A 70,951-nucleotide genomic window follows, 5' to 3' on the forward strand; every position below is an offset into this window, starting at 1 on the left:
TGATTACCTGGTAGTGAAGCCATTTAAGGTACCCACTTTCTTTGCTTGTTAAACTCCCCTGGTCATCTAAGAAGGGTGTCCCTTTTATTTGCCAGGCTTCCTTCTCAAGGTGGCCTGATTTCAAAGAGTTCAGTATGCCAGCAGCTAATTGTGACTCTCCTGCAAATGCTATGGCCCCGATCCTGCATCAAACTCACTCCGAGCTTCTTCCTGAATGGACATGGGCAGCTGAACCTTTTCATTCCAGGACAAATAACATCACCTGGTAACAGCTCATTAAGACACTGTTAAAGGGATGGGACATTCGTTTTGCCTCCAGACAATTAGTAACCCTAGCTGGCTCTGATCCTCGATTCATATATTTAGCAGCGTGTTGGAACATGGAAAGCCACTGTAAATGGAGTTAGGATGATACTCTACCTAGATGATCGTCTCTTGTCTATATCGTAAGTAAGTCCACAGTTGTGCGCTATGATCGTGTTTACTAAGAAGTGAGTTGCACTGTGTTTCATGGACTTTACTCCCAAGGAAATGCGCATAGGTTTGCAACCCTCCAATGCGAGCTTGTGCATATTTACTTGGAGGTCAGCCCCACTAAATTCAATGGGAGTGACTCCAAGAGGCCTAAAGTGCCCAATTATTTACCAAATGATGGTTTTGTTTTAAATCTCCATGCCATGTCAAGGTTCAATGACCCATTTCCACACCTTTACTAAAGAGACAGGACATTTTTATCCAGACCTGTTGGCAGCTCTAATATCCTAGCAAGGGTCTATAGGAGTGCAATCTTCATTTTCAGGTCTGCCAATTTAGCTCAGTTTAGTTTAGTCCAATCACATTTCTCCCAGGGAAACCTACACACCTGGGAACAAACAGGCAGAAGGTGAACCTCTGGGCATGTGTAGTAACTAGGATGGATTTGGAGGGAGTTTTGTTTATGTGGTTCCTTGTTGGGATTGCCCGAGTGAATGTGGTTGTTGTTGCCAGAGCTACCTGGGATGCTGGGCTGCTTAGCTCAGTGGTTCTCAACCTTCCTAATCCTGCGACCCTTTAATACAGTTCTTCATGTTGGGGTGACCCCCAACCCTAACATTTATCCATTTTACAGATGGAGAACACTGATGCAGAGAGTCTTAGGCGACCCCTGTGAAAGGGTTGATTGACCCCCAAAGGGGTCCCGACTCCCAGGTTGAGAACCACTGGCTTAGCTGTAATGGAGACAATTTAGAACTTCTCTTGTTATCACATCCCAAGCTGCGTTCTCTACAATAAGAATCTTCAGTTCAATAAGTTTTAATTTTTTCCCTGAAGCTATTTGCTTTGACTATTTCTGGTCTGTTGTGGGTTGATGGAGGATGAGTGCTGTTTTAATAAGTTTTCCATGTTTAAAGGAAATTTCCTTTTCCTCCTTTAAGGTACTAATGTTATAATAGGACATTAGTTTTGAGCACTGAAAATGAATGGCTATTAAACTGTTAAGTGTTGTTTATTGTTCTTACAGTGGTCTGGTGTAATGATTAAGAGCAAGGGACTCAAATCTGGTGAACTGAATTTGGTTCCCCACTCCTCCTCATGAAGCCTGCTGGGTGACCTTGGGCAAGTCACAGTTCTCCCAAACTCTCTCAGCCCCACCTACCTCACAAGGTTTCTGTTGTGGGGAGGAAAGGCTGGAGTTTGTAAACTGCTTTTGGACTCCTTGCAGTTGAGAAAAGCAGTTATAAATCCAAACTCTTCTTTGTGTCAACTGAGACTGAGTCTGCTAAATTGCGTTCTATAGATAAACAGTTTTTGTTGTAACTGCTTGAATATACCTGTCCCACCTCATAAGGTTGTTCTAGTCTCAGTACATGAAACTGCTTTGTACTGAATCAAACTCTTAAGCTATCGCTATCAGAATTGTCTACTCAGACTGTTGAGTGGTTCTCCAGAATCTCAAGCTAAGGTCATTTGCATCATCTCCGGCCCCTGGTCCTTTTTAACTGGAGATGCTTGGAATTGATCCTGGGACCTTCCATATGGGAAGCAGAGATTCTTAGACTGAGCTGCAGCCCTTTGCTGATGTGATGATACAAGGAGACTTATGTGCTATTTTGAAGCTCTTGAAGCAACTAAAGGTTGCCAACTCTATGGCCCTTTCCACACAAGTAACTGAAAACATTTTGGAGATGTTTGCAGAACATTTTCAATCACACACCCCAATTTGTTCACACTCACCCCTCAAAATGATGCCTGGCCACCATTTTGTAATCATTGTGTTTTAATTGTGTTTTAATTGTGGTTTTTATTAATTGTGTTTCAATTGTGGTTTTTATTAATTTATGTAAACCACCTAGAGATGCTAGTTTGAGGTGGGGTATAAATACTAAGGAAGGAAGGAAGGAAGGAAGGAAGGAAGGAAGGAAGGAAGGAAGGAAGAGGGGTGACCTGGCTGACAAGTCTTACCATTGAAATACTATAACCAGGTGGCCATAGTATTTCTGAGGTAACATAGCTTTTCTGCGGCTAGTCATATATATGTACAATTATAGCTTGGGTGTGGAATTACAAGTTTATTTGGTACACTAAACCAGAGAAATTATGCTTGAACCCTAGTGTAAATATTTTGAATTAAAAAGGCATTCCACAGAAAGCTCTTGGATGGATGCTAAAAAGAAAATAATAAATGTAGCACCCAAAAATGCCTAGGTTTTTTTGGTACTTGAAAGGCCAAATTTAAGAAACATGTCCTCATATGGGGAACTGGCAATAACTTGCCCTTTACAAAAAGTTTTTCATGTGTGTAGTGAATTTATTTTCTTAGCCTTTCCTTCTTTGGGACAAGAGCTTGAAGAGGGCTGGAGGGTGTTGCGGTGGCCTGTCAGGGTGGGTAGGACATATCTGGGGATGCTTGGATTACCTTTGTCAACGCATTTTGCTGCTTTAACCCCCACAAGATGCTGAGGGCCAGCCTCACCCCTTGAAGAATGACCCTATCTGTGGGACTTGGGTAACCCTGAATTGCGATGGCTCCATGATGGTGAAGACAGTTACTTCCAGTTGTCTTGTCAAAGCCCATGTAAGATCTTGATAGTTAAAACAATCTTGCAAGGTTGGAATAGGAAGACTGAGCGAACTCATTATTGTTCAGAGCTATCAGCTGTGGCATTTTATCTGGCTTTGTCATCAACATCATGATGTCACAACAGTTGTGAGGATGTCACACACTGTTGCCACATCATGCCACCCCATTTTTGGCTGCTGAGGCCAAGGACCATGGACAGTATGGGAGAAAGAAAATGAGGACAGAACAGCAGCTGCCAGGGAGACAAAATGTTACCTACCAGCTTCAAAACAACATGTAAGCTTGGTAAAGTGAACACTTTTCTGATATTTTTTGGGAGATGCATTGAGTTGCTACTTTCAAGATCTATCCAAAAAGAAAAGAATAGTCAACACAGACCAAATGTTAGGACTTTCTCCATTTGCTCAGGTATATTCTAGTTTTGGCTTTTCTCATCATGGGCTAAGTAGGATGGATGGATGGATGGATGGATGGATGGATGGATGGATGGATGGATGGATGGATGGATGGATGGATGGATGGATGGATGGATGGATGGATGGATGGATGGATGGATGGATGGATGGATGGATGGATGGATGGATGGATGGATGGATGGATGGATGGATGGATGGATGGATGGATGGATGGATGGATGGATGGATGGATGGATGGATGGATGGATGGATACAGAGGTGGAATTCAGCAGATTCGCACCACTTCAACAGAACCAGTTAAAATGGTGCTTGTAAACAATCTGTTGTTAAATTATTTGAATCCCACCACTGGATATAGATATTTAAAGGTAGGTAGGTAGGTAGGTAGGTAGGTAGGTAGGTAGGTAGGTAGGTAGGTAGGTAGGTAGGTAGGTAGGTAGGTAGGTAGGTAGGTAGGTAGGTAGGTAGGTAGGTAGGTAGGTAGGTAGGTAGGTAGGTAGGTAGATAGATAGATATTGATATTTTTATATAAGAAAATGTATTATTATGGACATTCCACAGCTAACTTAGCACTGAATGTACATGTAGTACAGGAGGATGGCAGGGGTGGGGAGGGCAATAAATAAACTTCTTCAAATAAAATAAACATGCATGAAATTCCAGGATTTTATTATTAGGTAGACCTATAATATAATATGAGACAGTGGCGCAATTGATTGAAACACTGTTGCTTTTTATGAGGTTGCAATCAAGATGTACTGTAGATTGTGCTCTCTTGCTTCTGTATTTATGATGTTAGAAGTCATATAATAGTTTTATTTGTATAATTCTCTTGAAAAAGCATTGATTGAGGCTGTTCACTGTGGTGGACTGACTACGCCTAATAGCCAAATGGGAGGTTTAGGGTGGAGGAGACATATAATGGAATTTTAGGGGAATTCTACAGCCTCATGACACCAAAATGATGTCACTTCCAGGTTCACTTTGGAAGTGACATCATGGTATTGGTGCAAGGTCTATTGTGCCCTCCCTCCATTTTTACATGCAGCTCTACTGAGTGGCAAAGGACAACTGCGGATGCAGGGTCACCTTGATAGGATCCATAATACTTAAATGTAGGACTGCTTCATCTTGAGATCTCCCAGAATTATCTCCACACTACAGATCCCCTGGAGAAAAATGGCTGCTTTAGAGGGTGGACTTTATAGCATTCTACTCGGCTGAAGCCCCTCCCCTCCCCAGATCCCACCCTCCTTGGGCTCCAAGTCTCTAGGAATGGCCCAACCAAGAGCAGGAAACTCAATAAATGATATGTTACTATATATTTTTAAATGTTACTATATACTTGTAAAACAGCAAGGCTAGGCTAGAATTTGTATCCATTCTGCCTCACAGTTGGTTTCTTCACCATGGATATTTTTTACACTGATGAACAAAGCATTATGTTTGCCTACAAGCAGTTAGATGTAGCAAAGCCTAAATGGGAGCTTACTGTCTCAGCAAGAACTAGGCTTGAGAAATCAGCGTTCAAAAGGGATTTCAGCAAATTATGAAGGATTTGGAAGAATTTACCAAGGGTGATAAAATGAAAAAGACTCATGAATTGAAGGAAGCAGTGAGGAACTTTATGGATCCAAGCCGGGATATGACCATATCCAGTTCCAGTTCATTGCAGAGACCCATCTGCTGACTTCTGTGAGAAAAAATGTTGTTTGGTTACAGAGATTTTTGAGGAAATGCCTTCAGTTGCATGTACAAGACAAGAGAGTCTTCAGCATGAGAATCAGGCAGCAGTTGAGGTTGTCAACTGGGCAGAAGAAAATGTCTTCTCCAGATGGGTGCATGAGAATTTCAACTGATCTCCAGACCATGAAAATAACTCACTCACTCACTCACTCACTCACTCACTCACTCACTCACTCACTCACTCACTCACTCACTCACTCACTCACTCACTCACTCACTCACTCACTCACTCACTCATTCATTCATTCATTCATTCATTCATTCTGGAGAAAGTTGCTGCTTTAGAAAGTAGACTGCATGGCATTATACCCTACCTCACTCCCAGTGCCCACCCTCAAATCTCTAGGGTCAAGCCTCGCGACGAAGGCGGAGCTGCCGGTCGGCGCTTCTGGACGCCGATCCGAGTCGACGCTTTGGACCGGCCCGCATCGACGGTCCTGAAACAGTCGGGCAGCCGGGCGCCGCAGAGCCGGGCGCCCAGTCGATTCGGGTATGTCCCTAGGCCTCCGCCGTCAGGTCTGGGGACACTTTGGCTCTGCGCCTGCCCCAGCGGTGTAGGTAGAGGTTCCCAGGTCTCGCCACGCTACCGAGGCCTGGGGACAAGTGTGGTGCCGGTGGAGGGCAGCCAGAAGTCAGCTGCCGTCACTGGCAGCGCTGCTTACAGCAGCTGCTTCAACAAGAGTAATCTCCAGTTTGGGAACGCTGTTTATGGGCGTCAGAAGGACATGAGGCCATGCATAGCCATGCTCTGTATGTATCGGCTGGCCTGAGACAGCTGCTTTTGTCATTCTCCTTAGGTCAGCCATTAAATGCCTGCATGGAAACGGCCTAGATTCCCAGTGCCCACCCTCAAATCTACAAGGCCGTTTTCGCCTGGCCAGGCGGCGAGTCAACGTTCTGGCGCCCGATCCGGCGGCAGCTTCAGGACCGTCCGCCGCGGGCCGGTCCGCAAACAGCGGGCGAGCGCGGCGCGGCGCCCAGCTGACGGCATGTCCCCGCTCGGCGTCGCCGAGGCCTGGGACACAGCCCTCGCTGCTCCAGCGGTGCGGGCGAAGTATCCCCAGGCACCGGCTGACGCCTGAATAAAATGTAAGTGCGAGGTGGGGAGGCGTGCGATGAAACGCTGCGCGGATTACATCCGACAGCGGCTACAACAGCGTTCCCCAACAAGAGCACTTCCAAAGCTCTGGAAGCGCTGACTTTCGCGGCGGCGAACAGCCTTGGCTGGCGCGCTCTTGATCGCTTCGCCCTGTCTTGAATGGCTGACCTGGAGAACAACGTTTGCCGTCTCCAGGCCGCCATTAATTGCCCGTGCGGAAACGGCCTAGATTATTTTCAAACTCAGAATTAGCAACCCTACCTGGCAACCAGTGGATTACTGGGAAGGGAGGGAAATGGCTGTGAGCAGCAGCATGATGTCACTTCCGGAGAAAACCCACCAGTGATGTCACACCTCTCCTAGTTTTACCACAGAGTTTTGGTAATTCCTTGGGTTTTTCCACATTCTCTTTTTCCTCCTCTTAAAGTTCCTGTTTCTTCAGTGGTTTTTTTTAAAGTTCAAGTTCCAAAAAGGTTTGCTCCCTCTAGAAGTCAATTCAATATCACAGCTGTTGTTACCAAGAACAAAAGCTGCTGTATAAATCAGCAGGGTTATAAACTGGATTTAATCTTCTGCTATATCTAATCCTTAAATGTCCACCAAGATCACACAATGTAGTCTTGTGAGATCTCGTATGTGGGTAAAATGCTATCAAGTCATTGCCAACTCATGGTGATCCAGGCAAGTGTTTTCTGAGGCAAGTGTGGAGCAGAGATAGTTTGCCTTTTCCTTCCTCTGCACACTCTTCCTTGGTGATCTTCCATCCAAATACCGACCCTCCTTAGCTTCTAAGATCTGTGGTGCCTTTCCTCCCTTGTGAGATCTTAGTGACATTCTTATCTTATAGAAACACACAACACTTCTGTGATTTGGGTTTTTTAAAACCCTGTGTATGTGCTTTTTTAATTTTCAATACTTTCCCACTACTTAGAAGAAATCTTATGATTTTTAGGGAAAAAAATCACCTTCCTGCCTATTGTGTGGATTTTTTTGATATTCATTCTGAATGCATGTTCAGAATTAAATATATAGATATAGAAATTTGAACCATGCTGAAGAATAGCATTTGTGAGAAAAATAATCACAGTAAATGCCGAATATTGATATTCCAGTGTGCACACTCTAGAAGTGAAACTTCAGAGGTGAAAATAGGATCTTATTATCCTTTTCCTTCCCTACTAACTTGAGCAGAGAGGTTGATGGCTCTCAGAAATCCTCCTCTTGATTAGAAGAACTTGCTTTGTGCAAGTTATATGCATTCAATACCCATAGTCCTCATCATGATGCTATATTTACAAAGACAAAAGAGGCAGGTGCAGAGTCGATCCTTGCCATCCGCTTTTCCTTTCAATTGCACAAATTCAGCTTTTTCATGTCAGCAACAAAACAGAGGAAAAACAGGACAACTGCACAATTCTTGCCAGATGTTTAAAGCAAAATAAAGGATGGAGAACCTAGAAGGAAACTGAAGACAGGAACAAGTGGAGACAACCCAGTTTCCTCAGAATAACCCAGCCTCATACAGAGTTTGATTCCAATTAAGAAGCAGACAACCCAATTCTTCTTAAGGCAGTTTTGAACCAAATCCATGCACCAAATTAAAGCATCACTCTCAACATTACAAAATCCTTATAATCAGTGGTGGGATCCAAAAATTTTAGTAACAGGTTCCCATGGTGGTGGGATTCAAACAGTGGCGTAGCGCCAATGGGGCTGGGTGGGGCATGATGGGGGCATGGCCGGGCATTCCGGGGGCGGGGCATTAATAATTTCTCTGTTACTGTAAAAAACTCTTACTGTAAAAAAAAGTTCCTAATTTCCAGCTGGTATCTTTCTGTCCATAATTTAAACTCATTATAGCAAGTCCTATCGTCTACTGCCAACAGAAACAGCTACTTCTCCTCTAATTGACTGCCTGTCAAATACTTAATACTTTCAAAAACTTAATTTTGTTTCTAGAAATCAAAAGAAGGATACTTTCCTTAAACAAGGAACTTTACCATATTTCTAAAACATGTTTTTAAAACAGCCCAACAGGGAGAATTATCCTGTTTTCTACCTTCGCTAACCAGCCACATAGGAAACAACAGGACTTCATGATTTTTGGACCTAATGGAATTTCTAACAGAAAAGCAGACCCAATTAGTAACCCTCTCTCAGCACACACAAATAATTAGTAATCCACTCTCGGGAACTGGTGAGAACCTGCTGGATCCCACCTCTGCTTATAATACCAGGTCACCTGAGGGCAGTAGTCCAAATGTGAGATTTAAGTGTTCAAGATTCGGCTAATGACATAAGCCAACCTCATTTCCACTTTCTGATGAAAACTGGCATGACATATGAATGTCCATCCACTCTGTTGATCCTCCACAAACTGCTGATAACATGGTATTCTTTGTTCTATGATTGGTAGAACCATCTCTGATGACTTTGTCACCCTTAAGAAACCCAAGTGTAGATATCCAGATTATATTTCTAGGTTATCCAGGAAGGGAAATATCAGCAAAGGCAAGCATTTAACAAGATGGCATTCTACTGGTTCTCGCCACACGACAAGGAGAATTACACTGCTATGATGAGTGTTATTTCTAAAAATGGCAATAGTGCTGCATATATACAATATTGGCAATGTGACGCAAATTCATTAATAAATAGAGTCCATTCATAAGTCCATAAGATTCTCCCGATGGTAACAATGTTATACAAATATCAGAACCTACTAATCATTTCATTCACAGTCCAATGGAAAACAAGACGAGATATGGTGGAATCACAGTCCGCTCACCATAACCGCCACATGCACAGAATCAAAAGAGCAGCAGAACGCCTGCGCGCTGAAAGTGCGTTTTCGAGCCGCGAGTCTTCTTCAGTGTGCATATTAATTCATTGTGATCATTGTATTAGTACTTGTTTCCAATACTTATGAATGGACTATTTATTAATGAATTTGCGTCACTTTGCCAATATGGCATATATGCAACACTATTGTCATTTTTAGAAATGACACTCATCATAGCAGTGTAATTCTCCTTGTCGTGTGGCGAGTTTTTGGGTTTGGCCAATCCTGTCATTTTGCTGTATTTATTTCTCGCCCTGTGTTCCTTTTTCCATCCTACTGGTTCTGTCTGGCAAATGAGGACATCCATCCAATTTAACCACCCTTTTTTCACATGCATCAATTTACTCAATCAGTTTTGACTTTGGTATAGTGGGTTATGCCAGGGGCTATATTAATGGAAATGGATAATAGGAATTTCAGTGTGTACTTGAACCCCAGTGGTGATGTATAATAGCTCTTGTAATCGCATTGTATTAAAATTTGTGAGTGGGATTTTTTTTGTACTTGTGGCATATATTTATGTGGATGTTTCATCATACACTTGATCATAACCATGGGAAGCTTACATTTTAGTGTCATATCTCTTTACTTATGTTGTGCGGGCTTCAGTTTTTTTGCTCGTGAGCCGGCAAAACTGTTGCGAGGCCTTTGACACGATCTGTTAACACCACGCTCTGTATTATGTCTATACAAAAATGTTTGGAAGGGTTGAAGAGATCGTGAGAAAAAGAAGGAGTCACTAACCTGTAGGCCCATTCTAATAAATTAATTGAGATTGTGAGTTGGATATAACCGTATAGAATTTGACAGAAGTCAAAACGATCATGAAGTGTTGTTCTGACAAAACCTCACTGTGTGAGCTGTTGCGGGGTGGGGGTGGGGTGGGGGGTCAGCTAGTGTCAGTTTCAGCTTCTGAGAAACCCGTCATGTGGAGACCACGTGTCAGACTTTGGCTTTTCCCAGGCCACCATGAAAAATGCCTCAAATAGGTCGTTGAGGGTACATGAGCAGGCAACCATTGGACTCTACCTGAACAGTTTCAGGATGAACTTAAAGCAAGCAGCTACATGTTATTTCCATTTGATTCACCGCATCTGGTTGCCCAGGGTGATTCCAGCCCTTCAGATGGCTGCTCATAAAAAATTCATATTATGTGTTTTGCAGACTGTTTTGATTCCTTCCACTAGGCATCATCATGGATCCCAATGCAGTGGAACCGTGGTTTTCGTTGTTGTTTGTTGCTGTTTGCCTCTGGCTTTCACCATCCGCTCCCTAAAATTTCTTTTGGCTCCCAGTTTTCATCGCTTGTTTTGGTTTCTCGTTGAGCCACTAGCTGCATCGCGCACTAATTCTCGTGATCAACAAACAGCTTACCCACATGTACTGCGATTGTTTCACAAAGTGTTTGCCTCAGTTTTCGTTGGTTTCGGATTTTGCTGAGGTTTCCCAGATGGATTACTGATGAAAACCAAGGTTCCACTGTACTACAATTTTACTATCAGTTGGCCTTTCACCTTGGATTCTAGGAGAGGATGCTGTTTGTTCCAAGGGGATTGTACCTGACAGAGGAAGGAGATTGATTTGGAGAGGAAGGGTAGTGCTGTTAGAACCCCTTTCTTCCAAGTAACTAGATGAACCATCTGTGGTTTCAGTTGATGAACCATTCACATGGCCAACCTCCAATATATTACAAGTAATTATTAGCCACTGTGGTCAGCTTCCAGTTATCCCTCCAAACAGCAAAGGCTGCCAAATCACGCAATGCAAGCAAAGAAGAAAATCCCAGTTATCAAGCCTATGACAGGTGGATTCTCTGTTCCTTTATGCAGGTGCAGAGACAGAGATGGCAACAGTGACAGAATGAATCTTCTAAGTCCAACACTTTCCTGGTTGTCATGGTATTCATACCCCAAGCGCTCAGCGTTTTATTCTGTATTGATTTGTTGAAAATGATGTCACGTTGTACGATGCACATTCTATCTGCTTATGTCAGCACAAAAAGAGAGAGGAGAAGTAAGGGGTGGGAAGAAAATAATCTTTTAACTTCAGTGGTAGTAAATCACTCAGGAAAGCCCAGCTAGGCTTTGTGCTTCTTTTCCAGGGAAAGCGGTAAATCGCAAACAAATGAATGAGAGACATAAAATAGATAAGACTATACCTTTTATTGAACCAGTGTCTGTGGGCGAAGGGTGTGTAATAATTCCTGGTATCACTTAATTCCCGACTTCTCCGCCTGGTGTTCTTTCATGCAAACAGGAATTGCAGGCGGGTGGCTTTTATCACTGTGCAACAGGCGCTATCTAGTGGTTCTAGTGAAAGTAGAATTCGGTGTTTCACAAGGGATTCTCTGGGGTGGTTTGTTTCTTGGACGGAAATGTCTCTTGGAATACAATTATGCCAATTGAATTCCTTCAGTCTGAAAAAGGCCACCTTTATATGTTCTTTCTAAGGAAGCTAGGGGCTACACATAGACTCATTTACACACACACAATAATAATAACAATATCACACACACACATCATCACACACATTGATCATCATCACACACACACAGAAGTGTGTGTTCTTTTCCTGGCAAGTGCAGTTGAGATCAAGAGCTAGTCAGCTTTTAAGGTGTTAGTAAGACAAAAATGTAGACTTTGATGTCTGCCCGACTTGTGTTTAAAGGAAGGGATAGTCCCAGTTTTAAGTCAGGCTTGTTCACATCCAGAGAGCTGTCTGCAGGCAAGGATAAAATAACAACGGGCAAACCACTCCCATTTCAAAAGTGCTGAATCCATCATTTCTCAGCCTGTTTCAGCATTATTCAGAGCTGGGAATGACACCAGTTCCGTTTCGGAGCTCAAGGCGCGGTGACTGCTGGATGGCGGAGTTCTTTCTGAGCCAGTGGCCAAGATATTCTTTCACTGCAGAAAATAAAAATAATGAACTGCAGCCAGGGAGTCCAACTGGAGGAAATGAAACGTTACCCCCTAGTGGGTATGCTGTTTTATCATACATATTGTATATTTAAAGATATCAAACTGTATAATTCTAATTTTTGGTCAGATGAGTGACTTCCCTCTCTCCTAACTGGCTGCATTTCTGTGATACCACAGAATATTCACAAATACTCTAACTGCTGAGGGTAAATTCACCAGCAGTAGAACTTTGACCCACAGTTCTGTTTTGTATGGTCAGTTAGGCAGATTGGAAATCGTACAGATCTGAGAAGGAAATGGAGATTTATCATATTGGCTGTGGTAGGAGGAAGTGAAGGCCAGAAGCAGATGTACTGCAAAACTGGAAATGTATCACATACCGTGTTTCTCCAAAAATAAGACAGTGTCTTACATTAATTTTTGCTCCCAAAGATGCGCTGTGTCTAATTTTCAGGGGTGTCTTATTTTTCCGCTCCACAGCTGCATGCTCTGGTGTTCTGTTCAACGGACATGCTTCCAAACAAAAACTTTGCTACATCTTACTTTCTGGGGATGTTTTATATTTAGCACTTCAGCAAAACCTTTACTACGTCTTATTCTCAGGGGAGGTCTTATTTTCGGAGAAAGAGGGTATTAGTTTGATAACATGTTTATCCTATAGATACAGTGACTGATCCGGGAGTCCTTATTGACACACTTGTTTAGTGTCAAATATGGGGAGGAGGAGGAATCCTGGACGTTCTTCTGAGCTATCTCCTCCCCTCTCCTTCAGCTATCACCTGTAGGACATTTTCCTTATCTCTTGTTCTCCACGTTGGAAAGTGTGATGTGTCCAATCAAACCCTGAAGCTGATGATCATCACAGGGAACTTGCCCCATTGCTTTAGCACGGTAAATAAAGCAAAGAGCCGCTTCTCATCTACATTCTGATCCTAGTCCTACAAATTTCCCCAGGGTTAAAAAGCCCAGGGTTGAGTCAGGGAGTCTTTAATAGTTTCAGTTCTTGGCTTTGCAAGACAACAAGGAAATTTGTCCCTAGTATTTTCAGCAGGAATGAAAGAGATTGGCTGTTCATCCTTAACAACCATGACACATGCTAATTTCCTTATAGCCATGGTTCAGAGCTGGAGGCCTTCCAAAGTCACAATTTCAGAGACTGCGTAGTTATGGAGAAACTTGATAGGGCCGGTCAACCTCTTCTTGATAGGGCTGGTCAAACTCGCAATCTTCCCATTCTGGCAACTCTATGAGGATGTTTCCTTCCTCCTTCCAAAGGAATGGAAGTGAGTGGCAAGCAATTTCCATTCATGGGACAAAAAGAAGATGGTATATGCAGTTTCCCATTTGCACTGTTTTCATGATTGGAGGGGTGGCAGCTCCCTTGCAATTAGAAGAAGAAGAAGAGTTTGGATTTATATCCCCCCCTTTCTCTCCTGCAGGAGACTCAAAGGGGCTGACAATCTCCTTGCCCTTCCCCCTCACAACAAACACCCTGTGAGGTAGGTGGGGCTCAGAGAGCTCTGAGAAGCTGTGACTAGCCCCAGGTCACCCAGCTGGTGTGTGTGGGAGTGTACAGGCTAATCTGAATTCCCCAGATAAGCCACCACAGCTCAGGCGGCAGAGCGGGGAATCAAACCCGGTTCCTCCAGATTAGATATACGAGCTCTTAACCTCCTACGCCACTGCTGCTGAACACATAACTTCTTCTTTTTTTCAGTGAAAGGGTTGAGTGTATATTTATACTGCAACAGGGGCAGGGCAATACTGCTATCGAAAACTGCTTAAACAGAGTTTGTTTTCCCAGTTTGTTATCTCCAGACTGCAATTCTTCATTGTAACTTAGTGATAACAGCAGGGAAGAGAGAGAGAGATGGAAACAGACATTTTTCAATGGCCTCCCAGAAAGCAATCAGTATGCTTTCACTTAAGACCAGTTAGTCCAAACAACATTTCCTTGCGCAAATGCACACTTGAATAATATATAGGAGGTGGACAAGAAAATGGGAGGCAGGGGAGAAGGATCATAGAGGAGAAGCTGATAAGAGTGAGCTTGTGAACAAAAACATCCCTTCGTAAACATCTTTCTTTTGCAAATGCTGAAAACCCAGTATTCCCTATTATACATTTATATACAGCGCCTTAAAAACCCAACAAAGTCCTGTTTCACCGGTGTAACATATACACCACATGCTGCAGTTGCTATGGTAATTATGGGTCTTTTATTGAACAGCACCGTTGGGGTTATAGAAAATTGTGGCTGGTAATTTTGTACGAGGCTTTGTGATGTATGCTGAAGTTGCAGGCTTGAGAGGAGAGAGGCTTGCGATTTTTGTAACTGGTTTCAGAGTTATCTAAGACAATAAGGGAGCAAAGGGAGCTTCTTTGGCCACATCATGTGATATCCAAGGTGGCTGACAGATTAACAGCCCCATCTAAGGGGCCAGGTGGCCCCACCACCTCACTGCTCCCATAGAGGCTTCCCAGCAGTGTGGGGAGGCTCGACAAGCAAAAAAGCCTTCCTGCCATCAAGAAGTCCAGACTGGACTTAACAGACTTACACCATCTATTTGGTTGTATGTTTAAAGCCCTGGCCACTGGAGTAAGGGGCTAATGGCTAGGGCCCTTTCTCCACTTACCTTAAGCCCCACGCTACTCTCCTAAAGTAGCGCGGGGTCCAGCTGCACTCCCCACTTCAGGGGCGCGAGAACGCAGCCGCCCTGACGCTGCTGCCCTCGCGCCCCGTCAGCGCGCGTAATTCCTGGCGCCTTTTCAAATGGCGCCTTTTGAAGACCCCCGCAGAGCGCGGGGTCGTGGGAAGCCAGGGCACGCGCCAGGAATTGTGCGCGCTGGGAATTGCGCGCAGCAACCCTCGGACAGAGGTAAGTGGGGAAAGGGCCTAAGAGGAAGTCGGCTAATGTCAGCTCCTCCCTTGACCATTCCTCCAACTCATCCTCCGCTACGGCGGCAGCAGGGTTGCTGGGACACTAGGACAGCGTCTGGTATGGTGTTCCAGGCACCAAGGAGGGCGGTGGTGGCCACACAGTGGTGGTGGCTACACACAATCGCATCTCAGATGGCAAATCTGTTGGTGCCATGCCATGCCATTCCCACAGGTGGATTCAGGCTTCCCCCCTCCTTTGGATGGCGCTGTAAAACATACCTACAAATGTTTGTTGTATGTGGTCAAAGGTCATTACGAAGTTTCTCTAAATAAAACATGGGAAGGATAGAAACAGTCACCAAGGTAAGATGCCACACAATGAAAATAGATTAAAAACCTGCTGATCTTCACACATCACTTAAAACCAACCAAACAACAGAATCTCATTAAAACAATTAAAACCAGAGCTAAAAAGCATCAAGTTAAAAATACAACTCAGTGGTTAGATATACATAAAAAGCATCAAGTTAAAAATACAACTCAGTGGTTAGATATACATAAAAAGGCTTCCGGTTAGGACTCCGAGACGGCTAGCCGCATCCGCGAGGGCTGCGGTCCCAATCCTTGTTTATTTGTAATTCTCGGGGTTGTTGACGAGACCCGAGAAAACCTCTGAAGCAGTGCAAGCAGAGGGAGAGAAGGCGAAAAAATCGCTGCAGTGCTCCAGCACCTCGACTACCTAGAGGGAGCCAAGGAAGCTTCTATTGGGTGAGAGGGAGGACGCCGGAGAGAAGCGCCATTTGCAAGGCGAGGGAACGGTGTGTAAACAAAAAAGCCGAGGGAGTCAATGCTCTTTCTTTTTTTTGGAGAGCGGAGGTTTGCCGGAAGGGAAACGGAGAAGCGGAATACGAACAAAATAAAACGCTACCTATAGCGAGAGTCAATACGAAGAAAGTATAATTGACGCAACCGCAACCGGTAGAAAAGCCGGGAGAGAACGAAAGGAGCCGCTAAGGCGAGCCCAGAGACTTAATCCGTTGCGATGAATTTAACCAACCCGGAAAGGGGTGAGTGAACAATTTTTTAAGTTTGACGAAAACTAAACAGACAAAAATTGTTTGATATAGCTTACCAGATTAAACTCATAAAGGGGTTAAACCGAAAGAATGATACCCGGAAGCAGATGGTGTAGAAGGGAAGAAGTCTATTGTGGTCACCAAGATTGAACTTTGTTTTGTTTCCGGTTTGTGATTAAGCAAACGAAATGAGACCATAGAGTTTAAACGGACTAGAGTGGCCAATAAGAAAAAAATAGGAGAAGAGACTTAAAAGAAAGAGAGGACATAAACGAAACTGTTAAAACAAGAATGGCGACTAGAGCAAAGACTGGTAACAACGGTAACAACGGAAACAGTGGAAAGACCCCAGAAAGGATTAATACTGAAATGAATACGAGGCTAGACCAACTGACAGACCTGATAGTATCTTTTCAAAAAGATGTGAACGGGAAGCTGAGTAAGCTGGATAAATTAGACCAAAGGTTTGAAATGTTTGAAAGAGAGATATTAGAAATTAAAAAAGATATGAACCAGGTCAAAAAAATGGAAACCTCAATGGTGGAACTTACAAAAGAAGTGGGAAATATAAAAAACGAAGTGACTGTAACTGATAGTAAAGTAGAAATAATGAAGAACCAACAAGAACAACTATTAGATCAGATGGCCCTGATGGAATTAAAACTAAAAGAAAATCAACTGAGGATAAGGGGATGTAAGGAAGAAGGAAAGAAAGATGTTAGGAAGAAAATGATCAATGCATTAGGAGAATTCCTGGAAATGGAGGAGGAAGATCTGGACCAAGATATTGAAAAGATTTTTAGAGCAAACTCCAGATTTGCCAGGAACAACCATACACCCAGGGATATAGTAATAATTTTTGAAAGAAAAAGAACAAGAGACGAAGTCCTCATGAAACACTCTAAAGAAAGACTAACAATTCAGGGACAAGAGGTAATAGTTCTAAAAGAAGTTCCGAACCATATCTTAAGGAAAAGAAAAGACTATACCCCTTTGAAAAATTGGCTAAAAGAAAATAACATCGTTTTCAGATGGGGGATGTTAGAAGGCGTGAGCTTTACATGGAATTCTGAAAGAATTTCAATAGAAACAATACAACAAGCACAAGACTTTCTGAAAGAGAAAACTGGGAATAAAAAAATAGAAAGGAAAAATGTAAGTGATAGAATTATGAAGTGTAAAGAATAACTTGTTCTTTTGTATTTTTTCTCTTTCTTTTTCCTTTGGTGATACTTGCAACTTCTGTATTTGATTACACTAATATGTTTAGTTAAAGGGACTATTAATGAAATTGAAAATAGATGTATATATGAATGTATATGTATATATGTATATATGTGTATGTGTATATATATATAGATGTGGGTTTTATTTTATTTTATTTTTTGGGGGGAAAAGATTCCTGCTGGTTGGGGGGAAAATAGAGTTATGGTTGTTACATACATATTTTTTTTAAAAAAACTATTTAAGATAAAGTCTCAAGAGAATAAAATTAAGAATGTAGGCCACTCTATAAATGAACAAAAAAATAATTATGTCAACAGACTTGTTAACTATCAATGTAAACGGACTAAACAGTCCCAATAAGAGGAGGAAAATATTTAATTACTTGTACCAACTTAAGCATGAAGTAATTTGTGTTCAAGAAACACATATAAGAAGAACTGATAGGAAGATCATAGAAAGTAAAAAATTAGGAGTTCTGTTCCAAGCAACAAATGATAAAAAGAAGAAGGGAGTGGCAATGTATGTCAAAGAAAGGCTAGAACCAAGATTAATTTTGGAAGATCAGACAGGAAGGTATATAGGAGTGGAGGTGAGAATAAGTAACTTAAAAACACTGATAATAGGGGTTTATGCTCCCAATAAAAACAAATCACAGTTCTTTAAAGAAATATTAAAAGAAACAACACAATTTATGTATGAAAACATAATCATAATGGGAGACTTTAACGGAATAGTTAATAACGTACTCGATAGGAAAGGAAAGAAAGGCATAACTGGTGGTGTATTACCATCGTCTTTTTTTGACCTAATGGACATTTTAAACCTAAAAGATATATGGCGGGAGAAGGAAGGAGACTTGAAAGAGTTCACTTTCTTCTCCAATAGACATGCGAGTCACACAAGAATCAACATGATTTGGTCCACAGAGTTATTGAAATCCAAGACAAAAAAGATAAAAATCCTACCTAGATTGGTATCAGATCATAATCCAATTAGCTGGCAGATTGTGAACAAAAAGACAGAAAGGAGAGGATACACTATTAAGAATTGGCTATTACAAAATAAAAAGGTACTCAAAATAAATGAGTCAAAGATGAAAGAATTTTTCCAAGTAAATAACAGGTCGGTAGAAGACAAAAAGATAGTCTGGGAGACAAGCAAAGCCTATGCTAGAGGCATATTTATAGAACAGGAAGCTAGAATTAAGAAAGAAAAAGAACAAGAACAAAAAAAGATAACAGAAGAATTGGAGAGACTAGAAAAGGATTTGATTAGGAGACCAGAGAATAAGAAGATTAAGAAGAAAATACAAAATTTGAAACAAAAATTAGATCAAAAATACCAAATCGAGATGGTAAAAGCCTTAAAATTTTTGAAGCAGAGGGAATTTGAATGGGGTAACAAACCCGGGAAATGGTTGTCGCAAAAATTAAGGAGAGAAAAAGAATCTAGGATGATAACACAAATCAGTGAAAAAAAAGAGATTATTACGGATGAAAAGAAAATAGAAAAAAAATTTCTAGAATATTATGAGAGACTATATACAGAAGGAGGTAAATCTGCAAAACTAATAGATCAATATTTAAAAAATACTGAAATCCCGAAAATAAGTATGGTAGATTTGGAAGAATTAAATAAAAATATAACAAAAGAAGAAATTATAACTGTCATCAATGCTCTACAGGAGGATAAGGCCCCGGGACCGGATGGCCTGACTCCAAAATACTTTAAAAAAATGAAAGAAATAATATTGCCAAATATGTTAGATTTATTTAACGAAGTGCTGGAAGGGAAAGGAATTCCCAAGACATGGGAAGAAGCATTTATAACGCTGATACCAAAAGTACAACAAAAGGTATTGGAAGTACCAAGTTATAGGCCTATATCTCTCCTTAACGTGGACTATAAGATCTTCGCAAAAGTTTTAGCAGAGAGATTAAAAAAGACATTTATAAGAGAATGTATTGGAGAAGATCAAGTAGGATTTATGTCCGGAAGAAACAGCAGGGATAATATAAGGATAGTAATCGATATGATAGAATATTTGGACCTTAAACCAGGGAAGAAAGCAGCGCTAGTTTTTTTAGACGCTGAAAAAGCCTTCGATAACGTAAGTTGGCAATTTATGAAAGACGTCTTAGGAAAAATAGGTATAGAAGGAAAGTTTAAGAAGGCGATTGAGGCAATTTATAAAAACCAATGGGCATCTATATTAATAAATGGGAAACCAACAAAACAATTTAGGATAAATAAAGGAACAAGACAAGGTTGCCCACTCTCGCCAATATTATTTATTTTACAATTAGAGATCCTGGGACGTAAAATAAATAATGATAAAACTTGGAAGGGAATTAGGGTTAAAGATTGTGAATATAAATATAGGGCTTTTGCAGATGACATAGTTTTATTTGTGGAAGAACCAGAAAAAAATATACCAATAATACAAAACAAATTAAACGACTTTGGGAAAGTATCAGGATTCAAGGTCAATAACGAAAAAACAAAAATTTTGCCAAAAAATTTGACAACAGAAGAAAAGGAGAAACTTCAGAAAAATTCGGGCTATAAGGTAGAAAAGAAAGTGAAATATTTAGGTATAATATTAGAAAACCAAAACAATACATTACACGAAAATAATTATAAAAAGAAATGGACAGAAATTGAACAAGATATAGAAAGATGGAATAAATTAAATCTATCCCTTTTAGGGAGAATAGCGGTGATAAAAAACAACATTATGCCCAAGTTGATGTATATTTTACAAAATGTCCCAGTATCGATGTCTTTAAAAACAATAGAAAATTGGAAAAGAAAACTAGTAAAATTTATTTGGAATGGAAAAAGATCAAGAATAAATTATTTAACATTAATAGATGAGAAAGAAAGAGGAGGTTTAAAATTATCGGATATACAAACATATTACGAAACAAATTTGCTGGTTTGGATTACGGATTGGATATTTTTTAAAAAACGTAAGATGTTAACGCTGGAAGGATATGGTTTAGTAAAAGGCTGGCACGGATATCTATGGCCAGTAGGAGAAGGGAAAGATAATAAATCCTTCCAAAACCATTACGTAAGGAAAATATTATGGAATATCTGGATTAAATATAAAAGAAGATTATATCAGAAAATACCTAGGTGGGTTTCGAGGGCAGAAACACTGCAGATAAAAGAATATAACAAGAACTGGAACTGGCCAACGTATGAAAATACGCTTAAAACTACAAATAAAGGAATTGAATTAAAAGATAGAGAAGAAATCGTTAATAAAGAAAATATTTGTCACTGGTACACATACCATCAAATCTATGAGACATTTAAAATAGACAAAATAGATTTAGACAATCAAAAAAAGAAAAATGAATTTGACGATCTGATTAATAAAGGAAGTAAGAAACTAATTAGCAGAATATATAAAATGTTGCTAAGATTTAGAACAGAACAAAACGAAATCAAAGAAGTGATGTTGAAATGGTCATTTGATCTAAAGAAAAACATAACGTTGGATGAGTGGGGAAATATTTGGAAGCGACAAAATAAATTCACACTATCAACAAATTTAAAAGAAAATTTCATAAAGGTATATAATAGATGGTATTATACACCAGTGCAACTATCGAAAGGATAGTAAAAAGGAAGATATATGCTGGAAATGTAAGAAAAAGAAAGGTTCTTATATCCACATGTGGTGGGGTTGTAAATGTATAAAAAAATACTGGAAGAGAATAGTAAAACAGATGAGAAAGATACTAAAAACAAAAATAAAGTTAAAACCAGAAACCCTTCTATTGGGACTGACCAACGATAAGAAAATATTAAGGAATGACACTCTTTTTCTTTATATGATAACCCTGGCCAGAATTGAAATCGCAAGGTGTTGGAAAAAGAAAGAACCACCATCTGTGAGAAAATGGGAAGAAAGATTGCAAGAAATAATGGACTTAGACCTACAAACCTGGAGATTGAAAGATAACATCGAAAGATTTGAAAAAATCTGGAAGCCATTCAAACAATATTATAAATTATAGTATATGTTTAGGAATTAAGAACTAGGAAATAGACTGTGTAAAGCTATAGGACCAGGAGTTTTTTTTTAACTCTTGCGGGAAAGGTTTTATTTTCTCTCCGCAATGTGTTTCCATGTTTTATCCTTAAGAGAGGATGGATAGAAATAAGATAAGGATTAGAATTTAATTTAATTTACCTTATATAGAGTTGAAGAAAAATATAAAAACATGGAAGGAGGAAATTTAGTTTAGTATTCCTTCGGAACAAAACACAGAAGGCACTATTATTTGCAGAAATTAATTAATTTATAACGTAAAATGTTGTGGAAAATTGTTGAATCATGTATACAGTTGTTTGATTATTTGTTTTTAAAAATTGTATTTGAAGTTCTTAATAAACTACTTTAAAAAAAAAACCAAAAAAGATATACATAAAAAGAAGGATGAGATAAAATTAGACCCTTACTATGTTGTTTCGTCTCTGATCTTTCTAGCTGATGGTACAAATAGCGCTTCTCTTTCAGAGACATAGCGATCCGTATCAGACACACAAAAATACAAAGACATAAATACAACTATTAAAACATTTTAAACAATTAAAGTATTGTGTAGGAAAGAGGGATCATTGCCAGAACGCTGACACATTTTCCCCCCAATAGTAGTGCATTTTACTATGGCTGAAGGCCAGGCAAAGGTATTCCTTAAAATATAACTCACATAACAAAGCAAACGATGCATTTGGCAAAAATAAAGCTGTTGATTTCAAATATTCTTAGATTTCATAATTTCCTGATTTCTGGCACACTTTGCATACCAGGGCCCAGAACTTCCTACCTGTCCCAAGAATGATGGGGTTTTTTTGTCAGACAGGAACTTTTCAATCCTATTTTTTCCAGAGAGTCCTGAAGTTCCGATTAACAGGACCCAATGAGCTTCAAACAAGCCCTGTTATACAAAGAGCATCTGAAGAAGACATGATCTAGGGTTTCCATGTCACCAGCCAAGCAAGGACAGACCCTCTCCACCCAGGGGATCTTTTTGAATTTCCCTCCCCCCCCCCCCCCCTCCCCCAACCCTTCCACCCCCCCCCCCCCCCCCCCCCCCCCCTTCGCCCACCCCCCCCCCCCCCCCCCCCCCCCCCCCCCCACCCCCTCCCCCCCCCACCCCCCCCCCCCCCCACCCCCCCCCCCCCCCCCCCCCCCCCCCCCCCACCCCCCCCCCCCCCCACCCCCCCCCCCCCCCACCCCCCCCCCCCCCCACCCCCCCCCCCCCCCACCCCCCCCCCCCCCCACCCCCCCCCCCCCCCACCCCCCCCCCCCCCCACCCCCCCCCCCCCCCACCCCCCCCCCCCCCCACCCCCCCCCCCCCCCACCCCCCCCCCCCCCCACCCCCCCCCCCCCCCACCCCCCCCCCCCCCCACCCCCCCCCCCCCCCACCCCCCCCCCCCCCCACCCCCCCCCCCCCCCACCCCCCCCCCCCCCCACCCCCCCCCCCCCCCACCCCCCCCCCCCCCCACCCCCCCCCCCCCCCACCCCCCCCCCCCCCCACCCCCCCCCCCCCCCACCCCCCCCCCCCCCCACCCCCCCCCCCCCCCACCCCCCCCCCCCCCCACCCCCCCCCCCCCCCACCCCCCCCCCCCCCCACCCCCCCCCCCCCCCACCCCCCCCCCCCCCCACCCCCCCCCCCCCCCACCCCCCCCCCCCCCCACCCCCCCCCCCCCCCACCCCCCCCCCCCCCCACCCCCCCCCCCCCCCACCCCCCCCCCCCCCCACCCCCCCCCCCCCCCACCCCCCCCCCCCCCCACCCCCCCCCCCCCCCACCCCCCCCCCCCCCCACCCCCCCCCCCCCCCACCCCCCCCCCCCCCCACCCCCCCCCCCCCCCACCCCCCCCCCCCCCCACCCCCCCCCCCCCCCACCCCCCCCCCCCCCCACCCCCCCCCCCCCCCACCCCCCCCCCCCCCCACCCCCCCCCCCCCCCACCCCCCCCCCCCCCCACCCCCCCCCCCCCCCACCCCCCCCCCCCCCCACCCCCCCCCCCCCCCACCCCCCCCCCCCCCCACCCCCCCCCCCCCCCACCCCCCCCCCCCCCCACCCCCCCCCCCCCCCACCCCCCCCCCCCCCCACCCCCCCCCCCCCCCACCCCCCCCCCCCCCCACCCCCCCCCCCCCCCACCCCCCCCCCCCCCCACCCCCCCCCCCCCCCACCCCCCCCCCCCCCCACCCCCCCCCCCCCCCACCCCCCCCCCCCCCCACCCCCCCCCCCCCCCACCCCCCCCCCCCCCCACCCCCCCCCCCCCCCACCCCCCCCCCCCCCCACCCCCCCCCCCCCCCACCCCCCCCCCCCCCCACCCCCCCCCCCCCCCACCCCCCCCCCCCCCCACCCCCCCCCCCCCCCACCCCCCCCCCCCCCCACCCCCCCCCCCCCCCACCCCCCCCCCCCCCCACCCCCCCCCCCCCCCACCCCCCCCCCCCCCCACCCCCCCCCCCCCCCACCCCCCCCCCCCCCCACCCCCCCCCCCCCCCACCCCCCCCCCCCCCCACCCCCCCCCCCCCCCACCCCCCCCCCCCCCCACCCCCCCCCCCCCCCACCCCCCCCCCCCCCCACCCCCCCCCCCCCCCACCCCCCCCCCCCCCCACCCCCCCCCCCCCCCACCCCCCCCCCCCCCCACCCCCCCCCCCCCCCACCCCCCCCCCCCCCCACCCCCCCCCCCCCCCACCCCCCCCCCCCCCCACCCCCCCCCCCCCCCACCCCCCCCCCCCCCCACCCCCCCCCCCCCCCACCCCCCCCCCCCCCCACCCCCCCCCCCCCCCACCCCCCCCCCCCCCCACCCCCCCCCCCCCCCACCCCCCCCCCCCCCCACCCCCCCCCCCCCCCACCCCCCCCCCCCCCCACCCCCCCCCCCCCCCACCCCCCCCCCCCCCCACCCCCCCCCCCCCCCACCCCCCCCCCCCCCCACCCCCCCCCCCCCCCACCCCCCCCCCCCCCCACCCCCCCCCCCCCCCACCCCCCCCCCCCCCCACCCCCCCCCCCCCCCACCCCCCCCCCCCCCCACCCCCCCCCCCCCCCACCCCCCCCCCCCCCCACCCCCCCCCCCCCCCACCCCCCCCCCCCCCCACCCCCCCCCCCCCCCACCCCCCCCCCCCCCCACCCCCCCCCCCCCCCACCCCCCCCCCCCCCCACCCCCCCCCCCCCCCACCCCCCCCCCCCCCCACCCCCCCCCCCCCCCACCCCCCCCCCCCCCCACCCCCCCCCCCCCCCACCCCCCCCCCCCCCCACCCCCCCCCCCCCCCACCCCCCCCCCCCCCCACCCCCCCCCCCCCCCACCCCCCCCCCCCCCCACCCCCCCCCCCCCCCACCCCCCCCCCCCCCCACCCCCCCCCCCCCCCACCCCCCCCCCCCCCCACCCCCCCCCCCCCCCACCCCCCCCCCCCCCCACCCCCCCCCCCCCCCACCCCCCCCCCCCCCCACCCCCCCCCCCCCCCACCCCCCCCCCCCCCCACCCCCCCCCCCCCCCACCCCCCCCCCCCCCCACCCCCCCCCCCCCCCACCCCCCCCCCCCCCCACCCCCCCCCCCCCCCACCCCCCCCCCCCCCCACCCCCCCCCCCCCCCACCCCCCCCCCCCCCCACCCCCCCCCCCCCCCACCCCCCCCCCCCCCCACCCCCCCCCCCCCCCACCCCCCCCCCCCCCCACCCCCCCCCCCCCCCACCCCCCCCCCCCCCCACCCCCCCCCCCCCCCACCCCCCCCCCCCCCCACCCCCCCCCCCCCCCACCCCCCCCCCCCCCCACCCCCCCCCCCCCCCACCCCCCCCCCCCCCCACCCCCCCCCCCCCCCACCCCCCCCCCCCCCCACCCCCCCCCCCCCCCACCCCCCCCCCCCCCCACCCCCCCCCCCCCCCACCCCCCCCCCCCCCCACCCCCCCCCCCCCCCACCCCCCCCCCCCCCCACCCCCCCCCCCCCCCACCCCCCCCCCCCCCCACCCCCCCCCCCCCCCACCCCCCCCCCCCCCCACCCCCCCCCCCCCCCACCCCCCCCCCCCCCCACCCCCCCCCCCCCCCACCCCCCCCCCCCCCCACCCCCCCCCCCCCCCACCCCCCCCCCCCCCCACCCCCCCCCCCCCCCACCCCCCCCCCCCCCCACCCCCCCCCCCCCCCACCCCCCCCCCCCCCCACCCCCCCCCCCCCCCACCCCCCCCCCCCCCCACCCCCCCCCCCCCCCACCCCCCCCCCCCCCCACCCCCCCCCCCCCCCACCCCCCCCCCCCCCCACCCCCCCCCCCCCCCACCCCCCCCCCCCCCCACCCCCCCCCCCCCCCACCCCCCCCCCCCCCCACCCCCCCCCCCCCCCACCCCCCCCCCCCCCCACCCCCCCCCCCCCCCACCCCCCCCCCCCCCCACCCCCCCCCCCCCCCACCCCCCCCCCCCCCCACCCCCCCCCCCCCCCACCCCCCCCCCCCCCCACCCCCCCCCCCCCCCACCCCCCCCCCCCCCCACCCCCCCCCCCCCCCACCCCCCCCCCCCCCCACCCCCCCCCCCCCCCACCCCCCCCCCCCCCCACCCCCCCCCCCCCCCACCCCCCCCCCCCCCCACCCCCCCCCCCCCCCACCCCCCCCCCCCCCCACCCCCCCCCCCCCCCACCCCCCCCCCCCCCCACCCCCCCCCCCCCCCACCCCCCCCCCCCCCCACCCCCCCCCCCCCCCACCCCCCCCCCCCCCCACCCCCCCCCCCCCCCACCCCCCCCCCCCCCCACCCCCCCCCCCCCCCACCCCCCCCCCCCCCCACCCCCCCCCCCCCCCACCCCCCCCCCCCCCCACCCCCCCCCCCCCCCACCCCCCCCCCCCCCCACCCCCCCCCCCCCCCACCCCCCCCCCCCCCCACCCCCCCCCCCCCCCACCCCCCCCCCCCCCCACCCCCCCCCCCCCCCACCCCCCCCCCCCCCCACCCCCCCCCCCCCCCACCCCCCCCCCCCCCCACCCCCCCCCCCCCCCACCCCCCCCCCCCCCCACCCCCCCCCCCCCCCACCCCCCCCCCCCCCCACCCCCCCCCCCCCCCACCCCCCCCCCCCCCCACCCCCCCCCCCCCCCACCCCCCCCCCCCCCCACCCCCCCCCCCCCCCACCCCCCCCCCCCCCCACCCCCCCCCCCCCCCACCCCCCCCCCCCCCCACCCCCCCCCCCCCCCACCCCCCCCCCCCCCCACCCCCCCCCCCCCCCACCCCCCCCCCCCCCCACCCCCCCCCCCCCCCACCCCCCCCCCCCCCCACCCCCCCCCCCCCCCACCCCCCCCCCCCCCCACCCCCCCCCCCCCCCACCCCCCCCCCCCCCCACCCCCCCCCCCCCCCACCCCCCCCCCCCCCCACCCCCCCCCCCCCCCACCCCCCCCCCCCCCCACCCCCCCCCCCCCCCACCCCCCCCCCCCCCCACCCCCCCCCCCCCCCACCCCCCCCCCCCCCCACCCCCCCCCCCCCCCACCCCCCCCCCCCCCCACCCCCCCCCCCCCCCACCCCCCCCCCCCCCCACCCCCCCCCCCCCCCACCCCCCCCCCCCCCCACCCCCCCCCCCCCCCACCCCCCCCCCCCCCCACCCCCCCCCCCCCCCACCCCCCCCCCCCCCCACCCCCCCCCCCCCCCACCCCCCCCCCCCCCCACCCCCCCCCCCCCCCACCCCCCCCCCCCCCCACCCCCCCCCCCCCCCACCCCCCCCCCCCCCCACCCCCCCCCCCCCCCACCCCCCCCCCCCCCCACCCCCCCCCCCCCCCACCCCCCCCCCCCCCCACCCCCCCCCCCCCCCACCCCCCCCCCCCCCCACCCCCCCCCCCCCCCACCCCCCCCCCCCCCCACCCCCCCCCCCCCCCACCCCCCCCCCCCCCCACCCCCCCCCCCCCCCACCCCCCCCCCCCCCCACCCCCCCCCCCCCCCACCCCCCCCCCCCCCCACCCCCCCCCCCCCCCACCCCCCCCCCCCCCCACCCCCCCCCCCCCCCACCCCCCCCCCCCCCCACCCCCCCCCCCCCCCACCCCCCCCCCCCCCCACCCCCCCCCCCCCCCACCCCCCCCCCCCCCCACCCCCCCCCCCCCCCACCCCCCCCCCCCCCCACCCCCCCCCCCCCCCACCCCCCCCCCCCCCCACCCCCCCCCCCCCCCACCCCCCCCCCCCCCCACCCCCCCCCCCCCCCACCCCCCCCCCCCCCCACCCCCCCCCCCCCCCACCCCCCCCCCCCCCCACCCCCCCCCCCCCCCACCCCCCCCCCCCCCCACCCCCCCCCCCCCCCACCCCCCCCCCCCCCCACCCCCCCCCCCCCCCACCCCCCCCCCCCCCCACCCCCCCCCCCCCCCACCCCCCCCCCCCCCCACCCCCCCCCCCCCCCACCCCCCCCCCCCCCCACCCCCCCCCCCCCCCACCCCCCCCCCCCCCCACCCCCCCCCCCCCCCACCCCCCCCCCCCCCCACCCCCCCCCCCCCCCACCCCCCCCCCCCCCCACCCCCCCCCCCCCCCACCCCCCCCCCCCCCCACCCCCCCCCCCCCCCACCCCCCCCCCCCCCCACCCCCCCCCCCCCCCACCCCCCCCCCCCCCCACCCCCCCCCCCCCCCACCCCCCCCCCCCCCCACCCCCCCCCCCCCCCACCCCCCCCCCCCCCCACCCCCCCCCCCCCCCACCCCCCCCCCCCCCCACCCCCCCCCCCCCCCACCCCCCCCCCCCCCCACCCCCCCCCCCCCCCACCCCCCCCCCCCCCCACCCCCCCCCCCCCCCACCCCCCCCCCCCCCCACCCCCCCCCCCCCCCACCCCCCCCCCCCCCCACCCCCCCCCCCCCCCACCCCCCCCCCCCCCCACCCCCCCCCCCCCCCACCCCCCCCCCCCCCCACCCCCCCCCCCCCCCACCCCCCCCCCCCCCCACCCCCCCCCCCCCCCACCCCCCCCCCCCCCCACCCCCCCCCCCCCCCACCCCCCCCCCCCCCCACCCCCCCCCCCCCCCACCCCCCCCCCCCCCCACCCCCCCCCCCCCCCACCCCCCCCCCCCCCCACCCCCCCCCCCCCCCACCCCCCCCCCCCCCCACCCCCCCCCCCCCCCACCCCCCCCCCCCCCCACCCCCCCCCCCCCCCACCCCCCCCCCCCCCCACCCCCCCCCCCCCCCACCCCCCCCCCCCCCCACCCCCCCCCCCCCCCACCCCCCCCCCCCCCCACCCCCCCCCCCCCCCACCCCCCCCCCCCCCCACCCCCCCCCCCCCCCACCCCCCCCCCCCCCCACCCCCCCCCCCCCCCACCCCCCCCCCCCCCCACCCCCCCCCCCCCCCACCCCCCCCCCCCCCCACCCCCCCCCCCCCCCACCCCCCCCCCCCCCCACCCCCCCCCCCCCCCACCCCCCCCCCCCCCCACCCCCCCCCCCCCCCACCCCCCCCCCCCCCCACCCCCCCCCCCCCCCACCCCCCCCCCCCCCCACCCCCCCCCCCCCCCACCCCCCCCCCCCCCCACCCCCCCCCCCCCCCACCCCCCCCCCCCCCCACCCCCCCCCCCCCCCACCCCCCCCCCCCCCCACCCCCCCCCCCCCCCACCCCCCCCCCCCCCCACCCCCCCCCCCCCCCACCCCCCCCCCCCCCCACCCCCCCCCCCCCCCACCCCCCCCCCCCCCCACCCCCCCCCCCCCCCACCCCCCCCCCCCCCCACCCCCCCCCCCCCCCACCCCCCCCCCCCCCCACCCCCCCCCCCCCCCACCCCCCCCCCCCCCCACCCCCCCCCCCCCCCACCCCCCCCCCCCCCCACCCCCCCCCCCCCCCACCCCCCCCCCCCCCCACCCCCCCCCCCCCCCACCCCCCCCCCCCCCCACCCCCCCCCCCCCCCACCCCCCCCCCCCCCCACCCCCCCCCCCCCCCACCCCCCCCCCCCCCCACCCCCCCCCCCCCCCACCCCCCCCCCCCCCCACCCCCCCCCCCCCCCACCCCCCCCCCCCCCCACCCCCCCCCCCCCCCACCCCCCCCCCCCCCCACCCCCCCCCCCCCCCACCCCCCCCCCCCCCCACCCCCCCCCCCCCCCACCCCCCCCCCCCCCCACCCCCCCCCCCCCCCACCCCCCCCCCCCCCCACCCCCCCCCCCCCCCACCCCCCCCCCCCCCCACCCCCCCCCCCCCCCACCCCCCCCCCCCCCCACCCCCCCCCCCCCCCACCCCCCCCCCCCCCCACCCCCCCCCCCCCCCACCCCCCCCCCCCCCCACCCCCCCCCCCCCCCACCCCCCCCCCCCCCCACCCCCCCCCCCCCCCACCCCCCCCCCCCCCCACCCCCCCCCCCCCCCACCCCCCCCCCCCCCCACCCCCCCCCCCCCCCACCCCCCCCCCCCCCCACCCCCCCCCCCCCCCACCCCCCCCCCCCCCCACCCCCCCCCCCCCCCACCCCCCCCCCCCCCCACCCCCCCCCCCCCCCACCCCCCCCCCCCCCCACCCCCCCCCCCCCCCACCCCCCCCCCCCCCCACCCCCCCCCCCCCCCACCCCCCCCCCCCCCCACCCCCCCCCCCCCCCACCCCCCCCCCCCCCCACCCCCCCCCCCCCCCACCCCCCCCCCCCCCCACCCCCCCCCCCCCCCACCCCCCCCCCCCCCCACCCCCCCCCCCCCCCACCCCCCCCCCCCCCCACCCCCCCCCCCCCCCACCCCCCCCCCCCCCCACCCCCCCCCCCCCCCACCCCCCCCCCCCCCCACCCCCCCCCCCCCCCACCCCCCCCCCCCCCCACCCCCCCCCCCCCCCACCCCCCCCCCCCCCCACCCCCCCCCCCCCCCACCCCCCCCCCCCCCCACCCCCCCCCCCCCCCACCCCCCCCCCCCCCCACCCCCCCCCCCCCCCACCCCCCCCCCCCCCCACCCCCCCCCCCCCCCACCCCCCCCCCCCCCCACCCCCCCCCCCCCCCACCCCCCCCCCCCCCCACCCCCCCCCCCCCCCACCCCCCCCCCCCCCCACCCCCCCCCCCCCCCACCCCCCCCCCCCCCCACCCCCCCCCCCCCCCACCCCCCCCCCCCCCCACCCCCCCCCCCCCCCACCCCCCCCCCCCCCCACCCCCCCCCCCCCCCACCCCCCCCCCCCCCCACCCCCCCCCCCCCCCACCCCCCCCCCCCCCCACCCCCCCCCCCCCCCACCCCCCCCCCCCCCCACCCCCCCCCCCCCCCACCCCCCCCCCCCCCCACCCCCCCCCCCCCCCACCCCCCCCCCCCCCCACCCCCCCCCCCCCCCACCCCCCCCCCCCCCCACCCCCCCCCCCCCCCACCCCCCCCCCCCCCCACCCCCCCCCCCCCCCACCCCCCCCCCCCCCCACCCCCCCCCCCCCCCACCCCCCCCCCCCCCCACCCCCCCCCCCCCCCACCCCCCCCCCCCCCCACCCCCCCCCCCCCCCACCCCCCCCCCCCCCCACCCCCCCCCCCCCCCACCCCCCCCCCCCCCCACCCCCCCCCCCCCCCACCCCCCCCCCCCCCCACCCCCCCCCCCCCCCACCCCCCCCCCCCCCCACCCCCCCCCCCCCCCACCCCCCCCCCCCCCCACCCCCCCCCCCCCCCACCCCCCCCCCCCCCCACCCCCCCCCCCCCCCACCCCCCCCCCCCCCCACCCCCCCCCCCCCCCACCCCCCCCCCCCCCCACCCCCCCCCCCCCCCACCCCCCCCCCCCCCCACCCCCCCCCCCCCCCACCCCCCCCCCCCCCCACCCCCCCCCCCCCCCACCCCCCCCCCCCCCCACCCCCCCCCCCCCCCACCCCCCCCCCCCCCCACCCCCCCCCCCCCCCACCCCCCCCCCCCCCCACCCCCCCCCCCCCCCACCCCCCCCCCCCCCCACCCCCCCCCCCCCCCACCCCCCCCCCCCCCCACCCCCCCCCCCCCCCACCCCCCCCCCCCCCCACCCCCCCCCCCCCCCACCCCCCCCCCCCCCCACCCCCCCCCCCCCCCACCCCCCCCCCCCCCCACCCCCCCCCCCCCCCACCCCCCCCCCCCCCCACCCCCCCCCCCCCCCACCCCCCCCCCCCCCCACCCCCCCCCCCCCCCACCCCCCCCCCCCCCCACCCCCCCCCCCCCCCACCCCCCCCCCCCCCCACCCCCCCCCCCCCCCACCCCCCCCCCCCCCCACCCCCCCCCCCCCCCACCCCCCCCCCCCCCCACCCCCCCCCCCCCCCACCCCCCCCCCCCCCCACCCCCCCCCCCCCCCACCCCCCCCCCCCCCCACCCCCCCCCCCCCCCACCCCCCCCCCCCCCCACCCCCCCCCCCCCCCACCCCCCCCCCCCCCCACCCCCCCCCCCCCCCACCCCCCCCCCCCCCCACCCCCCCCCCCCCCCACCCCCCCCCCCCCCCACCCCCCCCCCCCCCCACCCCCCCCCCCCCCCACCCCCCCCCCCCCCCACCCCCCCCCCCCCCCACCCCCCCCCCCCCCCACCCCCCCCCCCCCCCACCCCCCCCCCCCCCCACCCCCCCCCCCCCCCACCCCCCCCCCCCCCCACCCCCCCCCCCCCCCACCCCCCCCCCCCCCCACCCCCCCCCCCCCCCACCCCCCCCCCCCCCCACCCCCCCCCCCCCCCACCCCCCCCCCCCCCCACCCCCCCCCCCCCCCACCCCCCCCCCCCCCCACCCCCCCCCCCCCCCACCCCCCCCCCCCCCCACCCCCCCCCCCCCCCACCCCCCCCCCCCCCCACCCCCCCCCCCCCCCACCCCCCCCCCCCCCCACCCCCCCCCCCCCCCACCCCCCCCCCCCCCCACCCCCCCCCCCCCCCACCCCCCCCCCCCCCCACCCCCCCCCCCCCCCACCCCCCCCCCCCCCCACCCCCCCCCCCCCCCACCCCCCCCCCCCCCCACCCCCCCCCCCCCCCACCCCCCCCCCCCCCCACCCCCCCCCCCCCCCACCCCCCCCCCCCCCCACCCCCCCCCCCCCCCACCCCCCCCCCCCCCCACCCCCCCCCCCCCCCACCCCCCCCCCCCCCCACCCCCCCCCCCCCCCACCCCCCCCCCCCCCCACCCCCCCCCCCCCCCACCCCCCCCCCCCCCCACCCCCCCCCCCCCCCACCCCCCCCCCCCCCCACCCCCCCCCCCCCCCACCCCCCCCCCCCCCCACCCCCCCCCCCCCCCACCCCCCCCCCCCCCCACCCCCCCCCCCCCCCACCCCCCCCCCCCCCCACCCCCCCCCCCCCCCACCCCCCCCCCCCCCCACCCCCCCCCCCCCCCACCCCCCCCCCCCCCCACCCCCCCCCCCCCCCACCCCCCCCCCCCCCCACCCCCCCCCCCCCCCACCCCCCCCCCCCCCCACCCCCCCCCCCCCCCACCCCCCCCCCCCCCCACCCCCCCCCCCCCCCACCCCCCCCCCCCCCCACCCCCCCCCCCCCCCACCCCCCCCCCCCCCCACCCCCCCCCCCCCCCACCCCCCCCCCCCCCCACCCCCCCCCCCCCCCACCCCCCCCCCCCCCCACCCCCCCCCCCCCCCACCCCCCCCCCCCCCCACCCCCCCCCCCCCCCACCCCCCCCCCCCCCCACCCCCCCCCCCCCCCACCCCCCCCCCCCCCCACCCCCCCCCCCCCCCACCCCCCCCCCCCCCCACCCCCCCCCCCCCCCACCCCCCCCCCCCCCCACCCCCCCCCCCCCCCACCCCCCCCCCCCCCCACCCCCCCCCCCCCCCACCCCCCCCCCCCCCCACCCCCCCCCCCCCCCACCCCCCCCCCCCCCCACCCCCCCCCCCCCCCACCCCCCCCCCCCCCCACCCCCCCCCCCCCCCACCCCCCCCCCCCCCCACCCCCCCCCCCCCCCACCCCCCCCCCCCCCCACCCCCCCCCCCCCCCACCCCCCCCCCCCCCCACCCCCCCCCCCCCCCACCCCCCCCCCCCCCCACCCCCCCCCCCCCCCACCCCCCCCCCCCCCCACCCCCCCCCCCCCCCACCCCCCCCCCCCCCCACCCCCCCCCCCCCCCACCCCCCCCCCCCCCCACCCCCCCCCCCCCCCACCCCCCCCCCCCCCCACCCCCCCCCCCCCCCACCCCCCCCCCCCCCCACCCCCCCCCCCCCCCACCCCCCCCCCCCCCCACCCCCCCCCCCCCCCACCCCCCCCCCCCCCCACCCCCCCCCCCCCCCACCCCCCCCCCCCCCCACCCCCCCCCCCCCCCACCCCCCCCCCCCCCCACCCCCCCCCCCCCCCACCCCCCCCCCCCCCCACCCCCCCCCCCCCCCACCCCCCCCCCCCCCCACCCCCCCCCCCCCCCACCCCCCCCCCCCCCCACCCCCCCCCCCCCCCACCCCCCCCCCCCCCCACCCCCCCCCCCCCCCACCCCCCCCCCCCCCCACCCCCCCCCCCCCCCACCCCCCCCCCCCCCCACCCCCCCCCCCCCCCACCCCCCCCCCCCCCCACCCCCCCCCCCCCCCACCCCCCCCCCCCCCCACCCCCCCCCCCCCCCACCCCCCCCCCCCCCCACCCCCCCCCCCCCCCACCCCCCCCCCCCCCCACCCCCCCCCCCCCCCACCCCCCCCCCCCCCCACCCCCCCCCCCCCCCACCCCCCCCCCCCCCCACCCCCCCCCCCCCCCACCCCCCCCCCCCCCCACCCCCCCCCCCCCCCACCCCCCCCCCCCCCCACCCCCCCCCCCCCCCACCCCCCCCCCCCCCCACCCCCCCCCCCCCCCACCCCCCCCCCCCCCCACCCCCCCCCCCCCCCACCCCCCCCCCCCCCCACCCCCCCCCCCCCCCACCCCCCCCCCCCCCCACCCCCCCCCCCCCCCACCCCCCCCCCCCCCCACCCCCCCCCCCCCCCACCCCCCCCCCCCCCCACCCCCCCCCCCCCCCACCCCCCCCCCCCCCCACCCCCCCCCCCCCCCACCCCCCCCCCCCCCCACCCCCCCCCCCCCCCACCCCCCCCCCCCCCCACCCCCCCCCCCCCCCACCCCCCCCCCCCCCCACCCCCCCCCCCCCCCACCCCCCCCCCCCCCCACCCCCCCCCCCCCCCACCCCCCCCCCCCCCCACCCCCCCCCCCCCCCACCCCCCCCCCCCCCCACCCCCCCCCCCCCCCACCCCCCCCCCCCCCCACCCCCCCCCCCCCCCACCCCCCCCCCCCCCCACCCCCCCCCCCCCCCACCCCCCCCCCCCCCCACCCCCCCCCCCCCCCACCCCCCCCCCCCCCCACCCCCCCCCCCCCCCACCCCCCCCCCCCCCCACCCCCCCCCCCCCCCACCCCCCCCCCCCCCCACCCCCCCCCCCCCCCACCCCCCCCCCCCCCCACCCCCCCCCCCCCCCACCCCCCCCCCCCCCCACCCCCCCCCCCCCCCACCCCCCCCCCCCCCCACCCCCCCCCCCCCCCACCCCCCCCCCCCCCCACCCCCCCCCCCCCCCACCCCCCCCCCCCCCCACCCCCCCCCCCCCCCACCCCCCCCCCCCCCCACCCCCCCCCCCCCCCACCCCCCCCCCCCCCCACCCCCCCCCCCCCCCACCCCCCCCCCCCCCCACCCCCCCCCCCCCCCACCCCCCCCCCCCCCCACCCCCCCCCCCCCCCACCCCCCCCCCCCCCCACCCCCCCCCCCCCCCACCCCCCCCCCCCCCCACCCCCCCCCCCCCCCACCCCCCCCCCCCCCCACCCCCCCCCCCCCCCACCCCCCCCCCCCCCCACCCCCCCCCCCCCCCACCCCCCCCCCCCCCCACCCCCCCCCCCCCCCACCCCCCCCCCCCCCCACCCCCCCCCCCCCCCACCCCCCCCCCCCCCCACCCCCCCCCCCCCCCACCCCCCCCCCCCCCCACCCCCCCCCCCCCCCACCCCCCCCCCCCCCCACCCCCCCCCCCCCCCACCCCCCCCCCCCCCCACCCCCCCCCCCCCCCACCCCCCCCCCCCCCCACCCCCCCCCCCCCCCACCCCCCCCCCCCCCCACCCCCCCCCCCCCCCACCCCCCCCCCCCCCCACCCCCCCCCCCCCCCACCCCCCCCCCCCCCCACCCCCCCCCCCCCCCACCCCCCCCCCCCCCCACCCCCCCCCCCCCCCACCCCCCCCCCCCCCCACCCCCCCCCCCCCCCACCCCCCCCCCCCCCCACCCCCCCCCCCCCCCACCCCCCCCCCCCCCCACCCCCCCCCCCCCCCACCCCCCCCCCCCCCCACCCCCCCCCCCCCCCACCCCCCCCCCCCCCCACCCCCCCCCCCCCCCACCCCCCCCCCCCCCCACCCCCCCCCCCCCCCACCCCCCCCCCCCCCCACCCCCCCCCCCCCCCACCCCCCCCCCCCCCCACCCCCCCCCCCCCCCACCCCCCCCCCCCCCCACCCCCCCCCCCCCCCACCCCCCCCCCCCCCCACCCCCCCCCCCCCCCACCCCCCCCCCCCCCCACCCCCCCCCCCCCCCACCCCCCCCCCCCCCCACCCCCCCCCCCCCCCACCCCCCCCCCCCCCCACCCCCCCCCCCCCCCACCCCCCCCCCCCCCCACCCCCCCCCCCCCCCACCCCCCCCCCCCCCCACCCCCCCCCCCCCCCACCCCCCCCCCCCCCCACCCCCCCCCCCCCCCACCCCCCCCCCCCCCCACCCCCCCCCCCCCCCACCCCCCCCCCCCCCCACCCCCCCCCCCCCCCACCCCCCCCCCCCCCCACCCCCCCCCCCCCCCACCCCCCCCCCCCCCCACCCCCCCCCCCCCCCACCCCCCCCCCCCCCCACCCCCCCCCCCCCCCACCCCCCCCCCCCCCCACCCCCCCCCCCCCCCACCCCCCCCCCCCCCCACCCCCCCCCCCCCCCACCCCCCCCCCCCCCCACCCCCCCCCCCCCCCACCCCCCCCCCCCCCCACCCCCCCCCCCCCCCACCCCCCCCCCCCCCCACCCCCCCCCCCCCCCACCCCCCCCCCCCCCCACCCCCCCCCCCCCCCACCCCCCCCCCCCCCCACCCCCCCCCCCCCCCACCCCCCCCCCCCCCCACCCCCCCCCCCCCCCACCCCCCCCCCCCCCCACCCCCCCCCCCCCCCACCCCCCCCCCCCCCCACCCCCCCCCCCCCCCACCCCCCCCCCCCCCCACCCCCCCCCCCCCCCACCCCCCCCCCCCCCCACCCCCCCCCCCCCCCACCCCCCCCCCCCCCCACCCCCCCCCCCCCCCACCCCCCCCCCCCCCCACCCCCCCCCCCCCCCACCCCCCCCCCCCCCCACCCCCCCCCCCCCCCACCCCCCCCCCCCCCCACCCCCCCCCCCCCCCACCCCCCCCCCCCCCCACCCCCCCCCCCCCCCACCCCCCCCCCCCCCCACCCCCCCCCCCCCCCACCCCCCCCCCCCCCCACCCCCCCCCCCCCCCACCCCCCCCCCCCCCCACCCCCCCCCCCCCCCACCCCCCCCCCCCCCCACCCCCCCCCCCCCCCACCCCCCCCCCCCCCCACCCCCCCCCCCCCCCACCCCCCCCCCCCCCCACCCCCCCCCCCCCCCACCCCCCCCCCCCCCCACCCCCCCCCCCCCCCACCCCCCCCCCCCCCCACCCCCCCCCCCCCCCACCCCCCCCCCCCCCCACCCCCCCCCCCCCCCACCCCCCCCCCCCCCCACCCCCCCCCCCCCCCACCCCCCCCCCCCCCCACCCCCCCCCCCCCCCACCCCCCCCCCCCCCCACCCCCCCCCCCCCCCACCCCCCCCCCCCCCCACCCCCCCCCCCCCCCACCCCCCCCCCCCCCCACCCCCCCCCCCCCCCACCCCCCCCCCCCCCCACCCCCCCCCCCCCCCACCCCCCCCCCCCCCCACCCCCCCCCCCCCCCACCCCCCCCCCCCCCCACCCCCCCCCCCCCCCACCCCCCCCCCCCCCCACCCCCCCCCCCCCCCACCCCCCCCCCCCCCCACCCCCCCCCCCCCCCACCCCCCCCCCCCCCCACCCCCCCCCCCCCCCACCCCCCCCCCCCCCCACCCCCCCCCCCCCCCACCCCCCCCCCCCCCCACCCCCCCCCCCCCCCACCCCCCCCCCCCCCCACCCCCCCCCCCCCCCACCCCCCCCCCCCCCCACCCCCCCCCCCCCCCACCCCCCCCCCCCCCCACCCCCCCCCCCCCCCACCCCCCCCCCCCCCCACCCCCCCCCCCCCCCACCCCCCCCCCCCCCCACCCCCCCCCCCCCCCACCCCCCCCCCCCCCCACCCCCCCCCCCCCCCACCCCCCCCCCCCCCCACCCCCCCCCCCCCCCACCCCCCCCCCCCCCCACCCCCCCCCCCCCCCACCCCCCCCCCCCCCCACCCCCCCCCCCCCCCACCCCCCCCCCCCCCCACCCCCCCCCCCCCCCACCCCCCCCCCCCCCCACCCCCCCCCCCCCCCACCCCCCCCCCCCCCCACCCCCCCCCCCCCCCACCCCCCCCCCCCCCCACCCCCCCCCCCCCCCACCCCCCCCCCCCCCCACCCCCCCCCCCCCCCACCCCCCCCCCCCCCCACCCCCCCCCCCCCCCACCCCCCCCCCCCCCCACCCCCCCCCCCCCCCACCCCCCCCCCCCCCCACCCCCCCCCCCCCCCACCCCCCCCCCCCCCCACCCCCCCCCCCCCCCACCCCCCCCCCCCCCCACCCCCCCCCCCCCCCACCCCCCCCCCCCCCCACCCCCCCCCCCCCCCACCCCCCCCCCCCCCCACCCCCCCCCCCCCCCACCCCCCCCCCCCCCCACCCCCCCCCCCCCCCACCCCCCCCCCCCCCCACCCCCCCCCCCCCCCACCCCCCCCCCCCCCCACCCCCCCCCCCCCCCACCCCCCCCCCCCCCCACCCCCCCCCCCCCCCACCCCCCCCCCCCCCCACCCCCCCCCCCCCCCACCCCCCCCCCCCCCCACCCCCCCCCCCCCCCACCCCCCCCCCCCCCCACCCCCCCCCCCCCCCACCCCCCCCCCCCCCCACCCCCCCCCCCCCCCACCCCCCCCCCCCCCCACCCCCCCCCCCCCCCACCCCCCCCCCCCCCCACCCCCCCCCCCCCCCACCCCCCCCCCCCCCCACCCCCCCCCCCCCCCACCCCCCCCCCCCCCCACCCCCCCCCCCCCCCACCCCCCCCCCCCCCCACCCCCCCCCCCCCCCACCCCCCCCCCCCCCCACCCCCCCCCCCCCCCACCCCCCCCCCCCCCCACCCCCCCCCCCCCCCACCCCCCCCCCCCCCCACCCCCCCCCCCCCCCACCCCCCCCCCCCCCCACCCCCCCCCCCCCCCACCCCCCCCCCCCCCCACCCCCCCCCCCCCCCACCCCCCCCCCCCCCCACCCCCCCCCCCCCCCACCCCCCCCCCCCCCCACCCCCCCCCCCCCCCACCCCCCCCCCCCCCCACCCCCCCCCCCCCCCACCCCCCCCCCCCCCCACCCCCCCCCCCCCCCACCCCCCCCCCCCCCCACCCCCCCCCCCCCCCACCCCCCCCCCCCCCCACCCCCCCCCCCCCCCACCCCCCCCCCCCCCCACCCCCCCCCCCCCCCACCCCCCCCCCCCCCCACCCCCCCCCCCCCCCACCCCCCCCCCCCCCCACCCCCCCCCCCCCCCACCCCCCCCCCCCCCCACCCCCCCCCCCCCCCACCCCCCCCCCCCCCCACCCCCCCCCCCCCCCACCCCCCCCCCCCCCCACCCCCCCCCCCCCCCACCCCCCCCCCCCCCCACCCCCCCCCCCCCCCACCCCCCCCCCCCCCCACCCCCCCCCCCCCCCACCCCCCCCCCCCCCCACCCCCCCCCCCCCCCACCCCCCCCCCCCCCCACCCCCCCCCCCCCCCACCCCCCCCCCCCCCCACCCCCCCCCCCCCCCACCCCCCCCCCCCCCCACCCCCCCCCCCCCCCACCCCCCCCCCCCCCCACCCCCCCCCCCCCCCACCCCCCCCCCCCCCCACCCCCCCCCCCCCCCACCCCCCCCCCCCCCCACCCCCCCCCCCCCCCACCCCCCCCCCCCCCCACCCCCCCCCCCCCCCACCCCCCCCCCCCCCCACCCCCCCCCCCCCCCACCCCCCCCCCCCCCCACCCCCCCCCCCCCCCACCCCCCCCCCCCCCCACCCCCCCCCCCCCCCACCCCCCCCCCCCCCCACCCCCCCCCCCCCCCACCCCCCCCCCCCCCCACCCCCCCCCCCCCCCACCCCCCCCCCCCCCCACCCCCCCCCCCCCCCACCCCCCCCCCCCCCCACCCCCCCCCCCCCCCACCCCCCCCCCCCCCCACCCCCCCCCCCCCCCACCCCCCCCCCCCCCCACCCCCCCCCCCCCCCACCCCCCCCCCCCCCCACCCCCCCCCCCCCCCACCCCCCCCCCCCCCCACCCCCCCCCCCCCCCACCCCCCCCCCCCCCCACCCCCCCCCCCCCCCACCCCCCCCCCCCCCCACCCCCCCCCCCCCCCACCCCCCCCCCCCCCCACCCCCCCCCCCCCCCACCCCCCCCCCCCCCCACCCCCCCCCCCCCCCACCCCCCCCCCCCCCCACCCCCCCCCCCCCCCACCCCCCCCCCCCCCCACCCCCCCCCCCCCCCACCCCCCCCCCCCCCCACCCCCCCCCCCCCCCACCCCCCCCCCCCCCCACCCCCCCCCCCCCCCACCCCCCCCCCCCCCCACCCCCCCCCCCCCCCACCCCCCCCCCCCCCCACCCCCCCCCCCCCCCACCCCCCCCCCCCCCCACCCCCCCCCCCCCCCACCCCCCCCCCCCCCCACCCCCCCCCCCCCCCACCCCCCCCCCCCCCCACCCCCCCCCCCCCCCACCCCCCCCCCCCCCCACCCCCCCCCCCCCCCACCCCCCCCCCCCCCCACCCCCCCCCCCCCCCACCCCCCCCCCCCCCCACCCCCCCCCCCCCCCACCCCCCCCCCCCCCCACCCCCCCCCCCCCCCACCCCCCCCCCCCCCCACCCCCCCCCCCCCCCACCCCCCCCCCCCCCCACCCCCCCCCCCCCCCACCCCCCCCCCCCCCCACCCCCCCCCCCCCCCACCCCCCCCCCCCCCCACCCCCCCCCCCCCCCACCCCCCCCCCCCCCCACCCCCCCCCCCCCCCACCCCCCCCCCCCCCCACCCCCCCCCCCCCCCACCCCCCCCCCCCCCCACCCCCCCCCCCCCCCACCCCCCCCCCCCCCCACCCCCCCCCCCCCCCACCCCCCCCCCCCCCCACCCCCCCCCCCCCCCACCCCCCCCCCCCCCCACCCCCCCCCCCCCCCACCCCCCCCCCCCCCCACCCCCCCCCCCCCCCACCCCCCCCCCCCCCCACCCCCCCCCCCCCCCACCCCCCCCCCCCCCCACCCCCCCCCCCCCCCACCCCCCCCCCCCCCCACCCCCCCCCCCCCCCACCCCCCCCCCCCCCCACCCCCCCCCCCCCCCACCCCCCCCCCCCCCCACCCCCCCCCCCCCCCACCCCCCCCCCCCCCCACCCCCCCCCCCCCCCACCCCCCCCCCCCCCCACCCCCCCCCCCCCCCACCCCCCCCCCCCCCCACCCCCCCCCCCCCCCACCCCCCCCCCCCCCCACCCCCCCCCCCCCCCACCCCCCCCCCCCCCCACCCCCCCCCCCCCCCACCCCCCCCCCCCCCCACCCCCCCCCCCCCCCACCCCCCCCCCCCCCCACCCCCCCCCCCCCCCACCCCCCCCCCCCCCCACCCCCCCCCCCCCCCACCCCCCCCCCCCCCCACCCCCCCCCCCCCCCACCCCCCCCCCCCCCCACCCCCCCCCCCCCCCACCCCCCCCCCCCCCCACCCCCCCCCCCCCCCACCCCCCCCCCCCCCCACCCCCCCCCCCCCCCACCCCCCCCCCCCCCCACCCCCCCCCCCCCCCACCCCCCCCCCCCCCCACCCCCCCCCCCCCCCACCCCCCCCCCCCCCCACCCCCCCCCCCCCCCACCCCCCCCCCCCCCCACCCCCCCCCCCCCCCACCCCCCCCCCCCCCCACCCCCCCCCCCCCCCACCCCCCCCCCCCCCCACCCCCCCCCCCCCCCACCCCCCCCCCCCCCCACCCCCCCCCCCCCCCACCCCCCCCCCCCCCCACCCCCCCCCCCCCCCACCCCCCCCCCCCCCCACCCCCCCCCCCCCCCACCCCCCCCCCCCCCCACCCCCCCCCCCCCCCACCCCCCCCCCCCCCCACCCCCCCCCCCCCCCACCCCCCCCCCCCCCCACCCCCCCCCCCCCCCACCCCCCCCCCCCCCCACCCCCCCCCCCCCCCACCCCCCCCCCCCCCCACCCCCCCCCCCCCCCACCCCCCCCCCCCCCCACCCCCCCCCCCCCCCACCCCCCCCCCCCCCCACCCCCCCCCCCCCCCACCCCCCCCCCCCCCCACCCCCCCCCCCCCCCACCCCCCCCCCCCCCCACCCCCCCCCCCCCCCACCCCCCCCCCCCCCCACCCCCCCCCCCCCCCACCCCCCCCCCCCCCCACCCCCCCCCCCCCCCACCCCCCCCCCCCCCCACCCCCCCCCCCCCCCACCCCCCCCCCCCCCCACCCCCCCCCCCCCCCACCCCCCCCCCCCCCCACCCCCCCCCCCCCCCACCCCCCCCCCCCCCCACCCCCCCCCCCCCCCACCCCCCCCCCCCCCCACCCCCCCCCCCCCCCACCCCCCCCCCCCCCCACCCCCCCCCCCCCCCACCCCCCCCCCCCCCCACCCCCCCCCCCCCCCACCCCCCCCCCCCCCCACCCCCCCCCCCCCCCACCCCCCCCCCCCCCCACCCCCCCCCCCCCCCACCCCCCCCCCCCCCCACCCCCCCCCCCCCCCACCCCCCCCCCCCCCCACCCCCCCCCCCCCCCACCCCCCCCCCCCCCCACCCCCCCCCCCCCCCACCCCCCCCCCCCCCCACCCCCCCCCCCCCCCACCCCCCCCCCCCCCCACCCCCCCCCCCCCCCACCCCCCCCCCCCCCCACCCCCCCCCCCCCCCACCCCCCCCCCCCCCCACCCCCCCCCCCCCCCACCCCCCCCCCCCCCCACCCCCCCCCCCCCCCACCCCCCCCCCCCCCCACCCCCCCCCCCCCCCACCCCCCCCCCCCCCCACCCCCCCCCCCCCCCACCCCCCCCCCCCCCCACCCCCCCCCCCCCCCACCCCCCCCCCCCCCCACCCCCCCCCCCCCCCACCCCCCCCCCCCCCCACCCCCCCCCCCCCCCACCCCCCCCCCCCCCCACCCCCCCCCCCCCCCACCCCCCCCCCCCCCCACCCCCCCCCCCCCCCACCCCCCCCCCCCCCCACCCCCCCCCCCCCCCACCCCCCCCCCCCCCCACCCCCCCCCCCCCCCACCCCCCCCCCCCCCCACCCCCCCCCCCCCCCACCCCCCCCCCCCCCCACCCCCCCCCCCCCCCACCCCCCCCCCCCCCCACCCCCCCCCCCCCCCACCCCCCCCCCCCCCCACCCCCCCCCCCCCCCACCCCCCCCCCCCCCCACCCCCCCCCCCCCCCACCCCCCCCCCCCCCCACCCCCCCCCCCCCCCACCCCCCCCCCCCCCCACCCCCCCCCCCCCCCACCCCCCCCCCCCCCCACCCCCCCCCCCCCCCACCCCCCCCCCCCCCCACCCCCCCCCCCCCCCACCCCCCCCCCCCCCCACCCCCCCCCCCCCCCACCCCCCCCCCCCCCCACCCCCCCCCCCCCCCACCCCCCCCCCCCCCCACCCCCCCCCCCCCCCACCCCCCCCCCCCCCCACCCCCCCCCCCCCCCACCCCCCCCCCCCCCCACCCCCCCCCCCCCCCACCCCCCCCCCCCCCCACCCCCCCCCCCCCCCACCCCCCCCCCCCCCCACCCCCCCCCCCCCCCACCCCCCCCCCCCCCCACCCCCCCCCCCCCCCACCCCCCCCCCCCCCCACCCCCCCCCCCCCCCACCCCCCCCCCCCCCCACCCCCCCCCCCCCCCACCCCCCCCCCCCCCCACCCCCCCCCCCCCCCACCCCCCCCCCCCCCCACCCCCCCCCCCCCCCACCCCCCCCCCCCCCCACCCCCCCCCCCCCCCACCCCCCCCCCCCCCCACCCCCCCCCCCCCCCACCCCCCCCCCCCCCCACCCCCCCCCCCCCCCACCCCCCCCCCCCCCCACCCCCCCCCCCCCCCACCCCCCCCCCCCCCCACCCCCCCCCCCCCCCACCCCCCCCCCCCCCCACCCCCCCCCCCCCCCACCCCCCCCCCCCCCCACCCCCCCCCCCCCCCACCCCCCCCCCCCCCCACCCCCCCCCCCCCCCACCCCCCCCCCCCCCCACCCCCCCCCCCCCCCACCCCCCCCCCCCCCCACCCCCCCCCCCCCCCACCCCCCCCCCCCCCCACCCCCCCCCCCCCCCACCCCCCCCCCCCCCCACCCCCCCCCCCCCCCACCCCCCCCCCCCCCCACCCCCCCCCCCCCCCACCCCCCCCCCCCCCCACCCCCCCCCCCCCCCACCCCCCCCCCCCCCCACCCCCCCCCCCCCCCACCCCCCCCCCCCCCCACCCCCCCCCCCCCCCACCCCCCCCCCCCCCCACCCCCCCCCCCCCCCACCCCCCCCCCCCCCCACCCCCCCCCCCCCCCACCCCCCCCCCCCCCCACCCCCCCCCCCCCCCACCCCCCCCCCCCCCCACCCCCCCCCCCCCCCACCCCCCCCCCCCCCCACCCCCCCCCCCCCCCACCCCCCCCCCCCCCCACCCCCCCCCCCCCCCACCCCCCCCCCCCCCCACCCCCCCCCCCCCCCACCCCCCCCCCCCCCCACCCCCCCCCCCCCCCACCCCCCCCCCCCCCCACCCCCCCCCCCCCCCACCCCCCCCCCCCCCCACCCCCCCCCCCCCCCACCCCCCCCCCCCCCCACCCCCCCCCCCCCCCACCCCCCCCCCCCCCCACCCCCCCCCCCCCCCACCCCCCCCCCCCCCCACCCCCCCCCCCCCCCACCCCCCCCCCCCCCCACCCCCCCCCCCCCCCACCCCCCCCCCCCCCCACCCCCCCCCCCCCCCACCCCCCCCCCCCCCCACCCCCCCCCCCCCCCACCCCCCCCCCCCCCCACCCCCCCCCCCCCCCACCCCCCCCCCCCCCCACCCCCCCCCCCCCCCACCCCCCCCCCCCCCCACCCCCCCCCCCCCCCACCCCCCCCCCCCCCCACCCCCCCCCCCCCCCACCCCCCCCCCCCCCCACCCCCCCCCCCCCCCACCCCCCCCCCCCCCCACCCCCCCCCCCCCCCACCCCCCCCCCCCCCCACCCCCCCCCCCCCCCACCCCCCCCCCCCCCCACCCCCCCCCCCCCCCACCCCCCCCCCCCCCCACCCCCCCCCCCCCCCACCCCCCCCCCCCCCCACCCCCCCCCCCCCCCACCCCCCCCCCCCCCCACCCCCCCCCCCCCCCACCCCCCCCCCCCCCCACCCCCCCCCCCCCCCACCCCCCCCCCCCCCCACCCCCCCCCCCCCCCACCCCCCCCCCCCCCCACCCCCCCCCCCCCCCACCCCCCCCCCCCCCCACCCCCCCCCCCCCCCACCCCCCCCCCCCCCCACCCCCCCCCCCCCCCACCCCCCCCCCCCCCCACCCCCCCCCCCCCCCACCCCCCCCCCCCCCCACCCCCCCCCCCCCCCACCCCCCCCCCCCCCCACCCCCCCCCCCCCCCACCCCCCCCCCCCCCCACCCCCCCCCCCCCCCACCCCCCCCCCCCCCCACCCCCCCCCCCCCCCACCCCCCCCCCCCCCCACCCCCCCCCCCCCCCACCCCCCCCCCCCCCCACCCCCCCCCCCCCCCACCCCCCCCCCCCCCCACCCCCCCCCCCCCCCACCCCCCCCCCCCCCCACCCCCCCCCCCCCCCACCCCCCCCCCCCCCCACCCCCCCCCCCCCCCACCCCCCCCCCCCCCCACCCCCCCCCCCCCCCACCCCCCCCCCCCCCCACCCCCCCCCCCCCCCACCCCCCCCCCCCCCCACCCCCCCCCCCCCCCACCCCCCCCCCCCCCCACCCCCCCCCCCCCCCACCCCCCCCCCCCCCCACCCCCCCCCCCCCCCACCCCCCCCCCCCCCCACCCCCCCCCCCCCCCACCCCCCCCCCCCCCCACCCCCCCCCCCCCCCACCCCCCCCCCCCCCCACCCCCCCCCCCCCCCACCCCCCCCCCCCCCCACCCCCCCCCCCCCCCACCCCCCCCCCCCCCCACCCCCCCCCCCCCCCACCCCCCCCCCCCCCCACCCCCCCCCCCCCCCACCCCCCCCCCCCCCCACCCCCCCCCCCCCCCACCCCCCCCCCCCCCCACCCCCCCCCCCCCCCACCCCCCCCCCCCCCCACCCCCCCCCCCCCCCACCCCCCCCCCCCCCCACCCCCCCCCCCCCCCACCCCCCCCCCCCCCCACCCCCCCCCCCCCCCACCCCCCCCCCCCCCCACCCCCCCCCCCCCCCACCCCCCCCCCCCCCCACCCCCCCCCCCCCCCACCCCCCCCCCCCCCCACCCCCCCCCCCCCCCACCCCCCCCCCCCCCCACCCCCCCCCCCCCCCACCCCCCCCCCCCCCCACCCCCCCCCCCCCCCACCCCCCCCCCCCCCCACCCCCCCCCCCCCCCACCCCCCCCCCCCCCCACCCCCCCCCCCCCCCACCCCCCCCCCCCCCCACCCCCCCCCCCCCCCACCCCCCCCCCCCCCCACCCCCCCCCCCCCCCACCCCCCCCCCCCCCCACCCCCCCCCCCCCCCACCCCCCCCCCCCCCCACCCCCCCCCCCCCCCACCCCCCCCCCCCCCCACCCCCCCCCCCCCCCACCCCCCCCCCCCCCCACCCCCCCCCCCCCCCACCCCCCCCCCCCCCCACCCCCCCCCCCCCCCACCCCCCCCCCCCCCCACCCCCCCCCCCCCCCACCCCCCCCCCCCCCCACCCCCCCCCCCCCCCACCCCCCCCCCCCCCCACCCCCCCCCCCCCCCACCCCCCCCCCCCCCCACCCCCCCCCCCCCCCACCCCCCCCCCCCCCCACCCCCCCCCCCCCCCACCCCCCCCCCCCCCCACCCCCCCCCCCCCCCACCCCCCCCCCCCCCCACCCCCCCCCCCCCCCACCCCCCCCCCCCCCCACCCCCCCCCCCCCCCACCCCCCCCCCCCCCCACCCCCCCCCCCCCCCACCCCCCCCCCCCCCCACCCCCCCCCCCCCCCACCCCCCCCCCCCCCCACCCCCCCCCCCCCCCACCCCCCCCCCCCCCCACCCCCCCCCCCCCCCACCCCCCCCCCCCCCCACCCCCCCCCCCCCCCACCCCCCCCCCCCCCCACCCCCCCCCCCCCCCACCCCCCCCCCCCCCCACCCCCCCCCCCCCCCACCCCCCCCCCCCCCCACCCCCCCCCCCCCCCACCCCCCCCCCCCCCCACCCCCCCCCCCCCCCACCCCCCCCCCCCCCCACCCCCCCCCCCCCCCACCCCCCCCCCCCCCCACCCCCCCCCCCCCCCACCCCCCCCCCCCCCCACCCCCCCCCCCCCCCACCCCCCCCCCCCCCCACCCCCCCCCCCCCCCACCCCCCCCCCCCCCCACCCCCCCCCCCCCCCACCCCCCCCCCCCCCCACCCCCCCCCCCCCCCACCCCCCCCCCCCCCCACCCCCCCCCCCCCCCACCCCCCCCCCCCCCCACCCCCCCCCCCCCCCACCCCCCCCCCCCCCCACCCCCCCCCCCCCCCACCCCCCCCCCCCCCCACCCCCCCCCCCCCCCACCCCCCCCCCCCCCCACCCCCCCCCCCCCCCACCCCCCCCCCCCCCCACCCCCCCCCCCCCCCACCCCCCCCCCCCCCCACCCCCCCCCCCCCCCACCCCCCCCCCCCCCCACCCCCCCCCCCCCCCACCCCCCCCCCCCCCCACCCCCCCCCCCCCCCACCCCCCCCCCCCCCCACCCCCCCCCCCCCCCACCCCCCCCCCCCCCCACCCCCCCCCCCCCCCACCCCCCCCCCCCCCCACCCCCCCCCCCCCCCACCCCCCCCCCCCCCCACCCCCCCCCCCCCCCACCCCCCCCCCCCCCCACCCCCCCCCCCCCCCACCCCCCCCCCCCCCCACCCCCCCCCCCCCCCACCCCCCCCCCCCCCCACCCCCCCCCCCCCCCACCCCCCCCCCCCCCCACCCCCCCCCCCCCCCACCCCCCCCCCCCCCCACCCCCCCCCCCCCCCACCCCCCCCCCCCCCCACCCCCCCCCCCCCCCACCCCCCCCCCCCCCCACCCCCCCCCCCCCCCACCCCCCCCCCCCCCCACCCCCCCCCCCCCCCACCCCCCCCCCCCCCCACCCCCCCCCCCCCCCACCCCCCCCCCCCCCCACCCCCCCCCCCCCCCACCCCCCCCCCCCCCCACCCCCCCCCCCCCCCACCCCCCCCCCCCCCCACCCCCCCCCCCCCCCACCCCCCCCCCCCCCCACCCCCCCCCCCCCCCACCCCCCCCCCCCCCCACCCCCCCCCCCCCCCACCCCCCCCCCCCCCCACCCCCCCCCCCCCCCACCCCCCCCCCCCCCCACCCCCCCCCCCCCCCACCCCCCCCCCCCCCCACCCCCCCCCCCCCCCACCCCCCCCCCCCCCCACCCCCCCCCCCCCCCACCCCCCCCCCCCCCCACCCCCCCCCCCCCCCACCCCCCCCCCCCCCCACCCCCCCCCCCCCCCACCCCCCCCCCCCCCCACCCCCCCCCCCCCCCACCCCCCCCCCCCCCCACCCCCCCCCCCCCCCACCCCCCCCCCCCCCCACCCCCCCCCCCCCCCACCCCCCCCCCCCCCCACCCCCCCCCCCCCCCACCCCCCCCCCCCCCCACCCCCCCCCCCCCCCACCCCCCCCCCCCCCCACCCCCCCCCCCCCCCACCCCCCCCCCCCCCCACCCCCCCCCCCCCCCACCCCCCCCCCCCCCCACCCCCCCCCCCCCCCACCCCCCCCCCCCCCCACCCCCCCCCCCCCCCACCCCCCCCCCCCCCCACCCCCCCCCCCCCCCACCCCCCCCCCCCCCCACCCCCCCCCCCCCCCACCCCCCCCCCCCCCCACCCCCCCCCCCCCCCACCCCCCCCCCCCCCCACCCCCCCCCCCCCCCACCCCCCCCCCCCCCCACCCCCCCCCCCCCCCACCCCCCCCCCCCCCCACCCCCCCCCCCCCCCACCCCCCCCCCCCCCCACCCCCCCCCCCCCCCACCCCCCCCCCCCCCCACCCCCCCCCCCCCCCACCCCCCCCCCCCCCCACCCCCCCCCCCCCCCACCCCCCCCCCCCCCCACCCCCCCCCCCCCCCACCCCCCCCCCCCCCCACCCCCCCCCCCCCCCACCCCCCCCCCCCCCCACCCCCCCCCCCCCCCACCCCCCCCCCCCCCCACCCCCCCCCCCCCCCACCCCCCCCCCCCCCCACCCCCCCCCCCCCCCACCCCCCCCCCCCCCCACCCCCCCCCCCCCCCACCCCCCCCCCCCCCCACCCCCCCCCCCCCCCACCCCCCCCCCCCCCCACCCCCCCCCCCCCCCACCCCCCCCCCCCCCCACCCCCCCCCCCCCCCACCCCCCCCCCCCCCCACCCCCCCCCCCCCCCACCCCCCCCCCCCCCCACCCCCCCCCCCCCCCACCCCCCCCCCCCCCCACCCCCCCCCCCCCCCACCCCCCCCCCCCCCCACCCCCCCCCCCCCCCACCCCCCCCCCCCCCCACCCCCCCCCCCCCCCACCCCCCCCCCCCCCCACCCCCCCCCCCCCCCACCCCCCCCCCCCCCCACCCCCCCCCCCCCCCACCCCCCCCCCCCCCCACCCCCCCCCCCCCCCACCCCCCCCCCCCCCCACCCCCCCCCCCCCCCACCCCCCCCCCCCCCCACCCCCCCCCCCCCCCACCCCCCCCCCCCCCCACCCCCCCCCCCCCCCACCCCCCCCCCCCCCCACCCCCCCCCCCCCCCACCCCCCCCCCCCCCCACCCCCCCCCCCCCCCACCCCCCCCCCCCCCCACCCCCCCCCCCCCCCACCCCCCCCCCCCCCCACCCCCCCCCCCCCCCACCCCCCCCCCCCCCCACCCCCCCCCCCCCCCACCCCCCCCCCCCCCCACCCCCCCCCCCCCCCACCCCCCCCCCCCCCCACCCCCCCCCCCCCCCACCCCCCCCCCCCCCCACCCCCCCCCCCCCCCACCCCCCCCCCCCCCCACCCCCCCCCCCCCCCACCCCCCCCCCCCCCCACCCCCCCCCCCCCCCACCCCCCCCCCCCCCCACCCCCCCCCCCCCCCACCCCCCCCCCCCCCCACCCCCCCCCCCCCCCACCCCCCCCCCCCCCCACCCCCCCCCCCCCCCACCCCCCCCCCCCCCCACCCCCCCCCCCCCCCACCCCCCCCCCCCCCCACCCCCCCCCCCCCCCACCCCCCCCCCCCCCCACCCCCCCCCCCCCCCACCCCCCCCCCCCCCCACCCCCCCCCCCCCCCACCCCCCCCCCCCCCCACCCCCCCCCCCCCCCACCCCCCCCCCCCCCCACCCCCCCCCCCCCCCACCCCCCCCCCCCCCCACCCCCCCCCCCCCCCACCCCCCCCCCCCCCCACCCCCCCCCCCCCCCACCCCCCCCCCCCCCCACCCCCCCCCCCCCCCACCCCCCCCCCCCCCCACCCCCCCCCCCCCCCACCCCCCCCCCCCCCCACCCCCCCCCCCCCCCACCCCCCCCCCCCCCCACCCCCCCCCCCCCCCACCCCCCCCCCCCCCCACCCCCCCCCCCCCCCACCCCCCCCCCCCCCCACCCCCCCCCCCCCCCACCCCCCCCCCCCCCCACCCCCCCCCCCCCCCACCCCCCCCCCCCCCCACCCCCCCCCCCCCCCACCCCCCCCCCCCCCCACCCCCCCCCCCCCCCACCCCCCCCCCCCCCCACCCCCCCCCCCCCCCACCCCCCCCCCCCCCCACCCCCCCCCCCCCCCACCCCCCCCCCCCCCCACCCCCCCCCCCCCCCACCCCCCCCCCCCCCCACCCCCCCCCCCCCCCACCCCCCCCCCCCCCCACCCCCCCCCCCCCCCACCCCCCCCCCCCCCCACCCCCCCCCCCCCCCACCCCCCCCCCCCCCCACCCCCCCCCCCCCCCACCCCCCCCCCCCCCCACCCCCCCCCCCCCCCACCCCCCCCCCCCCCCACCCCCCCCCCCCCCCACCCCCCCCCCCCCCCACCCCCCCCCCCCCCCACCCCCCCCCCCCCCCACCCCCCCCCCCCCCCACCCCCCCCCCCCCCCACCCCCCCCCCCCCCCACCCCCCCCCCCCCCCACCCCCCCCCCCCCCCACCCCCCCCCCCCCCCACCCCCCCCCCCCCCCACCCCCCCCCCCCCCCACCCCCCCCCCCCCCCACCCCCCCCCCCCCCCACCCCCCCCCCCCCCCACCCCCCCCCCCCCCCACCCCCCCCCCCCCCCACCCCCCCCCCCCCCCACCCCCCCCCCCCCCCACCCCCCCCCCCCCCCACCCCCCCCCCCCCCCACCCCCCCCCCCCCCCACCCCCCCCCCCCCCCACCCCCCCCCCCCCCCACCCCCCCCCCCCCCCACCCCCCCCCCCCCCCACCCCCCCCCCCCCCCACCCCCCCCCCCCCCCACCCCCCCCCCCCCCCACCCCCCCCCCCCCCCACCCCCCCCCCCCCCCACCCCCCCCCCCCCCCACCCCCCCCCCCCCCCACCCCCCCCCCCCCCCACCCCCCCCCCCCCCCACCCCCCCCCCCCCCCACCCCCCCCCCCCCCCACCCCCCCCCCCCCCCACCCCCCCCCCCCCCCACCCCCCCCCCCCCCCACCCCCCCCCCCCCCCACCCCCCCCCCCCCCCACCCCCCCCCCCCCCCACCCCCCCCCCCCCCCACCCCCCCCCCCCCCCACCCCCCCCCCCCCCCACCCCCCCCCCCCCCCACCCCCCCCCCCCCCCACCCCCCCCCCCCCCCACCCCCCCCCCCCCCCACCCCCCCCCCCCCCCACCCCCCCCCCCCCCCACCCCCCCCCCCCCCCACCCCCCCCCCCCCCCACCCCCCCCCCCCCCCACCCCCCCCCCCCCCCACCCCCCCCCCCCCCCACCCCCCCCCCCCCCCACCCCCCCCCCCCCCCACCCCCCCCCCCCCCCACCCCCCCCCCCCCCCACCCCCCCCCCCCCCCACCCCCCCCCCCCCCCACCCCCCCCCCCCCCCACCCCCCCCCCCCCCCACCCCCCCCCCCCCCCACCCCCCCCCCCCCCCACCCCCCCCCCCCCCCACCCCCCCCCCCCCCCACCCCCCCCCCCCCCCACCCCCCCCCCCCCCCACCCCCCCCCCCCCCCACCCCCCCCCCCCCCCACCCCCCCCCCCCCCCACCCCCCCCCCCCCCCACCCCCCCCCCCCCCCACCCCCCCCCCCCCCCACCCCCCCCCCCCCCCACCCCCCCCCCCCCCCACCCCCCCCCCCCCCCACCCCCCCCCCCCCCCACCCCCCCCCCCCCCCACCCCCCCCCCCCCCCACCCCCCCCCCCCCCCACCCCCCCCCCCCCCCACCCCCCCCCCCCCCCACCCCCCCCCCCCCCCACCCCCCCCCCCCCCCACCCCCCCCCCCCCCCACCCCCCCCCCCCCCCACCCCCCCCCCCCCCCACCCCCCCCCCCCCCCACCCCCCCCCCCCCCCACCCCCCCCCCCCCCCACCCCCCCCCCCCCCCACCCCCCCCCCCCCCCACCCCCCCCCCCCCCCACCCCCCCCCCCCCCCACCCCCCCCCCCCCCCACCCCCCCCCCCCCCCACCCCCCCCCCCCCCCACCCCCCCCCCCCCCCACCCCCCCCCCCCCCCACCCCCCCCCCCCCCCACCCCCCCCCCCCCCCACCCCCCCCCCCCCCCACCCCCCCCCCCCCCCACCCCCCCCCCCCCCCACCCCCCCCCCCCCCCACCCCCCCCCCCCCCCACCCCCCCCCCCCCCCACCCCCCCCCCCCCCCACCCCCCCCCCCCCCCACCCCCCCCCCCCCCCACCCCCCCCCCCCCCCACCCCCCCCCCCCCCCACCCCCCCCCCCCCCCACCCCCCCCCCCCCCCACCCCCCCCCCCCCCCACCCCCCCCCCCCCCCACCCCCCCCCCCCCCCACCCCCCCCCCCCCCCACCCCCCCCCCCCCCCACCCCCCCCCCCCCCCACCCCCCCCCCCCCCCACCCCCCCCCCCCCCCACCCCCCCCCCCCCCCACCCCCCCCCCCCCCCACCCCCCCCCCCCCCCACCCCCCCCCCCCCCCACCCCCCCCCCCCCCCACCCCCCCCCCCCCCCACCCCCCCCCCCCCCCACCCCCCCCCCCCCCCACCCCCCCCCCCCCCCACCCCCCCCCCCCCCCACCCCCCCCCCCCCCCACCCCCCCCCCCCCCCACCCCCCCCCCCCCCCACCCCCCCCCCCCCCCACCCCCCCCCCCCCCCACCCCCCCCCCCCCCCACCCCCCCCCCCCCCCACCCCCCCCCCCCCCCACCCCCCCCCCCCCCCACCCCCCCCCCCCCCCACCCCCCCCCCCCCCCACCCCCCCCCCCCCCCACCCCCCCCCCCCCCCACCCCCCCCCCCCCCCACCCCCCCCCCCCCCCACCCCCCCCCCCCCCCACCCCCCCCCCCCCCCACCCCCCCCCCCCCCCACCCCCCCCCCCCCCCACCCCCCCCCCCCCCCACCCCCCCCCCCCCCCACCCCCCCCCCCCCCCACCCCCCCCCCCCCCCACCCCCCCCCCCCCCCACCCCCCCCCCCCCCCACCCCCCCCCCCCCCCACCCCCCCCCCCCCCCACCCCCCCCCCCCCCCACCCCCCCCCCCCCCCACCCCCCCCCCCCCCCACCCCCCCCCCCCCCCACCCCCCCCCCCCCCCACCCCCCCCCCCCCCCACCCCCCCCCCCCCCCACCCCCCCCCCCCCCCACCCCCCCCCCCCCCCACCCCCCCCCCCCCCCACCCCCCCCCCCCCCCACCCCCCCCCCCCCCCACCCCCCCCCCCCCCCACCCCCCCCCCCCCCCACCCCCCCCCCCCCCCACCCCCCCCCCCCCCCACCCCCCCCCCCCCCCACCCCCCCCCCCCCCCACCCCCCCCCCCCCCCACCCCCCCCCCCCCCCACCCCCCCCCCCCCCCACCCCCCCCCCCCCCCACCCCCCCCCCCCCCCACCCCCCCCCCCCCCCACCCCCCCCCCCCCCCACCCCCCCCCCCCCCCACCCCCCCCCCCCCCCACCCCCCCCCCCCCCCACCCCCCCCCCCCCCCACCCCCCCCCCCCCCCACCCCCCCCCCCCCCCACCCCCCCCCCCCCCCACCCCCCCCCCCCCCCACCCCCCCCCCCCCCCACCCCCCCCCCCCCCCACCCCCCCCCCCCCCCACCCCCCCCCCCCCCCACCCCCCCCCCCCCCCACCCCCCCCCCCCCCCACCCCCCCCCCCCCCCACCCCCCCCCCCCCCCACCCCCCCCCCCCCCCACCCCCCCCCCCCCCCACCCCCCCCCCCCCCCACCCCCCCCCCCCCCCACCCCCCCCCCCCCCCACCCCCCCCCCCCCCCACCCCCCCCCCCCCCCACCCCCCCCCCCCCCCACCCCCCCCCCCCCCCACCCCCCCCCCCCCCCACCCCCCCCCCCCCCCACCCCCCCCCCCCCCCACCCCCCCCCCCCCCCACCCCCCCCCCCCCCCACCCCCCCCCCCCCCCACCCCCCCCCCCCCCCACCCCCCCCCCCCCCCACCCCCCCCCCCCCCCACCCCCCCCCCCCCCCACCCCCCCCCCCCCCCACCCCCCCCCCCCCCCACCCCCCCCCCCCCCCACCCCCCCCCCCCCCCACCCCCCCCCCCCCCCACCCCCCCCCCCCCCCACCCCCCCCCCCCCCCACCCCCCCCCCCCCCCACCCCCCCCCCCCCCCACCCCCCCCCCCCCCCACCCCCCCCCCCCCCCACCCCCCCCCCCCCCCACCCCCCCCCCCCCCCACCCCCCCCCCCCCCCACCCCCCCCCCCCCCCACCCCCCCCCCCCCCCACCCCCCCCCCCCCCCACCCCCCCCCCCCCCCACCCCCCCCCCCCCCCACCCCCCCCCCCCCCCACCCCCCCCCCCCCCCACCCCCCCCCCCCCCCACCCCCCCCCCCCCCCACCCCCCCCCCCCCCCACCCCCCCCCCCCCCCACCCCCCCCCCCCCCCACCCCCCCCCCCCCCCACCCCCCCCCCCCCCCACCCCCCCCCCCCCCCACCCCCCCCCCCCCCCACCCCCCCCCCCCCCCACCCCCCCCCCCCCCCACCCCCCCCCCCCCCCACCCCCCCCCCCCCCCACCCCCCCCCCCCCCCACCCCCCCCCCCCCCCACCCCCCCCCCCCCCCACCCCCCCCCCCCCCCACCCCCCCCCCCCCCCACCCCCCCCCCCCCCCACCCCCCCCCCCCCCCACCCCCCCCCCCCCCCACCCCCCCCCCCCCCCACCCCCCCCCCCCCCCACCCCCCCCCCCCCCCACCCCCCCCCCCCCCCACCCCCCCCCCCCCCCACCCCCCCCCCCCCCCACCCCCCCCCCCCCCCACCCCCCCCCCCCCCCACCCCCCCCCCCCCCCACCCCCCCCCCCCCCCACCCCCCCCCCCCCCCACCCCCCCCCCCCCCCACCCCCCCCCCCCCCCACCCCCCCCCCCCCCCACCCCCCCCCCCCCCCACCCCCCCCCCCCCCCACCCCCCCCCCCCCCCACCCCCCCCCCCCCCCACCCCCCCCCCCCCCCACCCCCCCCCCCCCCCACCCCCCCCCCCCCCCACCCCCCCCCCCCCCCACCCCCCCCCCCCCCCACCCCCCCCCCCCCCCACCCCCCCCCCCCCCCACCCCCCCCCCCCCCCACCCCCCCCCCCCCCCACCCCCCCCCCCCCCCACCCCCCCCCCCCCCCACCCCCCCCCCCCCCCACCCCCCCCCCCCCCCACCCCCCCCCCCCCCCACCCCCCCCCCCCCCCACCCCCCCCCCCCCCCACCCCCCCCCCCCCCCACCCCCCCCCCCCCCCACCCCCCCCCCCCCCCACCCCCCCCCCCCCCCACCCCCCCCCCCCCCCACCCCCCCCCCCCCCCACCCCCCCCCCCCCCCACCCCCCCCCCCCCCCACCCCCCCCCCCCCCCACCCCCCCCCCCCCCCACCCCCCCCCCCCCCCACCCCCCCCCCCCCCCACCCCCCCCCCCCCCCACCCCCCCCCCCCCCCACCCCCCCCCCCCCCCACCCCCCCCCCCCCCCACCCCCCCCCCCCCCCACCCCCCCCCCCCCCCACCCCCCCCCCCCCCCACCCCCCCCCCCCCCCACCCCCCCCCCCCCCCACCCCCCCCCCCCCCCACCCCCCCCCCCCCCCACCCCCCCCCCCCCCCACCCCCCCCCCCCCCCACCCCCCCCCCCCCCCACCCCCCCCCCCCCCCACCCCCCCCCCCCCCCACCCCCCCCCCCCCCCACCCCCCCCCCCCCCCACCCCCCCCCCCCCCCACCCCCCCCCCCCCCCACCCCCCCCCCCCCCCACCCCCCCCCCCCCCCACCCCCCCCCCCCCCCACCCCCCCCCCCCCCCACCCCCCCCCCCCCCCACCCCCCCCCCCCCCCACCCCCCCCCCCCCCCACCCCCCCCCCCCCCCACCCCCCCCCCCCCCCACCCCCCCCCCCCCCCACCCCCCCCCCCCCCCACCCCCCCCCCCCCCCACCCCCCCCCCCCCCCACCCCCCCCCCCCCCCACCCCCCCCCCCCCCCACCCCCCCCCCCCCCCACCCCCCCCCCCCCCCACCCCCCCCCCCCCCCACCCCCCCCCCCCCCCACCCCCCCCCCCCCCCACCCCCCCCCCCCCCCACCCCCCCCCCCCCCCACCCCCCCCCCCCCCCACCCCCCCCCCCCCCCACCCCCCCCCCCCCCCACCCCCCCCCCCCCCCACCCCCCCCCCCCCCCACCCCCCCCCCCCCCCACCCCCCCCCCCCCCCACCCCCCCCCCCCCCCACCCCCCCCCCCCCCCACCCCCCCCCCCCCCCACCCCCCCCCCCCCCCACCCCCCCCCCCCCCCACCCCCCCCCCCCCCCACCCCCCCCCCCCCCCACCCCCCCCCCCCCCCACCCCCCCCCCCCCCCACCCCCCCCCCCCCCCACCCCCCCCCCCCCCCACCCCCCCCCCCCCCCACCCCCCCCCCCCCCCACCCCCCCCCCCCCCCACCCCCCCCCCCCCCCACCCCCCCCCCCCCCCACCCCCCCCCCCCCCCACCCCCCCCCCCCCCCACCCCCCCCCCCCCCCACCCCCCCCCCCCCCCACCCCCCCCCCCCCCCACCCCCCCCCCCCCCCACCCCCCCCCCCCCCCACCCCCCCCCCCCCCCACCCCCCCCCCCCCCCACCCCCCCCCCCCCCCACCCCCCCCCCCCCCCACCCCCCCCCCCCCCCACCCCCCCCCCCCCCCACCCCCCCCCCCCCCCACCCCCCCCCCCCCCCACCCCCCCCCCCCCCCACCCCCCCCCCCCCCCACCCCCCCCCCCCCCCACCCCCCCCCCCCCCCACCCCCCCCCCCCCCCACCCCCCCCCCCCCCCACCCCCCCCCCCCCCCACCCCCCCCCCCCCCCACCCCCCCCCCCCCCCACCCCCCCCCCCCCCCACCCCCCCCCCCCCCCACCCCCCCCCCCCCCCACCCCCCCCCCCCCCCACCCCCCCCCCCCCCCACCCCCCCCCCCCCCCACCCCCCCCCCCCCCCACCCCCCCCCCCCCCCACCCCCCCCCCCCCCCACCCCCCCCCCCCCCCACCCCCCCCCCCCCCCACCCCCCCCCCCCCCCACCCCCCCCCCCCCCCACCCCCCCCCCCCCCCACCCCCCCCCCCCCCCACCCCCCCCCCCCCCCACCCCCCCCCCCCCCCACCCCCCCCCCCCCCCACCCCCCCCCCCCCCCACCCCCCCCCCCCCCCACCCCCCCCCCCCCCCACCCCCCCCCCCCCCCACCCCCCCCCCCCCCCACCCCCCCCCCCCCCCACCCCCCCCCCCCCCCACCCCCCCCCCCCCCCACCCCCCCCCCCCCCCACCCCCCCCCCCCCCCACCCCCCCCCCCCCCCACCCCCCCCCCCCCCCACCCCCCCCCCCCCCCACCCCCCCCCCCCCCCACCCCCCCCCCCCCCCACCCCCCCCCCCCCCCACCCCCCCCCCCCCCCACCCCCCCCCCCCCCCAGCCCCCCCCCCCCCCCCCCCCCCCCCCCCGCCCCCCCCCCCCCCCCCCCCCCCCCCCCCCCCCCCCCCCCCCCCCCCCCCCCCCCCCCCCCCCACCCCACCCCCCCCCCCCCCCCCCCCCCACCCCCCCCCCCACCCCCCCCCCCCCCCCCCACCCCCCCCCCCCCCCACCCCCCCCCCCCCCCCCCCCCCCCCCCCCCCACCCCCCCCCCCCCCCCCCCCACCCCCCCCCCACCCGCATCTTATCTCACTGCTGTGTGTCTTTCAGAAAAGCAATCTACACTAGCCCTTTGGATCAGCGTCTGTGTTTGTCCTAACATGCCCCTGGTCTCTGCTCGACTGTGTCAGGAGTGTTGATAGCTGTTCAGTGCTGTGGGGAAGAACCGTGCTTGTCACGCAAAAACACTGAAAGATTGATTTTAGGTGCCCTTAACAGAGCAGAGAAGCAGCATGGTAGTGCATACCCAAGTGTTATACAAATGAGGAGTTGGAGAAACGTAACTTGACTGAAGCCAGGGAGAGCTTTATAATTAATTTCAATGGGAGCAGCCATTCGGTCTGAGGTTTTATTGTGTCCCAGCCATGTTTTGTCTTTGAATTATATGCTGTCATACAAAAAAGTTGGCTGTTATTTCTGCTGAATTGAACGTGGGACTTCAATCAGAACATAGCAAGTTCTTACCTGTTCGGCCTATTGTCCTTCCTGCTCACCTGCTACAATTTGAAGACAGTTTGGGACTGAAGGTGAAAGAGCAAAATGTTCTTTCCCAGATGCCTCCTTGTGGTACCTCTGATCCACTGCTCAGTTGAAATGATTTCAGGTGAAGTATTTCAAAGCAAGTATTTCATATGTGTCACAAACTGTTTTTTCTAAGCGATCAGTCTTGAAGTTGTCCTCAGTTTAGGGTTGCCAGTATCCTAGCGATCTGTAGTGTAGTGGCTAAGAGTGGTGGACTCTAATCTGGAGAACCACGTTTGATTCCCACTCCTCCACATGAGTGGCAGACTCTTATTTGATGAACGGGATTTGTTTCCCTGTTCCTGCACATGAGGCCTGCTGGGTGACCATGGGCCAGTCCCAGTTCTGTCAGCCCCACCTACCTCACAGATTTCTGCTGTACGGAGAAGAAGGAAAGGAGCTTGTAAGCCATTTTGAGAGTACTTATGGTTGAGAAAAGTGGGGTATAAATTAAAACTCTTCTTCTTCTTACAGCTGATCTCCAGACTTCAGATATCAGGTGGTGATAGTGGAAATGACTGCCTCTCCCAATATGTCACCCAGGGATCATTGCACTCAGCAAGTAATAATCTACTTGCGATCTCTGGTCCGAAATCTGTCCAGCTGTTCTCGATCAGAGCCAGAAGCTGTGTTGACTCTGGCACCAGCTTGGTAGAACTCGCTGTTCAATGAGACTTGGGCCGTACAGGACTTACAGTGGCGTAGGAGGTTAAGAGCTTGTGTATCTAATCTGGAGGAACCGGGTTTGATTCCCCACTCTGCCGCCTGAGTTGTGGAGGCTTATCTGGGGAATTCAGATTAGCCTGTACGCTCCCACACATGCCAGCTGGGTGACCTTGGGCTAGTCACAGCTTCTTGGAGCTCTCTCAGCCCCACCTACCTCACAGGGTGTTTGTTGTGAGGGGGGAAGGGCAAGGAGATTGTAAGCCCCTTTGAGTCTCCTACAGGAGAGAAAGGGGGGATATAAATCCAAACTCTTCTTCTCTCCGTTTTGCAGGGCCTGTAAGTCAGAGATGTTCCACCTGGGCCCCTTCCGTTCATGCAGAATAATGCACTCTCTCAATCAACTTTCAATGCACTGTAGAGCTGGATTTTACTGTGTGAAATAGCAAAGTCCACTGGCAAACAATTGTGAAAGTGGCTTGAAAGTGCATTATTCTACATGTGCGGAAGGGACTCTGGCCTTTGCTTGAGGGCAGCAACAGTGTTATTGTAGCTGGCCTGCCCTTTTCTTTTCTTTTCTTTTCTTTTCTTTTCTTTTCCTTCATTTTTTTTCTTCTTTTTTGTTTTCCTTTGCATTCTTTTCTTTCTTTTCTTTTAACTTTTGTTCAGTGTAGTTCTGAAATGAGCTCCCTTCCTCGCTGGGTTCGTGTCCAAGGGAAGGGTGCCGTGAAATTGAATAGGATGGAAAGTATGCAGTTGTTTTGTTGTATAATATATGTAAGTGAACCGCTCTGAGCTTATTCGACAGTCAACAAATCAAATAAACAATGGTTCTCAGTACCTCTGAAATGGCTATGGAAAACCACCTGATCCTAAATGAGGGAAAGACCCCCATTTTCTCACTGTGACGAAAACAATTGCGGGAGGGGGGATAACTGAAATCTAAAATAAAAATGCTTTATATAATACACCACCATGCCGCTGGTGCTGTGCTTTTCTGTTCCTGTTTCGCTATAGGAGTAAAAAGAAGGATATAGCCTGGTATTTATCTCGCCAGAAACAAGGTATTTAGGTTTAGGCTAGGAGGAGGAGGAGGAAGAGGAGGAGGAGGAGGAGGAAGAGGAAGAGGAAGAAGAGGAAGGAGGAGGAGGAGGAGGAGGAGTTTGGATTTATATCCCCCCTTTCTCTCCTGTAGGAGACTCAAAGGGGCTTACAATCTCCTTGCCCTTCCCCCCCACAACAAACACTCTGTGAGGTGGGTGGGGCTGAGAGAGCTCCGAGAAGCTGTGACTAGCCCAAGGTCACCCAGCTGGCGTGTGTGGGAGTGCACAGGCTAATCTGAATTCCCCAGATAAGCCTCCACAACTCAGGCGGCAGAGCTGGGAATCAAACCCAGTTCCTCCAGATCAGAGCGCACCTGCTCTTAGTCACTGCTCTTAGCCACTACGCCACTGCTGCTCCTAGACTGTGTAGGCAGTCCGATGCGCTTAACTTTTATTTCTCACGCTTTTCGAGTTTACCTGGATCCCTTTCGTTGTCTGATCGGAACTGAACTTCTTCCAGACTTAGCTGGAATAAACGTTGCCACCTTGTCCTCAAACACCTCAATGATTGCTACCTCAGGGAAGGAAGAAACTGTGGTCTGTTTTCCATGTCTGCACTACCTCAGCCTGACAACCCCTCTACTGAAAAGGGTGGACAACAACTCCTTCTTAATCCAATCTGTTGCTTTTGGCAACAAAGGACTCTTTTCTTCCTGCACCAAGTTCGGAGGTCGCCCAGCCCAATCTTTACCTTGCCAAGGGTCACCCCAGATTGAAGTTGCATACCAGGACAGACTGTGCCGTAGGCTGTTTTATTATCGTCAGCTTGCTTGTACGCTGTTGTATGCTTGCTTTTTTTTCTACAAGTTCCTTAACTTGACGTCTGTGAATAACCTCCAGGCATTCACTTTGGAACCAAGCTGTTTTCTCGTTCTTGCCTGAAAAACAAATAGGAAACAACAAGGGAAAAAATAAAAAATTACACAATAGTTAATGGGCTAGAGGGACAATTTTGGCAAACCGGATGTCTCCCGGTGGCCCTATTCTGGATCCTAATTTCCTCTCATCCCACCGAGGCCTAGTTTAGCTGCAATGAGTTCTCTTTTGCAAGTGTTTAATTATGACAGCGGAGTCTGTGTCAAACTTTACTTACCTTCCACACACATGTTACATCGCAGTTGACTTTCGTGAAAGTTGATTTTACTCCTCTGCCACTTTTACTGTCCTCGGTTATTAACTCTTAAAGTACTTTCTGGCGTGGATTTGAGCACTCCACTTTTTAATGGATTTCGTAAGGGTTTTATTTTACTGTGGTAGGAGCTGGCAAATAAGAAATGCCAGCCTATAGCTCAGTATTTGCATCAATTCCACTTTTCTCTTTATTGGATGGGGAAATGGGTGGCTAAAGTCATAGTTCATCTAGGATTTGCAGCTGCAGTTCTCCCAGACTACAGAGAGAAAATGGCAGGTTTGGAGGGTGGGCTATATGGCATTACTTCTGTCCTAAGTACCCTCTGCAAACCCCACCCTTCCAAGGCTCTGCCGTCAAATTTCCAGGAATTTTCTAGGCCAGAATTGGCAACCCTATCACAGTGATGGCGAACCTTTTTGAGACCGAGTGCCCAAATTGCAACCCACACCCCTCTTATTTATCACAAAGTGCCAACCCAGCAATTTAACCTGAATGCTGAGGTTTTAGTTTAGAAAAAAAACTGGTTGGCTCCCTCTTCCTTCGCCCACCCGCTCGAGCAGGGGCCAGCCTGCTCTAGCCTCCAGCAAGTCCCATGCACACAGCTCTGTGTCTATCTAGCATCTCTGTCTCCTCTGTGCCCCCCCCCCTCAGGCAGCAGCCACCTGGAGCACAGGCACCAGGCCCGCCAGCCGAGTCCTCCCTGCTCACTGTGGTGCGCGCATGTCGTGCTCAGTGGCCCAGGCCAGCCTAGATATATGTGGGTGGGTGGGTGATTTTCTGCCCCCCACATGACGAACTCTGTGGGCTCGGGCCCACAGAGAGGGCTCCGAGTGCCACCTCTGGCACCCGTGCCATAGGCTCGCCATCACTGCCCTATTATTTTCACCCCTGTAAACTCACAGCCAGCTTAGGGTGACCCCAAAGGATTTTCAAGGCAGGAGACATACAGAGGTAGTTTGCCATTGCCCGTCTCTGAATAGCTCTTAGCTTCCAAGATCTGGTAAGACTGGGATAGCTAACCCTACCAAGGTTGCAGTGGGCTGGGAGCACCTAGGCAAACTAGTGTGCGACCTACACGGGTAGCTTGCTCCCACTGCCAACCTGGTGAGCATGCTGGAGCCTGGTGCAGGAGGTGGCCATGCTGGAGGCCAAGCAGGACACACTGCTTCAAAGAGCCTGTGCCCGATGGCAGCCAGCCATGCACAAAGTGCTCCAGGCAGCAGTGGCATAGGAGGTTAAGAGCTCGTGTATCTAATCTGGAGGAACCGGGTTTGATTCCCCGCTCTGCCGCTTGAGCTGTGGAGGCTTATCTGGGGAATTCAGATTAGCCTGTGCCCTCCCACACACACCAGCTGGGTGACCTGGGGCTAGTCACAGCTTCTCGGAGCTCTCTCAGCCCCACCCACCTCACAGGGTGTTTGTTGTGAGCGGGGAAGGGCAAGGAGATTGTAAGCCCCTTTGAGTCTCCTGCAGGAGAGAAAGCGGGGATATAAATCCAGACTTCTCCTCCTCCTCCTCCTCCTTGTTGTTGTTGTTGTTGTTCTTCTCCTCCTCCTCCTCCTCCTCCTCCTCCTCCTCCTCCTCCTCCTTCTTCTTCTTGCAGCAGCTGAGCAGCTGCTACAGCATCTGACCAGTGAATGCCACCATGGTCCTAACCACTCCCCTCTGCCACCACCCTGTGTCTTCCTGAACCTGGGGCAGCTGCCCCCTTGCTCTCCTACATTTGGCCCTGGTATTAGGAAGTCAGACGGATGTCTAAAGAGATGTACTGAGGTATAGAATCTGCCATTTTGGCATAACTTATTGTCAAAAACATGGTTCCCCCCAGAGGTGGGATTCAACCAGTTCTCACCACTTCTCTAGAAGTGGTTACTAATGTTTTCTGAGTGCCGGGAAGGGGTTACTAAAGCAACCTCCCTGCCCAATAGGGACTGGAGGTGCGTGTGTGTGGCGGCGCCACTGTTTGAATCTCACCGCCATCGGAACCTGTTATTAAAATTTTTGGATCCCACCACTGGTTCCCCCTCTCTTTCTCTGTATGTGTACGTGTCCGTGTGTGTATATATATACAGGCCTCTAACAATTAGTGCATGGAGGAGTGTGAGGCAATTGAAGTTGCTTTGGAGAAAAGCAGGCTAAAAAATACCTTAAATAAATATTGATAAATTGAATTTGAGGCACAGAAAAGGCCATTTGGGTATATTTGGAAACCCGAGAAGAAGAACAGTTTGGATGTATACCCCTCCCCCTTTCTCTCCTGTAAGGAAACTCAAAAGGGCTTACAAACTCCTTCCCTTCTTCTCCCCACAACAGACACTTTATCAGGTAGGTGAGGCTGAGAGAGTTCTGAGAAAATTGTAACTAGCCCAAAGTTCCCCAGCAGGAATATAGGAGTGGGGAAACCAATCCAGTTCACCAGATAAGAGTCTGCCACTCAGGTGGAGGAATGGGGAATCAAACCCAGTTCCAGATTAGAGTTCACCTGCTCTTTTAAATCTCACTACACGACGCTGGCTCTCAAGACGGAACAGTGGCCCTTTCCCCACTTACCTTAAGCCCCGCACTACTCTCCTCAAGTAGCGTGGGGTCCAGCTAGACTCCCCACTTCAGGGCTGCCGAGAATCCAGTCAGCCTGACGCTGCCTCTCTCAGCGCCCCCTCAAAGATATAATTCCTGGCGCCTTTTGAAATGGCGCCTTTTGATGACCCCGCGCAGAGCACGGGGTCGTGGGGAAGCTGGGGCGTGCGCCAGGAATTGCGCGTGCTGGGAATTGCGCGCAGCAACCCTCGAACAAAGGTAAGTGGGGAAAGGGCCAAAGACCAGTTCCCAAAACCTACACCATTTTTTTTGCTTTTCTATCCATCAGCATATATCTAGTTCAATTAAAACCCAATTATTTTTGGTTTTGCTGCAGTGCTTGGATAGATAACCCACATCTACTCCCCCCACCCCACCCCGGCGGCCAAAGATAGTAAACAGGGGAAAACAGACATGAAGCCTGCCTTTCCTGTCAAGGCAGCAGCTGCTGCTAAGTCTGCACATTCTCCGCTCATGCAATCTTACCTCTGACCTCTGGTGAGCTATCCAGTTCCCTCTGTGGCGAGCTCTCCCCAAAGTTGTGATTTCCTATCCTGACAGGCAGCAGGAAAAGGAGAAAGCTGCCGGCCAACCTTTGCTCTGCGAACACAGAAGGGTTGTTAACAAAACCACCACGATAGATACAGCTTAGGAAACACTGATAAGATCAGGAAAGAGGAGGGAAAGAAGGAAACCAAAGTCATTCGCTTGCTGTGGAGAATGTAAATACCCATTTTGAAAGGGGGAGGTCAAATTCAGCATATTGCGTGTGAGTGTGTAAAGCTCAACCTCTAACCATCCAGAGTGCATAATCATAATACCATACGAACGTATCTAGAAAACACTGTAAAAGTCCAGACTATGTACTAGACAATCAGCTAGTGTTCTAAAAGTAAGTCATCATCTATATACATATCCAAACCAAGATCAGTCCACAGAGTCCAGTTGCATAATATGTACTCCAAATCAGGACTCCAACTGCATAGTCCAAAGTACATATTCCAAATTAAGGCAGTTGTCTGGATAAAATCTGGTTTCACAGATGGTCAATCATTCCACCTCATCAGCAATAAGTATGTGCTGTCCTACCCAGTGGTGGGATCCAAAAATTTTAGTAACAGGTTCCCATGGTGGTGGGATTCAAACTGTGGCGTAGCGCCAATGGGGCTGGGCAGGGCATGATGGGGGTGTGGCCATACATTCCGGGGGCAGGGCATTCCTAAGTGGGGCTGTGACAAGGACGCAGCCGCTGTGCCGGTCCTTGGGCAGGAAAGGAATGCACGCAGGCGCAGGCTGCCACGCACACCGGTGCACCTCCTGCTAGACTGCTTCAAGTTCTGTGTGCTACTGCTGAGAGGAGGGTCGTAACTAAGGCAAAAATCACGTGGCAAAATCACCAATTAGTAACCCCCTCTCAGCACACACAAATAATTAGTAACCTACTCTCGGGAACCTGTGAGAACCTGCTGGATCCCACCTCTGGTCCTACCCATTGCTTACATAGGGTTGCTATAATCTAAAGCTATGAATTTGTAATTAAGGGGCTTTCAATGCAAGTGAAAAGCAGAGATGTTTCTCCATTGCCTTCTTCTTCAGAGACTGCCTTGGTGTTTTGACCCTGCCTCCGAGTTTTGACCATGCTAAATTTTCAAGGTTTGATGAGATTGGGCTTTGCCATTCCACCTTCCTTCCCTAATTTAACATTGATAGCACGCTGAACTAATTTTGCCAGTCCTCTGTATGCAACACCATGCGGCTGTCTTTGGGGCTTGTCCTATAGTACTTTATTCCTGGGTACGTCTGATGTTTATCTCCTTCATTTCATTGAGTGGATGTTGTTGTTTTAAGAATGCCTGATATAAACCCTTTAGTTGTGAGCTCCTGTTTAAAGAACATACAGACCTCAAAGTCATTCTTCAGCAAAGGGACTTCAAAGGAAGACTCCAGAGACCAATTTCTGAATTAGAATGTACGTTAGGTTTGATTGTATCAAACACGAGTTAAACAGATCCAGCATCTTTTTAGCTGCTGCAGCTATTTGATTTCACAGCATCTTTGAGTTATCTTATCACCAGTTAGAGCTGCTGTGGATGGTTACTGTGTTTACCCGGCATGCTTGTGAGATTGTCAGATTGCATCTCTTGTTTTTCCTTACCTTTTCATCTACTTCAAACCTTTCCCCTTCTGTTATATTTGTACACACACACATATATATTCCCATGCTTTAGAATCTCATGCTGTGAAGATTAAGCCCCTCCCCCCAGAAAAATCTCCAAAATGTTCTGAAATGCTCCAAAAATAGGGCTTCTGCAAGCAAGGAGTGGGCTCTAGTTCACAATAGGTCATACTGTTTAGCCATTCAGTTAAGATCTGACTCCCAAGTCCTGCTTTCAGAGGAGAGGCGGGTGGGTATTTTCAGCGCCGGCCTCTTTCCTTTGATACCCTCCCCCCCCCGAAGGTTGCCTAGCACCTAGTTTTCAGGCCTTTATATACCAGGTCAAAACATTTCTTTTTATCCAGTCTTTTAAGGTATTTTTTAAAATCTTGTTAGACGTTTATTGATCTGCTTCTGGTATGAAGTCTGATTTATGGATATGTGTTCATTAGCTGTGTTATGCTGTTTTTGCGCCTCTGGCTTGCTTTTGGGTAAAATGATATGATGCCAGAACTGGAGACTGTACTACAACTTATCAACCTGGTGTGCAAACTTAGGGAATATAATAAACATTGGCCCTTTCCACACAGACACTTTAAAACATTTTGGAGTCGGAAATAAAACGTTTCCTTCAAGGAGTTCTCCATTGTTTTTTTTCTCAGAATGGTCCTTTCTGCATGGGCCAAATACAGCGCCCCAGGGATGGCAAAAACGGTGTCCCTGGGAGGCCATTCGCATAGGATGCGTTGCTGCTGCGCAGCAGCGCCGTCCTGGCTTTCCCCGAGCGGCATGAAGCTGCTCCTGAAAACCTCGCTCAATGAGCGAGATTTTCGAAAAACAGTGTGTTCCCCACGGCGCGGTGTGAACCGCACCTACAGGAAGCCACTGTTTTCCCCGTTTTCTCCACTCACCGTCTTGTGCAGCATCCCTCTGGAGGGCTGCAGAGACCTGCCCATGCTGCCCTGCGACCTCTGGAGGTCACAGGGCAGCATGGGCGGGTCTCTGAAGTCCTCCAGAGGGACGCTGCACAAGAAGGTGAGTGGAGGGGGAACACCAAGAGGCGGTTCCACGCAGAGCTGCCTCTCCAGCTGCTGGAGAAGTCAGGGCTGTGCGCATGCTAGCATGCGAACACTCCCTGAGCCTCCACCGGCATACTTCATGCCGGCGGTGGTGCGTTTCCGCACATGTGCGGAAAGGACCAATGTTTTATTTAAAGCCTCAAAATGTTTTAAATTAATCCCCTTTTAAAATGATTCTCTGCTTGAAAAGTTTTGAAAAAGGCTTAATTTACCTGCGTGGTTCCCTTTAAGATGCCATTTGGGGGGATTCACTCCTTGCCAACAGAAGTCCCTTGCCCAGTTTTTGGAGCATTTTTGAGATTTGGGGGTGGGGGGCTTAATTTTCACAGCATCGACTACAGAAGACTCAGGGAATCGCGGCATGAGGCTCTGATGCATAGAAAAACCAATTTGTCCACGTACTGGGACGCTGGGAAAAAAACAGGGAAAACCCAACCATTTTGGCCAGGAATCATTTCAAAAGGGTGAAGGTGGGAAAAAAATTGTGTTATTTTGCACTCCGATTAACCTGGAGTGATATGTCGAAATATGACCGCAGAAGGTTCAGTTAAGAGGCTTGCCACTGAGAAATGTCCCCTAGTTATTAGCCATTGGGGATGTCAATTTATTTCATCATTGCCTTTCTTTCCAAATTCTCCTCCATTCCATTTTATCCTCACAACAACCCTGCGAGGTAGGTTAGGCTGTGAGGCTGTGACTGGCCCAAGATCATCAGTGAGCTCCCATGAAAGTCGGGATTCAAACCCAGGCACCCCAGATGCCAGTCTGACACTCTTACCCACAGCCCCACAATGGTTCTCTATTCAAAACCAGGAATGTATTCTATTCAGAGCTCGGATTATTCTATTCCAATCTAGGATTTTGACATTGTCTGTCTGAGATTTAATGACAAACGGGCTCCAAATAAGATAAGGGAAGGCTTGCGGGAGGGGGTTTGCATCATAAATAGCAACGGAGGAGTCATCCGATGAAGCATCAGGAAAGAAAACCCCCCTGTCAACTTAAACTGTAATGTCACACTTGCATTTCCTTAAAGTCTGGATAGAATAACTCGTTGTCAGAGTCTCTATCTGTTAAGACGGGGACTTTCCCCTCCTCCTTAATGTAACATGACAATGGAATCTCTGCGAGGCCCGATGGTGAGATTCTATCTTCCGCGTTTTTTGCAGCGGCGGTTGTTTAGTGTGGGTTGTCAGACTGTCAGATAAAGGCACACACAGGCTCCTATGAGGAATTATTAATGAAGATTCAACCAGTTTTTCTGCTGGAAATGGATCGCTTCATTCTTCATCTCGCTGACTTTTTACATTGGGAAACTAAAAATAGCCCAGGGTGTTTATAAGGAAAAGGCCTTCATATGTGACATCTTATCCCACCCTCCCCAAATCCTACCCCCTATGGCTTTCCAGTAGTACTTCTTGTTCCATTTCCTGGGCTTTATACTATACAAACCTAGATCCTCCAGATTCTGTATCTCTCCATCTATACATACACATACTAAAAACAGAATACAATTTGTCTGTATACTTAGAGGCTTATCTAGCCCAGTACTGTGTACTGTGACTGACAGTTATTCGCCAAAGCCGAAGTAAAACATAGAGGCCTTTTCCACTAAACCAAAATAAAATGTTTTGAGGCTGGAAATAAAACGTTTCCTTCAAGGAGTTCTGCATAATTTTTATCCCAAAATGTTCCCTTTTCTAGCCATTTTAAAATGCATCTTCAATTGTAGCGATTCTTTTGCTGAAAACGTTTTTAAAACGTTTTTGACTTGCTGTGTGATCTCTTTAGACCAGTGTTTCCCAACCTTTTCGAGGTCAGGGTGCCCTTGACCTCACTCTTCATATCTCACGGTACCCCTGCCGCCACCCTCCACCTTCCCCTCCCATTGCCCCTGCTTACTACATCCCCCACCTTCCCCTCCCAGGGTGAAGGGAAGCACTGGGGGTGGGGGTGGCTGCTGACCTTGTGGCAGGCCCTGCCCCATGGGCCAGCTCCATGTCCTTGCTGGCACCAGTGGGAGACACCACAAAAATGAGGGGGGGTAGTGTTGCCGCGGTACCCCTGGGACATGCTCACGGCACCCCAGGATACCACGGTACCCTGGTTGAGAATGGCTGCTTTAGACGTTTCCCATGCCTCTCTGTAGTCCCCAGACTTCCTTCTTGGCACCATTTTTGGAGCTTCCCCTTGTCTTGCTTGTTTATTTTCATAATTCCTTTTTAAAATTATTTCAGGGGTAACATCTTTGAAGCTTTGAGTGGTCGAGCTATGGGTAATCTCAGAACAAGGCATTGGAGCACTAAAGCATCGATTCCGCAGAAAAATGTTAAAAAACTGGAAAAAACACAAAATGGCAGCCAGGAATCGTTTTGAGGAGGTGAGTGTGGACAAACGGGAGGGCAATCGAAAACGTTTTGCAAATGTTTTCAGTGACTTGTGCTGAAAAAGCCAGTGTTTCTGCACTCTGTATTTTTTCCATAAAACTAAAATAGCCAAAGATAGGCTACCTCTTTATTCATTTTATAGTTCCCCGATGTGATTTTTTTTCCACTTCCAGGAGAGGGAAAAGGTATAGAGAAAACAGCTGAGAGCGAGTGATTTTCAACTGGAACGGGACATACTGGGCGTTTCCCCACTCACCCCGATCCCCCCTATGCTGCGCGCTGCTCTCAGCGCGCGGCATCCCTGGCGCACGCCCGGGTGTCCCCACGGGTGTCATCAAAAGGCACCGTTTTCTCCAGTGCCAGGGATGCCGCGCAGTGAGGGGGCGCGACAGCAGCAGCGTCGGGGCGGCTGCGCTGTCACCGCCCCTGTCGTGGGGAGTGCCCCGGGACCCTGTGCTACTTAAGGAGAGTAGCGCGGGGCTTAAGGTAAGTGGGGAAAGGCCCATTGAGTTTCAGTGGGGAAAATATCAGTAAGTTCTCAGTTGCTGCCACATAGGAATGCCAAAAGGTATCCCTTTCACCACTGCCACATCAAGTTGTGGAAACAGACAGAAAGGGCGTACATACTGCCACTTCACTTGCTGATGCTACACCCCCCCCCCTCTGCACAGCTTTCCTTGGGGGGGTCTGTCTTCCAAGTACTGACCCTATTTAGCTTCTAAGATCTGAGAAGCAGAGGTGGTTTCCCGTTGCCTTCCTCTGCAGAGTCTTCCTGGGTTGTCTCCCCTCCAAGTACTGACCTTGCTTAGCTTCTGACATCAGATGAGATCAGGCTATATCCTTCGCTGCTGTCCATCCCCCACTGAGCTATGCCCACCCCAAAGGAGAGCATTGACTGCACTGTAAGCATCTTTCAGTTCCTGGGTGCACATCATTGCATTCTGAACACATTCAGTACTTTTAATACCCAGGAGGGAGAGTAATCTTATATAATATATTTCAGAAGCACTGAAGAGAAGGTCATTTGCCGCAGTAGTAGCATTAGCTCTAAAATGCCTCGGAGGGGGAAAAGAGCAAGGCTGTCAACCCCTGTGCCAATTTCCCCATCTGATCTTTTGGGTATGAAATTCCATCTCCCTCTCTTCCTTTTACAACCTCCTTGTCGTGACACAGCTCTGCTCTTTGTAGGCAAAGGATAAAACATGCGGTGAGCACTTTAATGGAGACAATGATTTTTCTAAAAGAAACAATGGTGGCGGAAAGTGCTGCCAAATCACAGCGAAGTTATGGTGACCTCCGTATGGTTTCAAGGCAGGAGATGAGCAGAGGTGGGTGCAGTGGCGGAGCTACAAGGAGGCGGGGAGTGTGCCATGCACCGGGCGCACACCTGGGGGTGCAGAAAATTGCCCACAGGCCCCTCCCCTTTTCACCCACCCCGTGGCATCCATCCACCCCCCTTCACCCATCGGGCGCACACCTGGGGGTGCAGAAAATTCCCACCCAGGCCCTTCCCCCTTTCTCCCCCCCGCGGCGTCCATCCACCCCCCTTCCCACACTTACCTTAGTTCCTTTCCTTTTCCTAGAACTTTTTCAGGCTGCAAAAAGGCCTGTTCACAGTACAAACGGCTTGAGGAAGTACAGTTCCCAGGAGACCTTGGGGCTCACAAGGTCTCCTGGGAAGTATAGTTCCCATCAGGCTGTTTTTAAGCCTGAACTGTGAATAGGCCTTTTTTTCAGCCTGAAAAAGTTATAGGAAAAGGAAAGGAACTAAGGTAAGTGGGGGAAGGAGGGAAGGGGGGAAGGGGGAGAGTGGTTGCTACAAGAGGGAGGGCAGGGTGCCGCAGGGGGCCATGGGGGGACGGAAAATATAGACTGCGCACCGGGCACACTTTGGCCCAGCTACGCCTCTGGGTGGGTCCCTTTGCTTGCCTCTGCGTAGCAACTCGGAACTTCCTTGATGGTCTCACATCCAAGGACTAACAGGGACACACCCTGTTTAGCTTTTGAGATCTGATGAGATTGGGCTACCATGGGC

This window comes from Sphaerodactylus townsendi, linkage group LG02, assembly GCF_021028975.2.
Source record: "Sphaerodactylus townsendi isolate TG3544 linkage group LG02, MPM_Stown_v2.3, whole genome shotgun sequence".
NCBI classification, from domain to species: Eukaryota; Metazoa; Chordata; class Lepidosauria; order Squamata; family Sphaerodactylidae; genus Sphaerodactylus; species Sphaerodactylus townsendi.